Source organism: Mus musculus, chromosome 10 (assembly GCF_000001635.26).
Source record: "Mus musculus strain C57BL/6J chromosome 10, GRCm38.p6 C57BL/6J".
Classification (NCBI taxonomy): domain Eukaryota; kingdom Metazoa; phylum Chordata; class Mammalia; order Rodentia; family Muridae; genus Mus; species Mus musculus.
This window is the reverse complement of record NC_000076.6, coordinates 97,181,036-97,253,124: the sequence shown is the minus strand read 5'-3', so window position 1 is coordinate 97,253,124 and position 72,089 is coordinate 97,181,036. Positions and strand designations below refer to the sequence as shown.

General features: G+C 38.1%; 1 long non-coding RNA gene and 2 pseudogenes across 1 annotated transcript; 2 read left to right on the top strand and 1 right to left on the bottom strand.

Moving 5' to 3' along the window:
* On the bottom strand, nt 10,477–11,216 carry Gm18515 (predicted gene, 18515; annotated as a pseudogene).
* Nucleotides 17,368–45,738, top strand: Gm34044. The gene is made up of 4 exons (XR_380716.2): nt 17,368–17,484; nt 33,126–33,283; nt 39,937–39,980; nt 45,637–45,738. It is a non-coding gene; the product is annotated as a predicted gene, 34044 (long non-coding RNA).
* On the top strand, nt 52,678–53,927 carry Gm8613 (predicted gene 8613; annotated as a pseudogene).

The window sequence follows — 72,089 nt, the reverse complement described above, 5'->3', positions numbered from 1 at the left end:
CAAGACTCAGCTATCAGCCTTGTACCTCAGTACCTCAGTATAGTACCTATCATAGTCATCTCCCTTCAGCCTCAATGTAGGCAATGTGCTACTGTATAACCTGAGAGGCATGAGCACGTTGTAATAAGCTATTTTGAAAGAAACACATTCATGTGACTTCCATTACAATTGGTTGCTTTATTTTATTATTAATTATTAATATCACACTGTGATAAATTTGTCATTAAACTTTACAATACAGTGCAAATACATAGTATATAGCTACCGTTTCAAACATCTATTTAGGGTCTTAGAGCCAAACCTACTGGGGTCTTATGAAAAGGAGAGGAAGTTACCCCTAACATTAATCTGCATTTTCTTGCTTGGTTTCTTCTTTCAAAATGTCTGATATAACCACATGTTTGCCCACTGATCATATGTGGGGATGAGTTCATTAGTGGTGAGTTTTATATATCAGTTTTACTGAGTTAAAGGTTGAGAAAAGTCCAGTAATGAATTTCCACATATAAGAATGTCTTGGGAAGTGACAAGAACCTTAACTGATGAGCTGAGTAGAAAAGATGGTCCTTGTGAATGCTTCACCATCTAATTCACAGTGCCAAGTTAGAAACCCCCCAAAAAGGAAGGGTGAGCTTGCAGTCTCTTCTTGATCCGAGACAGAGATTTTCCCCTTCCTTTGAACATCAGTGGTTCTACTTGGACATCAGTGGTTCAGGTATTTGAGACAGTTTTGGGACTATGTAATCTGTTCTCATTTCTCTCAAACCTTTAGCTCTCTTGAACTTCACACTTCTTTACAATCTCTTATGAGTTTCCTGGCCTCTAGAACCATTTGTTGAAATATCTCTTCTTCTTAGCTATATGTCTATCTATTATCTATCTAACTATTGATCAATTATCTATCTACCTATCTACCTATCTACCTATCTATCTATCTATCTATCTATCTATCTATCTATCTACCTATCTACCCATCCATCTCTCTATCACTATCCTCTTATCGGTTCTTTTTCAACTCACCTCTTTGTCACAGTAGAAGCTAAATTTTTGTATCAAAGAGATCCCAACACTCTGACTCACGGAAAATAATAAGATAGAAGCATTTATTTATTTATTTATTTATTTTTACATATCAAAATACCAACATGGATAACTGAAACTATGTTTGCTCTTCTACAAATGACCCACAGCCTATGCCATTGATAAAAGTCATTCAATCTCTTCTTTACTGACCTCATTTGTTGCACTTTTTTGCATTGTTGAATCTGCATCACCTCTGCCCTTGTTCTAGGTCCTGGTAGGTAGCAAAGAGAGGGCAGAAGAGATCATGTTTTTTAAGCCTTAGAAATGCTGTCTATCATTTTGCTATCCCAGTTATCAGACATAATCAATGTGAGCCCACCCGCAAAGGGAATCTGGAATCATAAAATAACTAAGGGCTTCAGGGATCTTATATGACCACCGCGGACATAGTTTGGTTGACTTTAGTAATTCAGAAATGTTGAGAGAAGGGGAACTCAGGAAACAGTAATAATAATAAAAAAAACAAACAGATTGGTCATTTCAAAGTTAATGTCCTTCTAAGGACAAGGGTCAGCAATAGAGGAATAACTGGATGTTCACCATTAGGATAATTCAGGTGAATTTTCTGTAAGAATGGCAAACAGAGAAAACTGTATCATTCCATGATTAGGACTGACAGTGTCCAGAAACTTGGCTTCCACTTTTCTTTAATTTCTAGGAAGATCAGGTGTTGTGTTTCTTGTTTAGACCCAGGAGGACTCATCAGGGTTGCACCATTTGGATGTCTTCTAAGTGCCCGTACAGGCACCTCCTCCAAAATGGGCTCCTGTAACTTCCATATCCCCAGCATCGTTAGTTAGTAATGTTTCTGAATTTACCAAGATGGCTCTTTCTGAAATCAGCTTGGGGAATTACAGCCTCAGTCCTTGGAAATTCATGTAACCATGGCCATCACAAGGAGCATTTGTCATTTGCCTCCAGCATTGTCTACGAAGAAGTTAGCAAGCCAAAGCAGGAAACAGCTTTCAATTTAGCTTCTTACCAGCTTGACTCACATGAAAGCAGAATTGAAATTCCCAGGGCTATAAGGGAGGGAGCTTTTATTTATTTATTTTTTTTATAAGATCCTCTGAGGTAATCCCCATACTCAAGGAGCTGAGCGTGGGACTAAGAAGCTTGAGTGCTTGATGAAGTAAATGGAAACTTTTGACCCCCTCTAAGCTCTTGATGCTGGTCTTCTAGCCATGCTAAAGCCTCCAAGGAATAGCGTGTCTTCAGTGTCTGCCTGCCAGGGTCTCTGCTTTCGACTCGCTTTGGTGCCTACTGTGTATGTGTGTGTATCTCTTTTTCTTGCCCAACACCCTCTCTTTTTCCATTCTCCCACATCTCCTCCTTCACTTAAAAAAAATGGTTCCAGGTCATTCCAAGGCATTCGCTTCACACTGGCCTTTGTCTGAACTACCAGCCTTGGAGGAAACTTAACATCCATGTCCGAGAGAGAGTAAAATCTAAAAGTTCAACCTCCTCTGCCAAGATGTGTTCCCTGATTAAAACATAAAGTTGGATTTCTTTTCTTCCGCATCGCCACTGGAGTCTCCATCTGAGGGAAAATGTATTATGATGCTTATCCCCAGTACCAGAAGGCTCCAGTGAATGGCAACATTGTGCAGTGAGCTTATTGAATTGCAAACCCAAAAATCAAGGCCTCCCCCAGATGCAAATCAGATGCATCCACAATGCTATTTCCTCAGGGGTGACAAAGGCTCCAGGGATTAAGATGTCCTGTCCCTGTAGTGGTACAAAGCTTTGCTGTCTTCTTCCTTGAAGCAGGTCACTTTGATGTACTAACTGGATAGACACAACACATATCCAAGGATAGTGAATGCAACTCTATTTCTGGGAAGAATTTATCCTAAATCTCTTTCCAAGGGATCAGAAACTAGACAGTCTCTGTCCTTTCCCTCACCCTATTTTGTGTGCCTGTATATTCCTGGCAATTCTTTCTATACTATTTGGAGATATGTTTATTGAAAAAAAAAAAAAAGACTGGTTCTGGTCACAGTAAGATGAAACTAACAAGCCAGCACATCTCCCTTGCTGGCTTCTACAGCTTAACATTACCTCATAGTATTGATTGTACAGATGTGGTGCAAGATTGTTATTACAGACAGAATACTGAACCACTGGTCACTGAACCAGTGACCCAAGCCATTTTGAATAAGGGCCAGATTTGAGTCTGGTATATTCTCTGAATGCTGTACATGAAGAAAAACACGTACTTTGTTTACATGTGTGTCTTCAATAGCTGGCTTCTGAGTCAGAGCTCTGATGTATGGCATCTATCAAAGATGGGGATATACCACCCACTGCGAAGTCTACATGAAGCCAAGTCTATTTCCTACAGAATTTTCCCTGACCTTTCTTTTCTCTTTTTCTTTCTTCTCTAATGTTCACCCCCACCCTGCTTCCTCCTTCCTTTTTTTCCCTCTCAACATTTTCTTCTTTATCCATATTTTCCCCTATCTTATTAGACTAAGGACTTTTTTGGAATATCATTGTATTTTATTCCTGTATCTTAGTATTCAGTGCCTGACTACAAAAGGCTTTCAATAAACACTTATTAAATAAACAACTCGTGCTGAATATCTAATGTTACTTGTGTATTCTCCCAGGAGTCTGCTCCAGGCCAATGCACAGCTGTTTTCTCCTTTGTCACTGTTACCAGCATCTCTATCACACTGGACATAATCATCATCATTACCATATTGATTGCTTACTCTCCAATCCGTAAGTGTCATAATTACTACATTATTTAATTCCATATGACCTCGTTAGTACCCTCATCTGTAAAATGGAAATCATGATAACACTTTTCCAACAAGCTTCCTGTAAGGATTGGAATGGAATGACAGGCAGAGAGTATGTGGTGTGTTGCTTGAATACTAAAAACTCTATACAAGCGACTTATTGATATAATCATACCTTTAAGCCTTATCTAACAGTTGAAAGATATAGGGCAGGGATGGCAAGTCATTGGCTGAAAATCTCTCATCTGATAAGTGTCAGACACTGGAAACAAAACCTTAATTTTAACTTTATAAATCAAGCAATGCCGGTGTCATCTTTCCATGACCAGAGTCTAAAGCTTGAAGGCTAGTAGTACTACGTCAAAACCAGGACAGGGTAAAAGATCAGGAAAGGTCTCCCCTCATAAACAAGGAAAGAAGCAGAACAAAATTCAATACTAACAAAGGAGTTTACCTTAACCAAGAAACCCCAGGCTGGGAGAAAAGTGCACCAACGGGTATATCCGAAATTTACCCATGACCTCACTCTTCCTGCTAGAGATTATCCCATCTTATGATTTTGTACTTTGAAATCAAACATAAACCCTTGAAGAGTTGGTAAATAGAATTTCAATGGGAGTGTCTAAATGACGGAATGCGTTCAGAAACAGAAAATAGCCCACCTGTGTCCTTGGGTTTCTTATCTTCTTTCCTGCTTGTTGGCCTCTGATTGGCTTAAACATTTTCTTTTTTGCTGTGGGGGTCAAGTTATAAAGATGATTATAAGGTCAATGGAATCTGGAGGATTTAAGTAAGTAAGCACTTACAGGAAGAACCAGGAATTGGCATTTAAAATATAATTGAAAAAAAAAAAACTTCCAGTTAAAATGAAAGTTTACAAAAAAAAAAAAAAAAGAAGAAGAATAGAAATGATTCAACCAGCTTCCTGGCAGGAAGTACTTAAAGTATACTGCATGTCCATAAAGCATGCTACAAAGACCCCATTCTGCTGAGTCTCATACCATTGCTATTGGGTCACATCATTTTATAGACAATTGCAAAATATATTCAGCCCATAGATGATATAGATGATGTATAATGTCCCATGTGTGTGCATGTATGAATGTTGGTGCACATATCCATGCAGGCATATGGAGGCTAGCAGTGAAGGTCAGCGGTGTGCTTAGGCCACTCTGCTCTCTATCCTATTTTGAGACATTTCTTGGGAAATCTAGTGCTAACCGATTGCCTAGACTTACTTGCTGAGCAGTAAGCTCAAGGAAGCCTCCTGACTCTGTGCCCACTGTGGTTGAGCTGGAGGCACACACACCTTTTTTTTTAGTGAGGCCATACACACGTTACTTATGTGGATACTAAGTTTCCACACTCAGGAGATTGTTTTGCAGATAAAGTCTCATCTATCCTGTTCTGGCACATGCTTTCTTAGCATTTCCATTTTTGTTTGTTTATTTGTTTGTTTGTTTGTTTGTTTGTTTGTTTGTTTGAGACAGGGTTTTTCTATATAGCCCTTGCTGTCCTGGAACTTATTCTGTAGACCAGGCTGGCCTCAAACTCAAAAATTAGCCTGACTCTACCTCTTACATGCCAGGATTAAAGGTGTGTGCCACCACTGCCTGGCCAGCATTTACATTTCTAAGCATCAAATTCTTCCAAGCCTTTCCAGATTTATTTAAACATAAATCGTGATAAAATTGGTCTTGTCTCAGAATAGGAAAGAAATAGAGCAGGCACAAACATGTCACTACTTAAATTAATAAGGCCCATGTCTGCTGTTATATAATTGCAGATATTCTGTAGGAACATCCGTTACAGTCAGCTTTCAGTTCTAGAGAGACCGATGATTTGAAATGCTATGTGTTTTTAATGAGTCATTTCTTTTACATTGTGACTTTGAACAGATATTTCCTGTCTTTCCCATTTTGCACTCTGACACAGTCATCTTTGTTTCATATGACTGCTCATAGTTGCAGGGATCGAGCTGTGTGCGTATGTGTACATGTGTACTTGTGGGTGTGGGTGCCTTCAGTCTTTTGTGTGTGTGTGTGTGTGTGTGTGTGTGTGTGTGTGTGTGTTTGTGCACACACGTGCTTGCACTGTGTTGCTGGAGCCAGAATAAGAGGTCATGTATCTTCCCTTATGTCTCTCTGCCTTATTGCCTTGAGATACACTCCACTGGCGACCCAGATGACCACCTTTGGGCTAGGCTGGCTGGCCAGAGAACTGCCTGGATTAGCCTATCTTCATCCACAAATGCTGGGGTTACAGGTATATGTAGTCATGCCCAGCTTTTGATGTGGATTCTAGGAATTTCCACTGAGGTTCTCATGTTTCTTATGTACTGAGCCATCTCCCATAACCCTGAAGGATATATTTAAGAGTATTTCATAAATTGAATAGGAGTATGATATTTGTTACCGCTGCTTTTAGTCTAGCATCTTTTGAGCGACAGCCGAACCAGCACTCAGAGTTAAATTGCATTGCATTCACTGTTGGAAGATGTTGAGTTTTCCAGGTAGTGCTTGATGTAAATAAATGGGGGAAACCTGTTTGTGTAAGATTTTGGCAAACATTTGACACTAATCGGCTTCAGCTTAATATCTCCCAATGAATCTTCATTACCTTATAAACAGCCTTTGAGAAACAACATAAAATCCCCTTTCATATTACTGTGCCCAGCTCTCCTCAACTACATAATGAGAACATATTAGACCTGGTGATAGGATTTCCGAGAGGTTGAGATGAATATACTCTAAGAACACGGTCTCTGGATCGTGTTGTGCACTGTGTTTGTTACAGATGATTAATGCCGACCTTAGTCAATACTCAGAAAACCTCATGTGCATCCCAGCGCACATTCCCCAACCTCCTTCAGTCTTGGTTGATCCCTGTCCTCTCCCTGCAGAATTCAGCTTTTCCCACCCAGCTTCAGATTGCTTTCCTCAAAGACAGTGCTATCCTGCGTGCTGAGCACAGCCATTGTCACACCCACCTCTAGCTGGAGAAGGAAGTTCTTCCTGGGATGCTAAGTATCACGTGTTGTAACAGTCTGTCTAGTGCAATATGTCAGTTTTGAAAGCTCTTTGAAGACTGGACCATGTCAGCTTCAACAAGTCTTGGCTGTCCAAATTTGATGTTTGGTGAATAATGGGAACTCATGCAAATTTTCAGCAAATGGACAGACTAAATAAGAATACCTGCATAAATAGAACATTTGATCAAGATGGACACAACAAAAGTTGTATTCTTACCTGGTTTAATTTCTTGAATCAAAGTTTCAAAGCAATGGCTTCCAATGAACTGACTTGGTAAGGATTCAATGAAGACTTTCAAAAAGTACAAATATAAAGCTTTCTAAAACAGATTCCTAGGCTGTGGTCCAGTGATCGTGGGTTAGAGCTTTGGGTAACAGCTACTTAAAACAGACTCCTTGTGGTTTTTCTGGCACAGCTAGTAACCTATGCTCTAAAGCAAGCTTGTCTTTTATGATGGGGTGGGTTCTACATTTTCACCCCAGCAGTTAGTGACACTTGACTCTTTAGAAGAGGCTTCTAAGTGATCTATTATTTCAGTTTAAATCCAGAGCACTCGCTCCTTCAATGATTCGGGGAAGCTATGTAAATTTATTCTGAGATATTCCTATTTAAAAATTCTACCAGTTTAAAAGATTTTTTTCCCTTTTCTTCCTAACAATTGCCATTTTATTTTCCCTACCCCAGGCCCTTAAAATAAGTATAAAAGATTTCCATATTTAAAATGTGCCCTTTCTATGAACCACACCAAAGTAAAAAGACCAAGTGTGTGTAGGTGATTTCTTTCAGTGGAATTGCTTTCTTTTTATGTGAATAAACGTGGTCTCGCATGCCTACTTTCCTGACTCGTCCGTATAACATAGGCAATGGTGTCAACACTCAGCTGCCTTAAATGAATGCCAGTCACTAAGGAGCACATAATAAACATTGCTGTGTTCAATAACCACCTTATAAATGTTTCTCTGCTCACTGTGCATATTAAAACAGCCCCCTTCCCACTCTCAAAGATGCCATGTGTTGAAAAGAAGATAAATACTAAGTATTTGTTATGAATGCTGGCAAATGATAACACATTACATAGACAGCTATAAGGAAAATCCAATGAAAAGATCATTTCACATCAAGGTCTTTCCATCTTCATTGTGCCCCAACCCTCATTCTGAAAGAAAAAAGAAAAACAACCTCTGGGTGGTGAAGGAAAAACATCACAGTTGAAATGCAGTTAGAAAACTAATTTGGTGGGCATGGGAGAAGATGAGGGCATTCACTTTAAGATTTGGATACAAATGGTATTTTCCTCCTTTAACTTTCATTGGAGAACTTACAGTTACAGTTGGCTGTAAATAGGCATTAGTAGTTATGATATGTCACCGCTGTAAGAGCCCATTCTCATTGATGGAAAAGCAAAATACCATTTCTATAATTTGAAGAGCGCTAAGTGCTTTGACTTTTCTTTTGCAAGTCAATCATCAATCAGTAGGAATGCATAAAAAGAGAATGCAGAAGTCCTTCCCTTGAATGTCACTCTTATAGAATAAATTTCTGGCATTGTGTTTATTTGAACAGATATGATGTATCTGTGCTGGTCTGTGTGTTTGCACATGTGTATATGTGTGCCTTTGTGTGCACATGGGATGCTTCCCATATAGAAGCTGTAATGGCTTCCATAAATTTGGTAGATCCTTTCTGCCAGGATGTAATGGATACAGTCACATCACTGAAGAGAGAAAAGGGATGCTCCTAATTGCCTATCACATTACTTTGGGAGCTAAATGGGTGTTACATTATTCAGGATCAAGGGATACATTTCTAAAGCAGCAAGCAAGATGGATGCCTCAGCGTCCTTTCATTGGCTCCAACCAAAGCTCATTGTTTGCCTTTTCATTGTTTGCCATGGCTCCCCTGAAGGATACCTTGGGTACACGATGCTGTTTGCAGGCAATTTTTTGCTACAAAAAGGGATTAATTTTTTTCCTGCCATTTCCATTTTCATCACCAATTTCCAACTGTCATGACAGTGAGCTTTGTTTTTACACGACACTCCACTCTTATTACCGTCTTCATCCCAAGAATGAAAGTCTATAATGAGAGCAAAGCCAAAGCTGGCATCCGAGAGCTGTTGTAATTCACTCTCATGACAAAGGCAGTAATGAGAAATGACAGAGGCACAAAATGAATCCTTTCCGATTCCAGCCCCTTGGACGATAATGAAAACAGAAGATGCCACCAACTTTATTCATCTTCATGACACCTATTGTGACAGGATTGAAGGCTGCAGTAACACACCCATCCAAGGAGGCTGCAGCTCCCAGTCTCACTTTCATTGTATGTGTGCCGAAACTTGCTACCACCACCTCTCCTGGGATTCCAGGCATGGCCGGCTCTCAGGGGTTCCAGTATTTCTTTACTATCCATAAGGCAAAGACTTTAGCAGAAAAATAAGCACTTTAAAGCCTGTAATTATTTGTTTTGCCCCTTATACAATCAGCTTAGCAAAGCCTGCAAAGGAAGTGGTGTGAAGTAGAAGGAAATGATATGAAAACAAAGCCATATTCTGAAGCCCAAATTAAATTCTATGACTCTTCCGAAATCTTCTTCAAGTTCAAGATGTAGATATGAAAGTCAATCACTCAAGGTTTTACCCAGACACAAATGCTTCCGTGCCCTCTCCTGCCTCCCTCTGTGCCTTTCCCTCTTCTCTCTCCTCTACCTAAAGCATGGTTATACATGGTTATACATCATACAATATGAAACTAAATAAAGTTAGTGCAATCTTCTTATTTCATGGATGAGAAAAAGGAAACAAGGCGGGAAGCCACAGACCCACAGCTACGGAGACACTGCAGGCATGCCTCAGCCATATAATTTTTCAGTCTGAGGTTTCAAGGGTATATTATTGGATTGAAAATACAGGGCAAAGAAGAGGCACAGAATACATGCATGCATACATATGCACAAACATGCATGCATGTGCACACACATTTTAAGTTCAATGGAGAAGTACTCTTCCCTTTTCATCCTTAACATTTTATTCTTTAAACAAGCAAATACATTTTACTATTTAATGTATTTCTCCATGAACTTTTTGTGAAATTCACACTGCAGTGTATCATTTAAAATATTTTTAAAAATATATTTTCATAGGTATTTTCTTCATTTACATTTCAAATGCTATCCTAAAAGCCCCCCATACCCTCCCCCCCAGTTCCCTCCCACCCACTCCCACTTCTTGGCCCTGGCGTTCCCCTGTACTGGGGCATATAAAGTTTGCAAGACCAGGGGGCTTCTATTTCCAAAGATGGCTGACTAGGCCATCTTCTGCTACATATGCAGCTAGAGACATGAACTCTGGGGGTACTGGTTAGTTCATTTGTTTTTCCACCTATAGGGTTGCAGACCCCTTTAGCTCCTTGAGTACTTTCTCTAGCTCCTCCATTGGGGGCCCTGTGTTCCACCGAATAGCTGACTGTGAGCATCCACTTCTGTGTTTGCCAGGCAGTGGCATTGCCTCAGAAGAGACAGCTATATCAGGGTCCTTTCAGCAAAATCTTGCTGGTGTATGTGATGGTGTCAGCGTTTGGAGGCTGATTATGGGATGGATCCCCGGGTGAGGCAAATCTTTTGTCTTTCTTCTGATTATCTATACCTTTTGCACAGCTCTTAAAAATCCAGTAACAACAAACCCCCACAAAACAAACAAACTAACTAACAAAAATTAAAAAATAGAAAACAAAACATGACATCATCTTCCTACCTTCTTTTAATGTTGAGGTTGCGCTGAGGCTGGGATGGGTCTTTGGGATTATGGAGAAGGTTTCATTCAGAATGTTTTTCGTGCAAATTCTCTAGTCCTCTGCTATTTGTTCCTTTTCTTTCCTGGCCTGTTATTCAGCTCTTTACTTCTTGATTTTTTTTTCAGCTCTACAAAAAGGCGCAGTAGCATAGTCATCGCTTTCTTCTTCAAAATCCTCATCTTCCTCATCTGTGAGAGGATCAATAGCATCAAGGTTGGTGGCAGGAGTCTCGTCTAAGGCTAAGTGAGGTTTCATGACACTGAAGAGGAAGTTGTATGTTCTTGGGGAGGAGGGGCCCTATTTTTTTTGTTTGTTTGTTTTTTCTTTTGTTGTTTTACCTCTCTACCTCCCTCCCTCTCTCCCTCCCTCCCTCCCACCCTCCCTCCCTCCCTCCCTTCTCTTCTGATGTCACTGTTGCTTCTGGGACATCCTGTGTAGATGATCTGCATCTTTGTATGAAAGGGAAGGTCTCTGCTTGCATACTGCTTTCAGAGCTGGCTCAAATCCCCTTCTCCTCTTCTTCTTTTACCTCTTGCAGGTTCAAAGGTTGGCCAGGATGCTCTTGCTATCTTTTATTTCTGGTGGGGGTCTGACGCAGCACCTTTGGAAGCTCCCCCATGAGCCATTGCAACCCTTAGCTCCAAGAGCTACCACACTAATAAGCAATACATTTTTCAGTAATGTGACAAAACCTGAGGGGGGAAAAACAGCTCAAAGAAGAAAGATCTCCTTTGGCTTGTGCTTCTGAAATGAAGGTGTGGCCGTTGGCTGTATTTTCCCCAGGCCTGGGGTGAATCAGAATGACGTGGTGCAAGAGTATGGAAGTGGAAAAGCCTCTATTGTGTCCAGGCAGCAGAGAAAGAGGAAAGAAGTGGCCAGGACTAACCCCTACTTCCTTAAAATAGGTCCTGCCTTCCACATTCCCACCTCTTTTCAACAGTTCATCAATGAGTGATCTGTTGACTAAAGAAGAGCCCTCACAATCAAACATTTCTAAAATAATTAATATTCCCCTCTTCCTTGACTTGTTTTCTACTTTTCTGTCAGGAGCTAAGAAAGGAACATTATAGAATGTCAATATCACCCCCTTACAGGGATCTCTGAACTGATTTGTTTCATGTTATAGGCAATGTACACCTTCAATGACTTCTTATAGTTCACCTTCCCCTTCTGACAGTAATGTAAAATAGTTTATTTCTCTTCCTGGCTGGAACCTCATCTAAGTCCTTTCAAGAATCTTTAAGCAAGGCTACTTGTCTATATCAAAGTATTTCATTGAAAAACCCAATACTACCTGACCCTGAAGCCTCTGTTTATGCCCTGACATTGTGGCTGCCTCCTGAAAATCCCTGCCCTTCAGGAATTTTTAGATGAGCGGGAAGAGCCTTCACAATATTAGGAGCACCTCAAAGTCAGAGGTACTTGCTGTATAGCATCAGGAGTTAACTGGGCCATTTTTGAGTTGACCAGTGTCTAACAAAGGACTGGGGTATATTAGAGAAATGATATCCATCCATTCCATTCTCACCTTCTTTGGCTTATTGTGATACTACCATGTTTCTGAACAAGACTTTTCTTCTGAAGAACAATGTATGACAATTGCATTTTTACTGATTTTATACACATCCATTAACAATTTACTGTTTTTCTATCTATCTCTTCTTCCCTGTTAGGAGTGATGACAGCTAGGTCAGTTTTGTCACTTGAAAGTAGATCTGTTGCGTACCTTTAAGTGAGTATCAGTGCACCCTTTTCATTGGCTCAATTTTTAAACTTTAGGTTGCATTCCAAAGCCCAATATTTTTTTTAAATTACACTCCACATGATTATGGCAATAATACATTTTCCTTATGGTGATAATTTAATTTGTGTTTCTTTGATGATTGGTGAGGATAAGAATTATGGAGACCGCCAAAAATATAGATGGAGAAGTGACTTCTGGTACAGGAATTTAGCACATATCAGTAAATAATTCAAATGCACAATTTACAAAGGGAGAATGTGTGCTGTAGCAGTTTTAAAACAAAGCATAGAGAAGTGTAAGAATTCAAAGGGCTTCATCTGCCTGGTGATTTGTGTAACATAGAACCCAATACACCCAATGTGTATGCACTAAACAACCATTAGAGCTTTAGATCCATCAGAGCTGGCCAATACTCATGCTCTTGGAAATAACTGTTATGTAAATATCACAGGTACTCTGGATGATACTTCTGATAGAGCATTCATGGTTCCAGAAGTAGCCAGGGCTCCAAGAGGTTTGAGAACTTTGTAGGCATATCACAAGTATGTTTTCTTGTTCCTTAGTCTATTCATATGACATTATGGAGATTATTTACATAAAACCATTCTCCTACAACGTAGTTTGATTACTTTGGGGCAAATGAAAGAAATACTTTCTTAAGCAACACGAGGGAAAATGTCTTGGATTTATCAGTGCAACTTTGTCACCCATCTCTCAATGTAGTAACCACCATACAACTTATATTTGAAATCCCATGAACACAAAGGCTTGTGTAAACTGTAGCACGCTATTTCACTCCTTAGTAGTTTTCTCTTGGCTTACCTGTAATGTAAGACATAAAGGAACTAGATTCTTGTTTTATAACCTATTTTGATGAGTTACTTTTGTTACATTGAGAAGTTGGAAAACTCCCGTGAGAAATACAGAATGAGACAAACGAATCTTAAACGCTGTTCACTAGTCTCTTACGCATCCAGTAGAGGTGCCCTATGCAGTGTTTAACGTGTTAGACTTTCATACAGGACTAATTCAGGGGAGGGGAAATACTAACTCTAGATTCTTAAATCTTTTAACTATAGGTTCCTTTTGACTCCTTCAAGTGACTATGTGACATTACCAAGGAAGAATAAGCCCAAAGCAGACAAAGCTAGTCACATTCCCTTCCTCACATTGTTTAATGTTGTGATCTGAACTTGGGAGATACATTAAATGTTACCTGATTATCTTTGTTTGGTGACCAAATAATATTAAAAGAACAAACCAACAGACACCTATTGCCAGACTCATCCCATGAAAGAAATATTTCATTTGGGTTATATACTGTGGGGCTCTAAGTACATGTAATAACTTCCAGATAGTTAACCAGAGCTCACGCATACATTCTTCAAAGCTTACCATGGAAAATAAAAAGATAGAAGTCATCTCTGATGTAACTGTTGAGTTGTCAGGTTCCCACAGTTCCCAATCATAACCCTTTGGAAAACAGATGCCTTTGTATAATTCATTGCCATAAGAAATGCATATTTGTTATATATAACTTAAGGAGAATTGAGTAGTTTTCTGTTCACAAAAGCAACAATAAAAGTTATGTCAACCTAAAATGCTGTTGATATGTTCAATATTCATTCAAACTACATAAGCTTAATATTCAAGAATATGAAAGAATATAGACTGGCCCCATAGAGAAAACATTGGGCCCTTCTTTCTAAACCAATTTTTTTGAGTGAAATAAAACATCCATAAGGAAAATTCATATTCATGCATGATTTCTATGTTTTCTATTTGTTGTACAAAAGATTTGATAGAAGGTACATAAAATATTTACATACTTTGATAAATTAATTGTATTCTTAGTGATTAAGCCATTCATAAGATTTAAAAGGACAATCAGAAATTCCATTTCCAGTGAAGTGAAACCATAGTTAGCACTTTGTCTTCCTGCTAGGGTAAGTGCATTGTTCCTGCTATTCAGTTTGCTGTGAGAATTGAGGCTTAAGGAAAATGCAGATACAGAAACTTGCTTGCAATTACTCTTCCTGACATTCATGCGAAATATAATTAAATGGTTTGAATTGTACAGGTGCTAAAAAGAAGCATATTGCAAAATAAGCAAGTCATAAAGTCAGAAAACTCAGTTTGGTATTAGCATGTTATGATTTTAATTATGACATTACAGAGCTATCATGCCAGGTCTATTTCTAAGGAGAGGAGGCTATGAAAGTAGGTTGTCAAAAATCTTCATCAGAGAGGTGTTTTTGCATCATTTTCTTAAAGGAAATTTACTATTTAATTATAAAGGTAATACAACTACAACCAGGAAAACATGTAAAAGGGTAAAAAGAAAATTAATTGCCTATTATTCTAGCATCAAGTCATCATTGCTATTGTTAGGTTAGAATGCCTTCCAAATTTTCTTCATATGCTTTGATTAACTATTTTGTTTACAATTCTAATGTATGCATATCACATTTTGCACTTAGTCTTTTTCCATCATGCTATGGGATATATTTCATAAGGTTTTACATTTTAAAATGAGCCCAGTTGACATCTCAGGGTAATTACTTGGTGACAGAGTAGAGTCAGCACGGCACAGGCCTCCATAGCAGTCCAGAGGTAATTCCATGTTGCTGTGAAGTTTGAACCTGCTTGGTCATCTTCATCCCTTGGAACTATTTTGTGAGAAATCCTTTGCTCTGAGCTGAATACTGAACACAAGACAAAGCCTCCATCAATTAAGGGTTGGAAAGAAGCCAGACCTAAACCACCGGGGGTAGAAATTTTGCATCTCATCTTCAACAAGGAGAGTTGTATAAAGAGAGCAGATGATACAGGACACCTTAATTGCTGCCCATGGAGGCCAAAGGAGGTCATTTGAATCGACGGAGATGAAAGCACTTCTCTTTCAAGGACACCTGAAGGCATGTTATGAAACCAAAGGCTGCAATAAAATTAAAATTACTCAGAAAACTAACTGTAATGCATGAAACATAAATGGCTACGGCTTGGTCTAACAGCACATAGGAGGGATGAAAACTCTCAGAGCAATTGTGTTCTTTGAGAGGAAAGGAGGAGTATGCACTCAGACTCATGTCCACATGAGTAACAGCTCTACAGCTTAGTGAGAACAGTAATCTGTAATATAAACTGTACGCAAGTCATTTTCTTTTTAAGAAAAAGGGTCAAAGTCTATGAAAAGTTTTATAAGGACTGAAGCACTCCAAAGGTGCCAAAGTGTTCCATTCATCATCCCGAAGCCACCAGAAATCAAAGATTAAGGAGCCATGGGGACCCCACTGCTTAGAATGCCAGAGCCTCCATGATTCAAGGGCATAGGAAAGGCACAAAATCTCTGCAGAATAGATTGAGAATTCACATCACAATTTAAATCTTATGCACTTTTTGACCCCATGACGACACCCTTTTGAACATCTTTTCTCCTGTCCCAGTGGCTTTCCCTGTAAGATGTCACCATCTTGGTAGTTTATTCTACTCATTTACAACGGTTTAAAGTCAATTAAGAAGGATGTGTACATTTTCTCGAATTCGTGGCTTGATTTTATTGCATCTGGATTATTCTCCTACAGTGTTTCTGGAGCAATTGGCCCTTTCATTAACCATTTCTGAGACACTGACCCCTGCATTTTGTTGGTTTGTTTGATAGACAACTTCTCTAGGTGCCTTTTTTCTGGCGCCTTGTAATAGATACTTTCCTTTGACCTTTCATATAATAATTTACCTATTTTTTATTCTTTCTCTTTTCTGCTATTAAATTACTATTAGTAAACTCTTGATACTTTGGGACTTCTATTTCACTGTGTGTGTATATATGTGGGAGGGGTGGCTGTTAAAAGTTTCTATTCTTTCCTGGGTTTTCTGGAACTATATCAAGAATATGTTTATGCTTATTCTGTAGCCTCTGGTAACCAACATCTGACTCAGCCCTGGATTTGTTTCAATCATTCATTTTGTTCAATCGGTCCTGCATTTTGGAATACCTTTAATTGCTAATTTGATAATCAGTATTGAAAGGTCTGCTATCTGTGATTAGTGTTCTCTGTGGGCTCTATTCCCTTAAGAGCGACTTAGTCTAAGTACCTTTATGGTGGGGCTGTATGCATCTTTCCTGTAGCCACTATGTTGACTGTATTCCAGAGTCTACCAAATACCTCACTGTACAATGTTCTAATTTTATTAACTGCAATGGTAAGATAGCTCATTCAGTAATGTGATACCATCATAATGGGGATTGGAACTCTAGATCTAGAAGAGAAATTAATCAAGGAAAACAATTAGAGATGTGTCAAGATTTAGATATATGGATAATCTACAAAACCAACAAGATGAAACCAGCCATCAGAAATTAAAAGTCACCTATAGCTCTACTAAATCATATTATTTAAATAAATTATGATTTATCCACTGTGAATCAGTAATGCTCTCAGCATTAAAGGCCCAGATGAGACCATACATTTCCAATGTTATTAAGCTGTATGTCTGTGTGTTTTCTCTATCAAAATTTATCTCACATGTGTACACATATAAAGTTAAAGAGTTGAATTGAAATCGGCCAGAATTACCCCCGTGTCTGGTCCTCCTGATCATTCTAATATGTGATCTGGGATGCTACTACTAGAAGCGGTATCACTGCTGCTTTAGAAAAAGGAAAAGCTGCTTTGCTCAGTCTGGAAACGTGTTCCTGAGAAGCTCTGTAATTGTTCCTTAATCACTATGACTCACTTCTGAAATCTTTCTAAAACCAACCATTTGCAGGTAATTTATATAATGGGAGAGCCAATCTCATTTCCATGGGTGTCAACAATCCTCTGTGTGATTCAGGGTTATGTGCACATAAATTATTTAGCATTTGCACCAATGAGCCACCTGAGACCGGCACTTTAAGGATGCTCGCTCTCAGTGTTCTGCTGCTCTGTCCTGCCTGCTTGAAGGACTACTTCCTGCCTTGTTCACTATCTGAACATGATTCCACATTTATCTCAATCTCAGCTCCTATATTTTCAGGCAAAGCTGATCGCAAGCAGGGAACCATCAGAACCTCCACTTAGTCCAGGATCGTGGTCTTTAACTTGGTAAATGCACCTACTTTTTTTTTCCTGCAATATTTAGCCATGGGCATTTTCTGTTGGAAAATTTGCACTTCCCTTTATGAGAGTCATAAAGTTAATAGCTCTTTTCACATACTTTGGATATTTTATTTGTTTACTGCTATATAAACTGTGACATAGCCTGAAGCATGTAGAATACTTTGGATACCTTAATAACATTTCCCTAGCTTTTGTTTTGTGTGTCTGATATTCTCTATGTTTACCCAAGCTTTCTTTATGCTAATTTCTAACTCATGTGCTGTCATATGGCTTTCTTAAAAGATAATGAAAGGAGCATCTCTGTCATTTTTAAACTCCTAAATTAGTTAATAAATGTTTATTGACTTGACAGATATGAATAACAATACTAAATTACTCTCAGGACAGCAAATCCAAATGGAAATTCATTTATGCCTTTAATTGAAATTGTATGTAATCTATCGCCAAATCATAGATTTTTTCCCTTATGTCTAACATTTTGAGGTAAAGGAAACTTCCGTTTTAATATTCTTGTTGCTGGGTACCATCAAACATTGATGTTGCTGGTACAGGTCAAATACAACATTTCTGTACATAGTGCATATGAGCACTTCAAAAGAACCACATTGTAGGTTTTCATCTTTCCTCTATCTACATAACTCCAAACTGTTGGACCTTTGTGCAGTAATCTTAACCCTGTGGACTTGGTATGAGACTGTAGTTTAATGAGAGTCATGGGAGGCATGCCATCAACAAACCAAGAGAAACCAGATATATTCTTAAAATCCTATTCTCTCAGAACTTAGATGAAATTTCATTTATGAAATTATGGCAATCGGATATATGCTGTGTAGAAATCACTCATTCCCCCAACAAGCTGTCTGATTGAAATCTCTGCAGAAATCATAGCTTAGCCATCAGCTGCAGTAACAAACAATCCTGAAGATAGCATCCCTTGTGCCTCCTGAAAGAAGCTGAACAGAAAGTGGAGCAAATCTCTCAAATTTCTAATCCACCAAAGTTGTTCTACTTTCACCAGCATTTGATACTTACTGTCAGACTTCAAATTCAGTCTTTTTGCTGGGTTAATAGTTATAATTTCTTTTTCTATTGAAATTGTATGGTAAATCACTTCTCTTTCATTGGAATTGAATTATTGGAATTGTGCCTCGAAGTACGTTTAATTTTAATACCATTGTAAATAAACCACTATACTTCAAATCAGAGGAGCCAAAGACATGATTCCGTCTGAGGCCATAGGTCTGGAAACACTGGCTATAGGCATAAACTGTGAAGACAAAAGACAAAAGTGTCCAGACACAAAACATAGTTGAAGCAGTCTCCTTTGCTATATTTCTGCTCCTTTGACTTTTATTTATCTTTCTAGTCAATTGGGTGGTACCTATCCATGTGGAGATGAGCCATCCCTGGGTTTGTCCACTCAAACTTGTATACTAAATTCCTCTCAAAGTACCTCCCACTCTTACTTAGTACATATTAATGCTTTATTAGGTGTTTTAGTTATTCAATAATCAAATTGGAATCATCTTCACGGGATTAAATTTCCAGGCCATGAGCAAGGCATATTCTTCCATTTATTTATCTGTTTTTTGACTGCTCTTATTATTTTGTAATTTTCAGTGAAAATTTGGACACTGCTCTTATTTCAATATATAGTTTAGTTCATGTGTTGACCACTTGGTTCTTGTAATGGTTAATTGTTGATTGTTGGCTTGACACAATCTACAATCATCTGAGAAGGGTAAGAATGAATTATTGCCTATAAGAAACTGGTCTAAGGGCATGTCTGTTGGAGGATAATGTTGATTATATTCATTGCTGTGGGAGGGTCCACGTATTGTGAGCAGCACCACTTTTGGGTCTAGGGATCTAGAAAGAAGAAAGAGAAGAAAGCTAGCTGAATACTGGCATGTGCACATGTGTGGCTCTCTACTTCTTGAGGATGGATATAATGGTGACCAGTTGTCCCAAGTTCCTGCTGCTGTGACTTCCCCACAGTGATGGCCTGTGACCTAGAATGTTGAGCCAGGATCATGACAGTTTCAGCATCCCCACTGAGGAAAGTGGGTCACTGGGTTACAATGCCATTGAACAGTGTTGTCCTGAACCCTTCTTTTGTCCCTTGATTTCTGGCTGTTGTAAAGTAAGTGACTTTCCTTCACCATGCCCTCTGCCATGTTATTCTGCCTCACCATAGCCAAGAATCAGTGAATCCACGTGAAAATGGGCTCAAATTTCTGAGACTAGGAGGCAAAAACCATCTTTCAAGGTTTTTTTTTTCCAAGCATTTTTGTCAAGGTTATGAATACTTCGGTAACACACACTGTCTAGTTGAAAGTAATAATTAGAAATTTTATATTCTTGGGTGATCTTCTAAAGATTAAATTTTATTGTACAAGTATTAATTTAAAATATCTATAGAAAGGAAAACTGAACTTATCAACTCATGCATATTTCCAAATCAGTCATACTTATACTATATGCAAAGCGGTAAAAAACCCAGCATATAAACTACATCCCTAGATGCCTGTCTCATTACCAATTCCAAATGTTCAAAATGGCAGTCTTCTTTGTCTAAAGTTTACAGAGATGAAAGTATAAAGTATGCATTTTGTTGTTCTTGCCTTCTTTCTCATAACTTATTTGTGTAAGTACTTATATTGTTCTCTAAGTATCACTAAAATATAGTATTTAAAAATAATTATGCCATAAATTTCATTCATCTAAATGACTGTTAGAGATATTGACTTATCCTTTATATTTACCACTAAAAAATAATGTAGCTATGAACTTATTTTTATCAAAATATTTTAAACCTTATACATATAAAGTGTACATGTTTCTTTAGTGTATCTAGATATCTATGGCCTCTTCCATTTGATTTTTAGAGCTTCAGAACATTCAATGCTGTATCCCTACATCTGTGAAGGCATGAAGTCTTTCCAGCCAACATTTAACTTTCCAGTGCCATATGCACCCAGTGGATCTAAAAACCCAGTTTTCGTCATATTACCATACAGTACTTAGTACCACTTCACAGCCTTATGCTGACTCTTTCAGATTCAATAAATATTGGCCAGAGGTAAAAACCTTATACCTAATTCTTATCTATCATCTATACACGAGTCTATCTTCACTTATCTCAAACAAGAGTATTAATAACTGTTCAGCTTTCTAAACCCTTAGGAAGAGTATTTGCTCCATTTTCATATACTTTCTTTACGTAAAAGGTTGCCTTGAATTTCTTAGACTATAATCCCTAGAAACAAAACCTGTCCTAGATAATTTGGAGAGACTTTTACCAGGAGGAGAAGTTTTTCCCTGAAAATAACTATGTTGTTACATGTTCCATGCATTCACACATATTTCAACTTAGTGCTTATTAGCTCCTGTTTGAAGAGTCTTTGTTTTCACACGTACCCACTACAAACCTCTTTGTTAAGCTACACAAGATTTTATATGTCCTATGAAGAGATGTTACCAGCAGAGAAAATTCACAAAACCTGACCCTAAAAATGGAAATAATTAGGGCCTTATATAGATGACTCCAGAATTGTCAGAGGTGATGGAGTATATCACCCAGTCATCATTAATAGGAAGTCCATATGGTTGCAGAATAAGAATCATGAATATGCCTGTGTTCGGGCTTGAGTGAGACAGAGAGAAAAAAATTACTCTTGCTGTTCATATAAAACATCATGTGAGAGTAATGGAAAGAGGTCTATGTCTATTTCTGTATTTAATCAGAATTCTGCTCCTGCATTTCATTCTGAGGTATTCACCTTTTTTTTGCAAACTAGGAAATTTTGTTTAAAGAAAGAAATGAAAGCACTTATCTTCCCAGAGGAGTTAGGGATTAGCCTTAAAGCAGGTCAATGAAGAGTGGGAAAGAGCTCAGAAATGAGAGGAACAAAGAACATTTGTGAGTCCTGTGAAACATGGCAAGGTAACTGATGGGGTGGAAGAGGTCAAAGTGAGCCCTCAGTCATACCTATTGATTCTGTTGCCATACCAGGATGCTTACATCTGCTCTATTACCCAGAGCTGAGCTAGTGGGCTGGAAGACATGTTAACTCTGATGCAGAAAGACAGCTGTCATCAAAGAAACCAGTGATCATCTCCAGTGAGATCAGGGATTCTGTGTGATTCGGTTCACAGCTGAGTGGTCTGTCATGGCTCATGTAAACCCCCAAAAAAATCTAGAGTAAGAAAGACAGTGGAAAAAGGACATTTGCATTTGAAAGTTTTGTGAGTGTTTAAGCATTTAACTAAGACTGGTTTTAAAAGGGCCAAAGGAAATAAAAATCTATGTATTATAGACTGTTATTATGGTAACACATTCAGCCAAGTTACATGAATTTGCATATAGTTGGTATTATTTGCATCTAACAAAGGAGTCCCCACCACCACCAAATAAACATGCTCTATCACATTGGGCATTCTATGATACTTTTCTGGTCATAAAAATACAATAAAATCAATATTTCAGAATATATTTTTCATGTTTAGATTTTGAGGCATGGGATTCTTAAGAGTCTTATGAGTGATTGATTGATTGATTGATTGATGCCCACTCATAAGCCCAGCAACTCCCCTCTTCTGCATATCATACTCTAACACCTGACTTTGCTAATACACAGGCACATAGCTATACCTAAACATCCTACCATTGTGATCTTGAAAAATTATATGGTTTGCTACATAACTAGGTAAAAATGTGAAACATGTTCGTAAGTGTCCACGAGATCTTTAACCACTGCCGCCTGCACATTTGGTCTGTAATAATCTTCTCTGGTCTTTAAATTGCAATGCCAATGCCTTGGGCATTTGACTCAGAGGGACTCCATAAACTGACTTCAAATAACCAGGTCTTATCAAAGCTTTACTTGAACATGAGGTGATTTAAAGAGACAAGCTACCTACTCTTACATTTTCTTCGAGCTGTAACTTACATTAAGAAATATAATTGGGAGGTGGGTGGTATACAGGATTTTCGGAGAGAAAACTCGGAAAGGAGATAGCATTTGAAATGTAAATGAAGAAAATATCTAATAAAAAAAGAAATACAATCAGAAAACAAAACTACTGAACAGTATCATGCATCTTCCTAAAGTTAAATTTGTGCTAAGGGTTTCTGATGAAACGTAAATTCGTCATTACAAATACATTTTAAATATATTGATTTAAAGTATTTAAATGCATTAGTAAAAGAACTTTGTTTTCAGATATTATCCAACTATTATGAAAATTTTTTTTATAATCAAACGTGAAGTAAACTTATCTTGAGAAGTAGAAACAGACATAGCAGTCTTTCTAAATGATGCTATTATATATTACCTGGTGCACAATTATACAATCTCATTCCCTTTTCCATTTGGTTGTTAGAAAGTCTCAGACACTAACTCATTCCTGAATCTGTACTTATTAGAATTTACTTCTTTGATAATAAACAAAACCACAAGACCCTCGTCAGTTCAGGAGCAACAAATAGTGTGGACTAGGCAAGGTTCCAGTGTTGCTCATTTGGGAATAAAGAGTTTACAGAGAGGGAACAAGGCTGGGAAGATAGTTTCTCCATTGGCTCCAGAAAGCAGAGCTAGAAACACATAAGAAAGGAAACTCCTGGACCTGAGATCTTTATTATTATTATTATTATTGTTGTTGTTGTTGTTGTTGTTGTTGTTACTCTATTGTAGAAGAGATTTGCATTTCAGATTTTTTTGTAAGTTTTGAGGAGAAGGGAAATGTATTCATGGAGAAGGAGTGAATGACTCCATGGAAAAATTATCAAATGGCTTGGTTGTTACTAGTCAGAGACATGTGTATGGCTGAAGGATGGACTAAAATGCAAAATGGATTTTTCTGTTTAGAGTGCTTGGCATTGAGAGAGAGGGTAAAACATTTTGTTCTTTTCATATTTTAATGGAATGATTCATTATGTATCCTATTTATTAAAAATTAGTATCCAATGTATCGATTTAATTCAAATAGTGGTGGATTATCTCTGATATGTTTTTCGGGTGGTGAGAAGTACAATACTAGATATAAATATTGATATTGGAGATGGAAATATGGCTCAGAGTATAACATGCATACTGCTCTGTCAGAAGACCTACATTCGGTGCAACCACTGCAACTCAGCTTCAAGAGATCCTATGTCACTTTATGGACTTGACAGGCAACTAAATTCACATGTGAATACATGTACAAACAGCACAGACAGACATAACTAACAACAAAAATCTTAAAATTATAAAAGATATAATAAAAGAAAAACTTTAATGATATTACCATAGAATATAATAGCATTCAAAATAATAATTATCTATGTGACCACATTTTTAGGTATAACAATCATATCTATCTCTCCTAGTTAGGCAACTCTAATGCCTCTTTATGCTTTCTGTCATTCTTCATAAGAAGTCTCAGGTGGTTTGGATTTGAACTCAGAGGTTTCCATCTTTGTTGTGACATAGCATGGGCCATTTTAGTATTTTAGCACTCCTTCTGGGCTCCCACAGCTGAAAAAGTTCTATGTGCCAGAACACCACTCTAGTACTCCAATTTCCCTGTGATTCCCATAGAAGCCACCTTCCTGTTCTGTGTCTGACACACTTTTGTACCTGTGCATACAAATATGTGATTTATGTACCCCTCCTCAAACCTCCAGCTTCCATTCCTGCCTTCAGCTCCAATCTTCTATCTCTTGATAGTAAGCCTACAATAAGTTTAAACTTTGTCTCTAAGCAAAGGCAAAGCAACAGCTGGGACCCTGCATTCAGTCTCTTACATGCAGTGTTTTCTTTCTTTCTTATTTCATAATCTCCAGAAGAAAGGATCAGGTCATCAGCTGCACTCCTAGGATTTCTTGTATATACTATAAATTTCTTAATCATGGCCATATTTATTCACTAAAGCCTATCTGTTTGAGTTAAAGACTATTAGATATGTTTCATATGTAGCCTAAAATTACTTAATAAGAGGCACAAAATCATAAACATTTCCAAAAATATAAAGCTGTTTTGTTTTTAAATCTGAAATAGATAGGTTCCCCCCTCCTTATTTGGATGCATGATTGTGTCGAATTGCCCTCAAAGTTCCTGCTGAAAGCCATTAGATCCCATTACAGGGCCATCTGATGGAAAAACAATTATGTTACTGTAAGTTATGTGATATTAGACAAGGCCTGATTAAACCATCAGCTCCCTAGAGTTTCTTCTGAGCCACTGCTGCTACAGTAATTTGATGGAAATGTAACAGTTATGTTTTGCACAATAAGGGGATATATTTGGATGGGAACTTTTTGATGCAAGTTAGATTTGAAATAACATTCTCTTCAGAATAGTAAACCAATATAACCAGGCAATGAAATCGAGTTGCAGATGTCTTAGGCAAATGGAAATCCTTTGTGCCCCTGTTGATGCAGCTTCGCATGGAATGCATTGGAGTAGAGCCTTGCTTGTTGGCAGAACTCAAAATAGTCTTCCTGTTTAGAGACGAGACTTTGAGACTTGACAAAACAAGGATTCGGCTTAGGAAGAGTCAGTCTGGATCAAAAGCAGACGCCCCAGGAAATATAAGGCTGAGACCATGGAAATTTTACTTTTTAAGACAATTTTTAAACTTAAACACCAGTCACCATGCCAGCCATGTGTCAGCCAGACCCCCATTCTCATTAAAGGGGGTCTGATCTCAGAACAAAGCCTGTAAGCCTAGCATATCCATCTTGAAGTGGCATGCACTCCTTAAGACAGCTATGAGTTCAATGCTCTTAGTGACTTGTTCTTGTTGACTTTCCAGGGCTCAGCAGCTCGCCCTGCCCCACCCCACACACCAATTTCATAATTACCTATATATAATGTACTGGATTGAACAATGGGAATTTCTAAAACTGATATTTATATGTGATCTCTAATCTTTCGAATAAGCAAAGAGGACCCTACCTCTCTGAATATGATAGATTGTAAATGTTGACTCCTAAATCCCTTCACTGTCTTGATTGGCAATCCTCCCTCAGAGAAGTAAGCCAGTAGAGTGCCTTGTGCAGACTGTAGAGAAGATACCACAATGCAGATATGCTCCACAAACTTAAAACCCTATACAAAACAAGAAGAATCCTAAAACTGAGGTTCAGGAATATTTGGAGAGGAGGAATTCAGTAAATTCTAACCTTGGTTTAATCTATATGTGTTCACTGTTGATTAAGTCCCCAAAACCTCGGGCAAAATGAATTCTTGATTGATTGTTCTGATCAGAATAGGCCATGCCTGTCAGTCTGAAAGCCCACCTCCCTATGCTGGTGTGTGGGTCATCCATGTACTGTTGTAAAAACTGAGTTAATTTGGTCAATTTCTTGAGCATATAATACCTTCTTGCCTGAATGCCCCTGGATTACCACACCACCGGAGGTTAAACAAGCTTAGACAGTACCTTTCAAAAGAAAAAAACATCTCTGCTTTTCATAACTTCCCAAAGCCATCAGTCACTCTCCTGATGTTTAACATGCACTGGCTAAAGATGTCCAAATAGAAACACACTGTGGACACTTCCAGGATACTTCCAAGAGGAAAATCTCTGAAATCATGACTTGTTATTCCAAAAGTATGAACCTAGTGTTGCTTCCCTAATGATAAACAAGGATCAAATTGGAAATTGATTTTTCTTGCTCATTAGACAGTATTCAAATGGGTATTATGCAAAAAAATACTTTTCTAAAATAGTGCTTATTGTATTTCTCCTATAATGCAAAAGACCTTAGCTACAAACAAACCCAGATTGGTTTTTAATCTGTAAAATTGAAATACAAACTTTTAGATACTTTTAAATAAGTTTTAAAATATTTAATTTGGGGGTATTTGACAAAAAATATTAACACAAATTAAACTATACATAACATACCTAGAGAAAAGGGGATTCAAATATGGTATGGTTGATCCATGCAACATTATGGATCAGGTAGCTATGTACACACACAAAAATGTGTTCTGACATCCTCCATGAGGTTTTACTATATTTTTAATCTCAATAGTATCATGGTATCACTCCAAAACTTTCCATATATTTTAATATAATAATCACATTTATTTAAAATAATATTTTCTGTTTAGCCTCAACTAACAGGTACTAACAGAATCAGGGGTGATCTACTCCTTGTCCACTCAAGAAGAATTTTACCTCTGAAGGATGAGAATTGTAGCAAAGTCAAACAAGTACAAAAAGGTTAATTAAGGAGTAGACATAAGATAAGACATGGTAGTGTAGAGAGTCCATGTAACAGGAGTCATGTCTGTTTTTATGAAAAGGAGGAGAGAACACCAGATGGATTGTGTGGCCTGGCATCAGGAGGAAGAGTGTGTACAGAGGACCAAGATGAAAGAGAGCAGCTGGAAATTAAAGAAAAGGGAATAGAAACTTCAAGAAGCAGCATTTTCTGAGCTCATTTAGCTTAAGGTCAGGTTGTCCTGTATGTAATAGGAATTTGTAAATACATCATTCCAATAAAATTACTTTCTCTCATCTGATCTCTTAAGTAATAGAATTACCAATCCAAAGGGGAAAAACCCTCTAAATAAACTTGGTCTTGAAAGGCAGAAATTGTGAGTGCATTAATGATCTCTAAGAGGAATCTCCTCTTGAGCTAAGACTGACTCTACCATCAAAGGCTCAAGGATATCTGTTTTAATTTTTGAAATAATAAAACAGGCCCATCATATGACTAGAAGGAATGGTACTTAAAGGATGCCCCAAACAAGTAACTATACATCTAAGAACATCAGAAATTAAGAATAAAATTCTTCAGTTGTGGTAGAAATATGGACAAAAATCAATGGCCACTGCATTGCTTAGTCTCCTTCTCATATGTCATCTTACAGAAGTGTACACTAATCAAAGGTGGCAATGAAAAGTTCAAAGGCAATATATTTGCTATAACTGACTATATATATATATATATATATATGTTTGATATATGCAAACATATCAGTAGTAATTAATTAGATAACAAAAATGTATAAATTATACTCCATAGTATCCATAGAACCAATACCGCATAGATATAAATTAAGAGAAAGTAAACTGGTTTTTAGGAAGAAAATGAAATACCTTTTGCTGCTATGATTAGTAGTTTATATTCTTTTAGTTAGAATAAGTTATCCATAAATTCAATTTAATAAAGATATACTTTCCACTTAGTTTTTTCTCTATGTAAGTATGTTATTGTGTTAATTATTTTGCTTGTAACTGTGACAAATATCTGGGAGCAGGGCAACAATTTACCAAAGAGAGAGCCTTTTTGGAGGAAAAGAAAAAAAAGAAAAAAATGAAATGTCAATTAAAAAAATGAAATGTCAATTTAAAAATCTAATAAAAAAGAGGCAAAAAAGAAAATATTATTTTAAATAAATGTGATTATTATATTAATATATCTGAGCACCCAGTCTATCACAGTGGGGAAGTTAGGTGGCAGAGGCTAGAAAAGACTGGCAAAATTGTGTTCACAGCTAGGAAGTAGAAGATAATTTATGCCCAGCAACCTCTTTTCTTATGAAGTCTGGGTCCACAGCTCATGTAAGAGTGCCATCCACAGTCAGGGTGGGTCTTCCCACCTCTGTTAGTCACAGGGACATATTTTCTCAGATATACCTTCAGGCTTCTCTTTTCAGGGATTCTGGAGTCTGTCAGATTAAGAATAAACTTTAACCACAATAGCCATTAAAATATAACATAAGGATACTTTTTAGGGAAAATATCTATACCTCGTATACTACAGCAGACAAATGAACTTTCTTAACCTAGTTGTGTAGTTATAACAAAATATCTTACACTGGGTAGTTGTAATAATCAGGTAAAAAAAAAATTTCCAAAGATCAGGTTTTAGGATATGTTGTGACTACATCCATCATGATTCTTTTTACTGAATGATCAATCAGAGAGACAAGAAAGACACTGACTGCAATCTCTCTAGCTCTTTAGAATAACATCAATCTATTCTGTGACCTTTTTTTTTTTTCACTTTATATCCCACTCAGTGCCCCACTCCTGGTCACCCCCTTGGGCCTCCCTTTGTGGTTAGATTCTTTGGGTCTGTTGAGTGTAGTATGGGTATCCTGTATTTTATGGCTAATACCTACTTGTAAATGAGTACATACCATGTATGTCCTTTGGGGACTGGGTTACTTCACTCAAGATGATAGCCACAAGTTCCATCCATTTGCCTTCAAAATTCATTATGTATTTATCTATTCTTCAGTTGTGCAACATCTAGGTTGTTTCCAGTTTCTAGCTGTTAAGAATAAAGCTGCTATAAACAGGGACGAGCAAGTGTCTTTATGGGATGGTGGAGCATCTTTTGAGTACATGCCCAGGACTGGGATAGCTGGGTTTTGAGGTAGTACTATTCCCAGTTTTCTGAGAAACCTCTAAATTGATTTCCAAAGAGGTTGTACAAGTTTGCACAGCCACCAGCTATGGAGGAGTGTTCCCCTTGCTCCACATTCTTGCCATCGTATCCTATCTCTTGAGTTTTTGATCTTAGCCATCCTAATCAGTGGAAGATGAAATCTCAGAGTTGCAAAACTGGATTCTTACCTAACCAACACAAGTATGTGGCCTTTAGTCCCATGGTGATAATAGAAAAAAAAATACAGTTAACAAATTTACATATAAGTAAAAGACGGCTTCCTAGATGAAACTTAGAGAGCAGAAACTATAAAGCAAACAATGATTAATTGAAACATCAAAATTGTGATTTCTGTTCAATGCCTTAGGTAAAGCTTACACGTGAGACTCACAAGGTATATTTGACTATAGAAAACTAACAAATTTAAGTTTCAAGGATATTTTACATAGGTATCTGCCTGTCACTAGAAGTGAATGTGAAATCTGTTATGCTTACATTTTCTAGAATACCATGCAACAGCCGGAAGCAATAGATTGGATGTTCCTATAGTAAACATGCAAACAGAGCATCAACAGACAACAAGATAAAAAATATGACATATTAGGAAGTTGGGACATATTTCAAAATAAAAATCCAAACTTGAAAAAAGTAAAGTTTAAAAATAAGTAGTAAGCCCATTAAAGTTATTGTTAAGAAAGGAGAAAAACAATAAGGAAAAAAATAAAATAATATGTGGGAAGAAGTCATTAGAGTGCTTTGTGTAGGACAGTGATGAAAATTGCTTAATCAATCATCTGGTTCCCGAATCCAACCAAACTAAACAAATACAACAAACCAATAAACTTAGAAAGTAATTTCAACTGTACTGTAAAACAAGACTCTACTTAAACATTATTGCCTTTGAGTTTCTATGTGGCATGTGAGCATATAACACACGTACACTTTGTGTGTGTGTGTGTGTGTGTGTGTGTGTGTGTGTGTAAGAACACAGTAGTCACTGGAACAGTATAATATTCGGCTAGATTATTATAAGTCTTAAAAATAATAAACCACAGAATATAGGGTAAACTTCATTAGAGAGACCATTTTAAAAAAAACCACTCAAGTATTTTGTAAGTTAATGTGTCTGAGTCTCACAGTCAACACCATGAATACCAAGATTTAGCTACTGATAGTTTTATGTTCCCATCTTATTGAAAATATAAAGAAGAATTAACTGAAACATTCACCAAATTAATGCTTCATTTATTCTCACAAAATATCGAAGTTACATACATAAAAATATTTTCCAGATGCCTGTCACATAAAGTCTCGAGGAATCATATTGCTTATATGTACCCAAAATTAACTGTGTGTGTGCGTATATGTTTAATTTAAGCCACATGAATTGACAAGGTTCCCCACAAGAAATATATAGATGAACAAAATTTCCAGTACTAGGCAGAGAAGCCTTCTTTTGAATGGATGGTCAGGGTACTCAGAGTGGCTCCCAAAACAATATAGATTACTGCTGTAGACTTGGTTACCTGTCAGAGGTTACAGTACATGGGCTCCCATTGACACCACACACTGAGGACAGATGACTCATATGATTCAAGTTGGATCTGATATAACAGCCTCTATCCTTTGGTCTAGTTTCTTGGGTTCCAGAAAATAACATGCAAAATGCCAGGGGAAAGAAGTGATAAAATTGCTATTACTATCTGTGACACCTGTGAACCCTGACAATTATCAGCATGGTAACATATGGATAAAGGTGCAATAACTGAGATTTCCATGTTGGTGGTAGTTGACAACTACCCAATTTTATGTAAGATCCACTCAATGGAGGACAGTCGTGCCTGGTACTGTTGACTATGGACCTTAAAAAGAACCATTCCTACTGCTTTAGTAGGGCAGTATAATTCCTCAAGGCACTGAAAATAATGTAACTCTCTAACTATCCACACCAGTTTGGTATTCCCTTTGTTAGGTTGTTTAATGAAAGTATGTGAGCAATAAATGGTATGTTTAATCTCCAGAAAAGGGCAGGTCTCCATTGGCTATCCAGGAAGCATGACATATCAAGTTGTAGTAAGACTAGGTTCCCTGCCTTGCATTGAGTCTGGACACAGCCAATCAGTAGGAGGAAAGGAATTGGAACAGGAAATCTTTGGGGCAGTTTAGACAGTGGAGAGAGGCATCTGTGGGATAAGCTAGAAACACACATTTATGTAATGGAGTAGGACTTGGCTGTTAAAAATAATGATATTATGAAAGTTTCAGTAAATGAGTATAACTAGAAGAAATCATGCTGAGCAAGGTAATCCAGACCCAGAAAGGCAAACTCAGTATGCGCTCACTTATAAGTAGACATTACCTATAAAGGATAACCACGCTATAATCCAGGGAAGCTAAGTAACAAGGAGGGCTATTGGGCAACTCTCACAAATCTCCCTGTGAATGGGAAAGTGAATAGACATCAAAGGGATGGGGGAGGGAATAGAAGGGAGAGACCAAGTGGACAGAGGAGGGACAGAGAGAGTACTGGGAAAGACGTTTGGAATGGGCAGGGGTGCGGCATCCAGGCAAAAGCTATAATCCTTTGAGACATGTCCAAAACATAACATATACAGCCCTGGCTGTCCTTGATGGAATTCACTAGGTAGACCAGACTGGTTAAGAACTCACACAGAAGCTTGTTGTTCATTTTCCAAGATATAAGTTACAATTTGCAAAACACATGAAGAACAAAGACCAAAGTGTGGACACTTTGCCCCTTCTTAGAACTGGGAACAAAACACCCGTGGAAGGAGTTACAGAGACAAAGTTTGGAGCTGAGACAAAAGGATGGACCATCTAGAGACTGCCATATTCAGGGATCCATCCCATAATCAGCCTCCAAAAGCCAACACCATTGCATACACTAGCAAGAATTTGCTGAAAGGACCCAGATATAGCTGTCTCTTGTGAGACTATGCCAGGGCCTAGCAAATACAGAAGTGGATGCTCACAGTCAGCTATTGGATGGATCACAGGGCCCCCAATGGAGGTACTAGAGAAAGTACTAAGGAGCTAAAGGGATCTGCAACCCTATAGGTGGAACAACATTATGAACTAACCAGTACCCCGGAGCTCTTGACTCTAGCTGCATATGTATCAAAAGATGACCTAGTTGGCCATCACTGGAAAGAGAGTCCCATTGGACATGCAAACCTTATATGCCCCAGTACAGGGGAACACCGGGGCCAAAATGTAGGAGTGGGTGGGTAGGGGACTGGGGGTTGGGTATGGGGGACTTTTGGGATAACATTGGAAATGTAAATGAGGAAAATACCTAATTAAAAAAAAAAAAAGAACTCACACAGATCTGCCTGTTCCTGCCACCTGAGTGCTAGGATTAAAGTGGTGTGCCACCCCACCCAGTACAGTTGAACATTTCAATGCATAAACCTTTCCTTAGGTGATAGAATTATAGGCCTAAAAGAAACATTAGATATTTACTGCAAGCTCACCCTCCCTTCACCCCGTCTCACAGATTCACCCTGAAAAATGGAGGCACAGGCAACCATAAATCTTGAACAGAGGTCACGAAGTTTTACTCACTTAGCTGAGATCACCCTACTGATGAAAGGCAGTCAGCAATAAATCTTATCTCACCATAGCTTACCTCATAAAGCCTGGTACTTTCCTTACTACCCTACCCTCTCATGAGAAAGGAAGTAGAAAGAGAGCTTCTTGTTGAAGCATGAGTTTCTGTCATTGATATAATATCATTACTCATTCACCGTAGGAATCAGCACCTGTCCTAGGCCCCAAAGTCTCCTGCTGTGCTCTCAACTCTTTGCTCTGCAAAGGACCATGGGGCCTTCTTTGCACCATCCACCTCATACTTTACCCACAGACAAGGGAATTCATGGCTCATCTGAGCTGAATGCTCTCACCTCTTTGACCACCCAAAGCACACCGCTAAGTAACAACTAGCCACAAATGACACTCCAGCTGTTTCCAGTGGTCTCGTTTTTCTCAAAGGATTCAAAACTTTAAGGGTCAGAGCAATTTACCACACAGTATGCTTTGAGCATTCCTAGGGATAAGTCGGAATTTTTAATGACAGTGACATTTTAAGAAGACCATTTCACTTTTCATGTGTCATGCTTTAAGGAACCTCATTATAAACATCCCTGTGCATGTCTTCATTAATTCTTCTATTTTAAGGGCATGTTTTTTTTTTTTTATTTTCTCAAAGAATGATGATCCCTTCAGAGATGCTAGGAAAAGCATGCTGTGTACATAAGGATGAAAGAGGCCCTTGTGAAAAGTTGACGTGAACTTCGGTTCTTGGATAGATGATGCAACGATGGATGTCGTCTCAACAGTCCCTTCAGCTCTAACCATATGGTAATGGTGGGTAACACAGAAAACTGATATGGTTGGCCTCACAGGCAAAATACACTGCACTGTGTGAAGAAAGAACCCCTGTTCAGAGCCAGGGCAGTCTGGCAATCAGAGTTCATGTCCAGACACAAACAATAAATGAGCCAAGAGCTCGATTCCTGCCAAGGAGAAAAATCAAAAATCAAAAATCCTCTGTCTGCCGCTTGGGAGGTGAAGCCTTCTTTCTCAGTGAACCCTGAATCCTCACTGCATGGCAAAACGCCAACAAGAGGCCTCTGCCAATGTTAAGGAACACAGAGAGGTGCAGGCTGATGGGATGCTAAGATATGTCAGCCCTTGAACTGGGCCAGCCCTGTGGCTGTGTTTGTATCTTCCCTCATCTTAGCAGAGATAAAAAATTAAATTATTAAATGAGAAGTCTTGGGTAGGGCCCTCAAAGGAGGTTTGAAAGAATGAAAAAGATAAAATGGAAACAGAAAAATCAAAAGAGACAAAAATGAAAACACCCTTCCCTCCTCCACACAGACTCTACCAATGAGTGAGTACCTAAAATTAAAATTAGCCCTTTAAAGCCAATCATGGAAGAGAACAGCTACATTTTGCTAAAATTTTATTTGTAAAAATTTTATTTGTAAGACTCAGGTAAGAAAAGAAGAAGAAGAGTTCAGATCAGAATGGAACCTGCTCGATCAATTATCACTGTCATACTTTATCCCCACAAATACCTGGAAAATGTGTAATGTATATTTTTAAAGATTTTCTAAATTCATGGCTTAGGTTACAATGAGGCAAATTTATACCTCATGGGTATAAATAAAGAAGAAACCTAGTCTAAAACCATACCTGCTAACCCGAATTAACTGTCTCATGCCCACACAGCATGAAATAAGCAATGAGTCTGTCAAGTGTGGGAACTCAAAGAATCCAGTGTGAGTCAAAGACTCCTAAACACACCGGTCCTTGAATAAACTGTTATATATTAAGAAAGAAACTTGACTGTAAGGAAAGGAGTGTGTCTGTCTTTGCTTTGGTATATCGTAGCAGTAATAGATGTGAAATAGTCTTTGACTTTGTTTGTTTGTTTGTTTGTTTGTTTGTTTGTTTTATGCCATGCATTCATATTCTCTAAAGAAGCAGGAAAACTCCAAGTAGACAATTTGATGCTAGTTACTCTGGCAAACTGATTCTCCCTCCCGTGTGCCCAAGAAAGGGAAATAGATGCACTTTCTTGGTGGTGCAGTTTTAATACAGGACTCAAGGAATGCCCACAATCACCATGTGAAAAAGATTGCAAATAAAATAAAGAACTCAACAGGTAGACTATTAGGGGGTTCTCTTTACAACCTAGTTACCAAATGATACTTTAATATGTTGTTGACTACAAAATAAGTGTCTGAGAAATTTGAGGAAACCCTGTAGATCTTCTGACAGTCATGTGTAGCTGGAGAAGTAAACACTACGAGTCTGAGACTGACAGGCAGTATGGTATTAGGAAGCTAAATGGACTACATAAACAAGGGCTAACTGAAAATACATTGACTGGATCATGCAAATATCCTCAAAGCCCAGTACCACATCCTCTCCACTATTATGATGTTTGTGACATAGCTGCCTTCTCATCAGCAGAAAGACCCACCTTCAACTCTTATACTGATTTTTTTTTTTTTGGTTTTTCAAGACAGGGTTTCTCTGTATATATAGCCCTGGCTGTCTTGGAACTCACTTTGTAGACCAGGCTGGCCTCGAAATCAGAAATCTGCCTGCCTCTGCCTCCCAAGTGCTGGGATTAAAGGCTTGTGCCACCACTACCCGCTGCTCTTATACTGATTTTTAACTTTCCATCATTAATATATGCTACTCAGTAAAGATAATCTGCCAAAGAGTAAAAATTGAAAGTATTCCAACAGAAAATAAAAATGATAAAATATATTAATGTTGTCATACCAAATTTTAAATAACTACTATTAAGCGACAATTTCTCAATCATCTAATTACAGTTTGGATATTAAGTATCTATCCTAGTCTAACTCAAAAAGATATATCTATAAATGGTGTATATTTACAAAAATTATTTCTGTAAAATTTGCCTTTATTAGTTGCATATGCAAAGATGCTTTTTCATTACTTTATGTATCAGACCCCTTAACTGACCGCTGATTATTAATTTTCTTCATTAACCACTGGTTTCCAGACTCCCCAACATTAAAATTTTAAATCATATTCATTTACACATATTTAACACACAGCTATAGGTAACTGCTTAGGACCCTGAAGAATGCAGTCCTCCGAGAGATAGAAAGTATCAAGGAAGAAAGCCCTCAAAGTATGGCAACAAAGAATTCCTGTAGGAAAGTCAATTGGACTGGTAGGATAAAATCAATTGTGACTTTCTCAAACAAACCATGAAGATACTGCAGTGATTATATTGGCTGTATCCATGAAGATTTGAAGTAGTAGTGCTCTAGCAATTGGAACATTGTCCAAGTTCACCAGATGATATTAAGCTGAGCTTTAGAAATAAAGGAGAAAGAAACTGGGGCATTCATCCATTCATATGTATTATTCCTGATAAAAATGAGGTTCATTTAATCCATTTCCTTAGATTTGCTGAAATACTTGAAAGAGCGACACATTCTTAAATTCTATTTAAAATATTAATGAAGCTTACAGTGAAAGTGTTTTCTTTGTCTCATCTAAATCCTTCAGCTGCAAGTTAAGCTTCTTTTAGTCAGTCTGCTTTCTCCCTCGCTTAATTGAAGTTTACAAACGATGCTCATGATATAACTCTTAATGACATTCAGCTACACTCGTCGACCAGGGCCTTGCTCAGCCATCTTCTGCAATGTGGGTTTCCAAGGCCCATTTCCACTCACGAAAGCTTGCAAGTGTGAATGCAAAAGAAATCCAAAGTAACTCTGAGATGGACAAGACTGTGTTTATGCGACAAGATTACGAACAAACAGAGAATACATAAATGGCCATAAGTGTCTGATAGGAAAAAAAATCATAACATTCTCCATGAACTTTATATGAAATGTTTTCTATTTTTCAAATGTCTTTTCTACATGGCATTTCAGCAAAGGGAACAAATGTGAAATTTTGTGATTGTAGACAAAATTTGGAAAAGATGTTGTCTCCAAATAATACCTACTACTTGTTCATTGCAGAGATTCTATGAATATAGAAAAGCTCAAAACTATAAATCGTGGCAGGGAAGACATCACTTTGCAAGGTCTCTCTTTGAAAGTTTTTTTTACATGGTTAACATATGATTTTCTAAACCTGTGTGGAGATTGGTCCAGGACAGTAGGCTGCAGAGACCCAGAATCATTTTATAAGAACAACAACCATAAATGTTTTTATACCTGGAAAAAAATCAGGTTTCACAACACAAATGGAATTTTTATTACCTTGAAGAATATTTCACAAATCTTAATGGCAGAAGAACAAATATTTTTTGATGCTTGCCCTGTGGAGCAATAAGAATTTTACTGAAAAAAAGTCATCTCAAAAGTCATGTTCTTATAATTTCATAAAAATTACTTTTTTGTATGCTTAAAACACCCAAGTTAGATAAAGATGCTACTAAGTCCTATCATTTGATAACTCTGGACATCAAATTTTCTTCTGCTCACTCAAGGATGAAAAACTGCAGAAGCATCGAAATCAAGTCACTTGACCTATCACAAAGCACTGAATAACTGATCCAAGATTAGAGTCCCGAGAAATTTGTCCTAGACTCATTCCGTAAGAGCAAATTACATTTGAATAAAATTAAGGCCCCAGAAACATGATTTTTCAGACTCTCATAATATTACAGAACCACATTTAAATAGAATTTTCAACAGATAAAAATATAAATTTCATAATAGAATTTCCTAGCAGGGAGCTCTGTTTTGTAAGGGATGGGAATAGTTTCATTGAAAACTTTCCCATACTTTAATTCTCATTACATACATTTACATAACAATTTAGTTCAGTATCTCTAATTCTCAACTTGACAAGAAAATACTGGCACTATAAAAATGTACACTAGACTGCACTTAAAAATACAGCTCTCAGTACTGATAGCTTCAGACAGCATAAGATGAAACTTTAAAAATATATTAGATATAAAATCAAGAATGTAGGTCATACTGAAAAGGAGCAAAATATTTTGTTTTTCTATTGGTAAGAAAAGTCAGTTATCTTAGTATTACCCTTCTTAATGAGTGGAGCTGTAATGTAACTCCTAAAGACATTCGGCTATACTCAGATTGCCTTGCTCAGCCCTCAGAGATGCTTTGTCCTGCAGCAAGTGATAACAGATATACAAACCCATACCCAGACATAAGGCAAAGAGTGAGAGACCTTAAAACCTTCAGCCATAACGGGGAGGTCTCCAAATCCCTCTGTCAAGGATCAGGGAAACCCAAGGAAGAGGAGGCAGAAACATTATCAGAGCCAGAGAGGATGGAGGATACCAAGGAGACAGTCCTCTAAATCAACCGAGCAAAGCTCATATGAAATGACAGAGCGCAAAGCAGCATGCGCGGGGCCTGCACGGTTCTGCACCTGGTCCTCCGTGTTTGTTATGGCTTCCAGTTCAGTACTGTTATGGGATCCCTGAGTAGGAATGAGTGGGTCGCCGGGCAATGGTGGCGCACGCCTTTAATCCCAGCACTTGGGAGGCAGAGGCAGGCAGATTTTTGAGTTCGAGGCCAGCCTGGTCTACAGAGTGAGTTCCAGGACAGCCAGGGCTACACAGAGATACCCTGTCTCAAAAAAAAAAAAAAAAAAAAAAAAGGAATGAGTGGGTCTCCGGATCTTGTGCCTGCTCATGAGCTTTTGTCCCACTGTTCATTGGTCTTGTCCGAATCTGATACGTAGTTTTCATCTCGTTATATAAAATTAGTTATATTAATTATCTTGTGATCCCTTAAAAGCCTCTTCATTTTCTAGTGCGAGACACAAAGGGAGTGGATCCAGATTGGAGAGGAGGTGGGGAGGAATTTGGGAGGATTAGAGGAAGGGGAAACCACAACCAGAATATATTATGTTAGGAAAAAAATCTATATTCTTTAAAAACTATGTATGTATGTATGTATGTATGTATGTATGTATGTATTTAATGTGCATGAGTACTCTTTCTGCATGCACAACAGCATGACAGAAGAGGGCATCAGATCCCATTATAGATGGTAGTGAGCCAACATGCAGTTGCTGGGAATTGAACTCAGGACTTCTAGAAGAGCAGCCAGTGCTCTGAGCCATCTCTTCAGCCCAGAAAAAAAATTAAAACAACAACAACAAATTATGTTCAGTAAAATGAAAATAGGGCAAAAAGGAGGAAAGTGAATTACGTTAATGAAACTAAAAGAAAAAAGATGGTTTGGTGGTGACTTGAACAACTCATATTTTTCAAAGTTATCCTTGGAAGTATATGAAGAGGTGTATATAATGACAACAGTCAACTCTAGTTCAAGCAGTTAAAAAAAAAAGCAGCCTGCAACCTATAATGTGATTATAGATTGTTTCCATGTCAATGTCATCAGTGTGCACACACAGTTTGAGATGCTTGACCACAGAACTTTAAGGACTTGGGTACAAATAATGAGAGCTGCATTCACAATTTATATACAAAGCTGATAATTAAGGTATTATTATACGTAACAAAAAGGAGCAAAGAACTCTGTGTCCTATGATGTGACAATAATTAGACATTATGTTAAATATATTTTATAGACAATTATGCAGTATTTTTTAAAGATTTATTTATTATTTATTATATGTAAGTACACTGTAGCTGTCTTCAGACACTCCAGAAGAGGGAGTCAGATCTCATTACGGATGGTTGTGAGCCACCATGTGGTTGCTGGGATTTGAACTCCGGACCTTCCAAAGAGCAGTCGGGTGCTCTTACCTGCTGAGCCATCTCACCAGCCCTATGCAGTATTTTAAAATTGTATCCTCACAAGTTCTTTATTGGCTTGATATAGAGTGATCAGAATACTTATAGGAAGGGCTTAATCTATATGTACATAGACTTATAAGTGAAAAAAATACTAAAATAATGGACATCCATAATAAAATGTGTTTATTTGTGTGTTTATTTTTGTGTTTATTAAAAACCATCCAATGGTTCACATTGCATTATACATCTGTTCAATATATGTATGTACGTGTACACGTGTATATGTGGATATGTTTTTCCAGTCCTATGTATTTTATCAAAAATAACTTATGCTGTTACAGGAGGGTCATGTTCTTAAGAGAGAGTTTCAGTATCAGAGTCATCAAGACTTTTTTCTTGGGCAGTTGGCATCTGACAGGAATCTGTGTCCTTCAGGGTATGTTCACATCTATGTGACATTAGATGACATTAGATGACAGTCCTTTGCCAATGAGACAGTGTTTGAAAGGTTTCACCTGCCTGGGGTTTTCTGGAGCAAAAGATGTTGCAGAAGCTATGTTGGTTACACTTTCTCCTTTATCTCGCAACAATTTGACATGTGTATTTGTAATCCTCAAGGCACTTGGAGCTGATATGCTGGTCAGACTCTCTCTACAATAATCTCCTCTGAGAGTCTGTTTTGAGATCAATATCTACATACATCAGAGCCTTTAACCCTTACTGATTTTGCTTTGTTTTGTTTTTATTGTGGCTGTTGTTTTAACATCAGGAAGCTGAAGGTCTCAGAGGCTGAGATTGACCCCTAACACCATGGTGAGTAATGCCCACATTTAAAGTATGAACTCTCTTTGTTCATGCTCTCTTTGTTACTGCTCTGTCTGAAGGGCCCGCAGTTTATAATCTGTGCCCGCACTTTGCATTATAAATACTACAATCATCTTGATGTATAGCCTTAGAACAAATAACAGATAGGGACCCATTTATGAGGTAAAGTTGAGCTAAATTACACCTTTTCTAGACAAATTTTGCATTCTGATATGATGAATGTAGTGTATTTCAGCAAAGCATGCAGGGGGAAGCATAATAAACAATTTCATATACTTGAATGATTGAGGTTCACTTAATCATGGTATGTTTTCTCTTGTTTCACGCATGTAGAAACGCAAAATATATTTATATCTAAATTAGTGGCTACTCAGATTCATTGCATTTTACCTCTGTAAATCCAAACAGACCTGAATAAAAATGCATTATAATAGTATATGTACTTATTTGCATCCACAATTTTATTCTGTATTTACAATAGAAATGTAGATAAAAGTTTGGAGGGAAGACTTAGCAGGTAGCAACACTTGCTGCTTTCACCATCCCAGGTTTGGTTCTGAGCACCCATAAGGTGACAGACAATTGTTGGTAGCTCTTGTTCTATGGAATTCAGTGTCCTTGTCTGGCCTCCAGGTGTGTACGGAGTGCACATGCGTAGACGTAGCCATTCACACATACACAGAAAAATCAGTCTCAAAAACCTAAATGCAGTTAAATTCTACACTACTGAATTAAAATAGGAAATGGTGCAGAAGATTGGCAGGGAGTGGAAAGACGCTATTACCTCTGTTTGGAATAAGCTTTGAAGGCATAAGCTTGTTTTTCTATAAGCAGTTGGCTTCGCTCCAGGTACTGCTCAAAGCTGTATTTATCACAACAAAATCTGTCCTTACAGATTTTCAAACAATTGCTTTCTCTTCTTATATCAAAAACACATTGATAGGTGACACAGCCATGAACCACTCAGTGTAAATCTACTGCTTTAATATGTGCCAAGCAGCAGTACCCGGCTGATTCCAGGAAGGTTGCTGCTGCAGTAGAAAGTCTTCTTCTGCCACTCCAGAATGTTATGTTAAAGGCTTTAGGAATTAAAATGAAAGCAAATGCCTTAAGCCCTTTCAAAAGGCTGTCCCAGAAAATAAAAGCCAAATGTGGACTCCTTACAGCATGAGGAGGAGGTACCTTTGGCAGAGCTTGAAATATCTCTCTAATGGGGATCACTAGAAAAACTGGTTGAACGATGCTAAGTAGCTCTCTGAAGACTCAACAAACAAATTTAGGGCTATTTCATCAGCAGTGTCCGTTCTAGAAGAGATAATGGCAGTGTGCGCTTAAAAATATCTCGCATTAATATTTAAATTATATTTAAAATATAATTTGGCATAGGCAGCTTTATGAATAAATAAAATTAAGCCTCCAGTCCCATTTCAGTACCCTTTTAGTAGAACAAAGCAAAACCAGGCATGACCCATCTCAGCCAACAATGGCTTTCATTATCTTCTGTTCAAAAGTAATGGCGTGGGAAAGCTAAGCTGCCCAAGCATTGCTCTGGGGATCTAGATGTTTACTTGATGTAAAGTCTGGGCCTCGCACCAAAAGATTTACATAATTGAAAACTAAAGTGTTTGGGTGTCTATCAATAATGACGTCTCCAAGGTGCTTAGATACTTTTGCCGTCTTGTGTTTTAACAGACATTTGGTTGCAGAGTTTTAAATATTATTTGATAACTGAATGGCTCCCAATGACTGTGGTCCACTTTTTCTCACTGAAATATTCATTGAAATGGTTTGGATGAGACTCCAAAGGGAGCAGGCCAGCCTTGGAGCTGAGTGAGCTGCCAATCAGGAGTAGGAAGCCAGCCTCCCCTGGCCCCATCTGGTTTCTTTTCTCTCCTTTTGTCTCTCTGGATATAGGCAATGCTAAGAAAACTGGGAGTTGAATGAACTCCTCTTATTAAATAAATATTTTTAAGGCTTCAGTGTCATAAGCTTTTCAATTGGGTTTGTTTTCTTGATACATCCCACCGTAGTAGTAGTAGCGAAGAGCTGAAAAATATGTAGTAGCGAAGAGCTGAAAAATATTTTACGTATTTGAGAATCAGTCTATAAGACAGAGTGATTCAAATATGAATGATTTTTTTAACTGGAATTTGAAAACTCAAAATCTTATTTGTGCTTCTTATATGTTACAAGAGCATATTGAAATCAATGAGGTCAGATGCTAGCTCTGCTATCTGTGCATTAAGTTGATATTTCAAGGCTAGTGAATAATGAAGTTGCTGTTATACTTATGGGAACTACGGCATTTTTATAATGTTCCTTAAGAAGCCTTAGGTGGGGATTGGAGATGGTTCACTGAGCAAAGTGTTTTCTCCTCAAGAACAAGGGTGTGGGTTTGAATTGTCAGGACCCATGGAAACTGCTGTGGAGTATAGTGGCGCACATCTGTAAAGCTTAGTGCTCAGAGGCGAGAACAGCTGGATCCCAGATGGCTCAGGGCCATCAGAGTGAGTTAGTTCCCAGTTTACAGAGACCCCCTGCATCAAAACTATGGTAGCAAGTAATTGAGGGGGGTATCTGATGTCAAATCCTGTCATCCTTATGATGACACACCCACCTACCCATGTGCATGCTCATGTGAACTAAACACATGAACATGTACATATAGAAATATAATAAATGAGAGAATAAACAGAAAGGAAGTCCTAGATGGAGTTTACATCAATGGAAAACTCTGAAATTAGCTGGCAGTTATAACTTTTCCATTATGACTAGCAGGGCTTTTCTCATTTAATAAGACATTGGCTTTTGCTTGTTATGCCAAGGCAAATATTAACCCTGCCCCCACTGCTCTTTCCTCTGTTTGATCACACAACAATGGCTCATCTAGCTGCAGATAAAAAGCTCTTAGAAAGAGGGACCTGGGGATATTCCTCACTTTGTGGCTTTGTTTGGAGACAGCCCTTAAAATAAGGGTTGTTTAAATTCCTAGCATAGGAAACTTCATTTGGCTCTTTTCTTTTCCTCTTTCTAATTTTCCCATGAAACGAGAATAATTGTAGGAAGCTGGAAATAACAGTGGAATTGGAGCAGGTTGCTGATTTTAGAATGTGTTTTAAGCACTAGAATTTTGTTTTCACAGGAAAGCTGCAGCAAAGCTTCGAAGCACAAAAATGATAAGTGTCCTGGCGCTTACTTCAGAGGTGCAATTAGAAAGCTCAGAGCCCCTGGAACTCTAGCCACACTTCTCCCTTCTGTGGAATAACGGGGCTATATAGAAGTCAATTTTAAAAACATCATTGTGAATTATATGATAGATTGATAGAATAAGTGAAAAGATTGGTCTGAAAGTACCCTTTAAGTTAGTAAAGATTTTGTTTGAAACCGATAGGCTAGTTCATGGGAAATCTTACTAATACATAACACTTTGGGTTAAATGGCTGAGCTATTTTGACTGTGGTGGTTTTAATGAGAATGGCTCTCCATAAGCTCATGTATTTGAACACCTATTCCCCAGCTAGTGGACTTGTTTGTGAAGGATTAGGAAGAATAGCCTTGTGGAAGAAGGTATTATTGGGGGACATGCTTTAAGGTTTCCAAAGGGTCACACCATCACAGCATTCTCTGTCTTTCCTATCTCTCTGTCTGACCATCTGTCTGTCTTTCTATCTATACACCCATCTGTCCATCTGTCTGTCATTTGTCTGTCTGTCTATCCATCCATCCATTTGTTTGCCCATCCATCCATCTGTCTGTCAGTCGGCCTGTCTGTCTGTCAGTCTGCTTATCTGTCTATCTATTTGCCTCATGGTTATGTTTTAAAATATGAGCTCTTGGCTACTCCCATGCTTACCATCATGATGATCTCAGACTCCTCTCACGCTAGAGCTGTAAACCCCAAATTAACTCTCTAATAAAATGCCTTGGTTGAGGTGTTTTATCATAAGAATGATAAAGGCATAGATTAAATGTTGTAGAACTACAAATAAACTTATGAAGAATCTAAGTGAAAAATATACATGTTTGGATTGAGTATAAAAAAGAACAATAAACTAGATTGGTAGTTGAACACTAATTCAAACATTTGGTAAAACAAAGTATGTTTGACAAAACTACTCCATATTTGGTTATTTAGGTGTTTGCGAATAAGTCAGTAGAAAAGGTGTTAATAGCTGGAGAGATGGTTCAGCAGCTAAAAGCACAGGATACTCTTTCAGAAGTCCAGGGCTCAATTCCCAGCACCCATTTGGTAGTTTGCAACCATTTGTAACTCCAGTTCCAGAGATTCTAACATTGCCTTCTGGTATCCACTAGCAGCAGACACACCAGTGGTTCAGGCATTCATGCAGCAAAACACACTTGCACATGCAGAGAAAGAGAGACAGAGACAGAGACAGAGAGACAGAGACACAGAGATAGTTTGTAAGAGATGAAATCTTCTCTACATTAGAGATGAATATGATTAATAAGAATTAATGTGGTCACTGAATTTAAGCAGAATATTCACATTTTGCTCATATATATTTAAGTCTTCAGATCATACACTTGCCCCAAAATATTGATGGTAAAGACATGAGTTCTCCAGCAGCCATGAGTTCTGTTCCTTCAGTTCTTTCAACTTCCCTTTGGTGATTAGCACACAGTCATTTAGGTAAAAGCATCTGCCTTTCTCATTTATAATCAGTAAACTATTTGGGCTCCAAGGACATCCTAAAATATTTGTAACTTTTAGATGAATTCCTTAAAGATAAGATTTCTGGAGACACAAAGATTTTTCTTTCCTACCCTTTCCCAGAAACAACAGCTGTAGCATTTCTCGAAGCCAAAGATGGAACATGATAGAGCTAGCTAACTGAACCGAGTTCTAGGAAATCTTACACTATTCATGAGAAAGATTTATTTTATCTAATTCTTGGCTTGCATTTTGATGTTTGTTTGTGATGGTCATTCAGACAATGTCTCAGCTAATAGAGAACACAGTCTCCTTTATGTTTCAATAAACATTTAGAAAGAGTAATAACTTTACTGAGAAGAGAGCCATGTTTGTCAATTGCAATGCTTTACATTAGCTATTCTTTTCATATGTTTGCTTACAAGTGTGTGTGTGCACCCACATGCATGAAGATGCCTGCAGAGCCAAGCAAAGGGCATTGAGTTTTCCTCAGAACAGGAATAACAGGCAGTTAAGACCCTCTTTGTAGAGAGTGAGGGAAGCATTGAGAGAATGACTTTATAAAGTCCTAGTGAATGTGTATTGTTAACATGGCCTGGGCCATGTCAAGAGGCAATGTAGAAAACCAATGGGACGGCAAAACCTCCCTCCCCCCAACCTAGAGGAGGAACAGAGGAATGGCAAAGCTTTACTCAGTACCAATATGAATGTCAAAAGTGTGTAAAAACCAGCAATTGCAGCTTTCTTCCCTCGGAGAACCTGAGAAGACTTACCTACAGAGAGTTCCTACCAACACTAGACAACCCTTTCTCCTCTGCTATATATAGTAGATTCACTGTGTTTCTGGGTAGCTGCCTTGTTAATGACACTCCATCAGAGTCTATACAACCCAGTCAACCTTAGATTTTCTGTGTCCATGTGTCTGTCATTTCCTTAACATCTGTCCTTTCTTCATTTCCTCACTGCCTTAAGCCAAGTCAAGGTGCCAAGCCGTACTGGGCACCACATATCTCCATGTATCTGTGGGAAATCGAACCTGGCTATTCTGTAAGTACAGCAAATGCGCCTTACCACTGAACCACATCTCCAGCTCATTTTTAATTTTTATTTACTTAGCATTAATTATTAATAGCTATTATTAGTAGCCACATGGTTAAGCTTGGCTAAAGGTCTATAAGCAATTGCTATATATGAGATGATCAAAGAACAGTAAGATACTTCCCTAACTATTGGGGAGGAAATGTATAAGACTGTAAATGAAAGATACATGAATATACATTATGAATAATGTAAAGAATCCCTATTCTTCCTCAATATTGCAATTATGCCATAAAATTCCAATGAATATCGTATCTGCACACTGAACTATTATCTGATAAATTAGTTTATGTGACCTGAGTTATTCTTTATTTTAACTTTAATCAACTAGAAGGAAAACTATTTGTTTTAGAAGAAAATTGTTTTATTTATTATTTTGGTATTTATTCACTTTTTTTCTCGTCAACCTTTACAAATTATAAAATACAAATGATTCTGTAGTTGGCTGAAATTAGTGTTGGGTTGTTCAAATAATTATATACCTACTATAGGTGGTATACCATTTGTGTCTGAATTTTAGGACTCATCGGTTCACCTTTTCCTCTTCATATGACAGAGCTTATTTTATTATCTATTTCCACAGTTGAAATTACAATACTTTCTTCTAAGTTTCTCAGAGCCCACAGGTACATATGGTCTGTTAATAGTAATAAAAAGGCAAATTAAAATTATGCAAAACCCTTTGGAAAGCAGTTCATTCTACATTTACTTCAAAGAAAGTGTGTTTAAAAATCTAATGTGATCAGACATCCTGTTGATACTAGTCATCCTTAAAAAATGCTGCATTTTATAAATTATCTTCTTTTGGCAAGAAAACAGACTACATAATTAATGTTAATAAATAATAGCAATGAGTAGGATTCCAACCTGTCAGGCTTATGTCTAAAATACTTTTAGTGATTTGACAGGTGATGACATTCAAAACTACAAGCTGCTAAGTTGCGTGTCTGCTACCTAATGGTGACTGTTGACATGAGAGAAATCTTCAATAATCTAGAATATTTTAATACATTAATATCTCTGCAGGAATTGTATGACTATATCAAATATGCAAAGTACCATGTCATCAGCATGCTAAGATAGACTTATGTAGTTTTCGATTGAGTGAGACTCTATGAGGCAGTCAATGGAATAAACATTAAAATTAAACACACAGAGGGTAAAATCTTACTGCATTTTGTTATCTGTAAGAGTATCTCTTTATTTATGTACAAAATAATTAAATTGTTTGTAAAACAATAATAATTAATAGAAAAATTTAAAGAATGCTTAAAATTAGGATAACAAAATAGATGTAGATGTGGATTCATTCATTTTTAAGTGCTCTCAATGTGGAGTGAAAGTAGCAGAGTTCAGAGGAGCTGGGTGCCAAGGTTTAACTTCCTGCATCGATTCTCAAAGTCTGAGGAAGAAGGTGAGAGAAATGTGATGGTTCAAGAAAGAGGGGACTGGCAATGAGACTCTGAAGAGAGAAGCAAATGGAAATCAAAGTAGAAAAGCATCCAGTGAAGAAACAATAGAAGCACATCCAGGGAAGAATGTGTGAGCAAAGAAAGGATGCCTTCTCCACCGCTGATGGCTTACATTATCTACCACCCACAAAGGGTGAGAGAGAGAGGGAGAGAGAGAGAGAGAGACACACAGAGACAGAGACACAGAGACACAGAGAGAGAGACACAGAGACAAGAGAGAGACACAGAGAGACACAGACACACAAAGACCCAGAGAGACACAGAGAGACTGCAGCATGACACACACAATTCTGATAGATTTCCTCTCTACAGAAATAGATCTTACTGATTATCCCAACCGTGCGAAGGGCTAGGTTACAATTAGGGAAAGTGGATCCCATTCTTAAAGAATTCCTCAGGAGACATGAAAATTTACCTTGGAGACTGAACGCCCAGAGACACTTCAAGCAATGCCCATAGTCAGGTTATACTGATTATGCTTTAACTGCCCATGTTTAACTGACGTTCCAGAGAAACTTCAAGCAATAATGAGCATAATCAGGTTGTGCTGAATCAATCAGAAACCCGTGGGGAAGGAGATTTTCTTTGAATTTCTGGAGCAGCTTTGTGGCAATTAAGTCCTGATTAATTCTGTGTGTGCACATATGCATATTTGTATGCTTGTGTGTATGCATGTGTGTGCATATGTGTGTGTTTCTGTGCATGTACATTTGTGTGTGCATGCATGTGTATATGTATAGTGTGTATTGGCATTGTGTGTGCATATACATCTCTGCATGTTTCTGTCTGTGCATATGCATGTGCATGTGAGTCTAAGCATGCACGCATGTGTGAGTGTGTGTGTGTGTGGGGGGGGGTTGTTTTGACTTAAGAGTAACTCTGCTTCTTACAAAGAAACATAATCATCTTAGTTTCCAGGAGGTGGTTTGGAGTTTACTATCAACGATAGGATACTGACATGTTAAGATTGGAGTGACTTCCTATGTTACTTCTTAATATTATACCATTGAATTTCAGTAAATCATTTTTAAAACCCGAAAGCATGCATTTGGGTGAATTTTTAGGGATATATTTGCATTCATAGCATGAAAAAAAATTCATGGTAAATGGCTTCATTTAAGGTGTGAATAAAGAACTTTTATGTATCTCCAGGAGCCTTAGTTTATTGCTGGAAGTCCTTTGGAAAGTTATCCTGGGTCAGATATCATCACTAGGAGGAACTGGGATCTTGTGAACACAGCTGAGGTAAGCTGACAGACTTCTTCCCTTGGTGTTTGTTAGCATCGGGTTTCAGTGTTCTCTTAAATATATAAAAGCTCATAATTCAGGTCTTGTTTAGCCAGAAAATGACTGAGAGACACAGTCTCACATCAGACCTCCCGGTCTCTGTTTGGAATTTCTCCGACCTCTCCTTCACTGTATTCCTAGATCCCTCGGCAGAGGAGTTAAAGATGTTTAGTTAAGATGTTTTGTTAAAGACGTTTCCCTTGAGGCTTAAGTCCTTTACAATCTGTCAATCTCTGCACTATGTCCACTGTGGTTTTCTTTAATTATCCCTAATTCCTATAAAGAGAATGTTTTTTGGTGAAGGGTGAGGGCTATTCTTATCTGTGGGTATAACGACACATTTTAGAATGTAGTTAGGAATTATGCTGGTCTACTAAGGTTGCAATAGCTGGCTAAGTCTCCAGTATCATGCATGATTATCCTCCTGCTTGGTAGGTCTCAAATCCAATTCCAGGATAGATGATTAGTGTCAAGATATGAGTATCATAATGATTTCACCTTTAGAGACTTTTTTCATGTTTTAAAAAGATATAGAAGCTCTTTATGTCTGTTAGAGATGCATTATAAAATTGCTAAGGAAAGCTGAGGAATTTGAGAAATAGGAATGTAGACATTATCGCAATAAGGCAGTATACCCAAGGACAACATTTTTATTTGAGCTGTAGTTTTCTTGATGTGAATCCACTCCATCTGTCTCTGTCTGTCTCTCTGTCTCTCACGTGTGTGTGTGTGTGTGTGTGTGTGTGTGTGTGTATGTGAAAGTCATTGTGGAACATGTGCATTTATGATCATTGTTTAAGTAATTTCATTAAGGAATCTTAGCATCATTTGTTTGTGAATTATCTGTATTCACATAACTGGATACATATCAAAAAGCAACGATGTTCAGAGAATCAACCTGTCCTTTAAATTATTGTACCTATACCCATGCATCAGTGTAGCTCTCTGACCTTGTTAGAGAAGATCCTATGTACAGTTAATTCAGAAACTTACAGCTGGTTGTAATGCAAAGAATAAGTGCCAGTAAAGTGCCTAATCACAGAGAGCATGCCTATATCACACTGACACATTTGTTGAGGCAGGATCAGAGGAAAGGACTTCTGGACAGGAAAGAACTCATGCACTTATGAACTCACAGAACCTGTGTTTGCCATCTCAAAGCCTGCACAAGATCAAGTCAGGAAACATTCTAACTTGGAAGGAGAAGGGGCTCATGACCCCCACCCTAATCCCCACCCTGCACCTCATAGAGAAGCTATAGACAAATGAGCTTGGGAGGAAAGAAGAGTCAGTTTCCTTTAAGAATATGACCCTTCCCCCCATGCTTCATTGTATGGTCTCACACTCACAAGCATACTGGTAGTATGTAGTAAGAATTGTGGTTTCTTAAAAACAAACAAACAAACCAGTAATGTTATGTGAATATGTTTTTGGGACCAAATTCTCAAAAGTGAAAATGAAAGTTTTGAACCCCTATAGTAATTTTCATGGAAAAGATGAAAACAGATTATTGAAGATCTGTGTCTCGCCATAAGTCACTCTGCTTTTACCAGAGTATAAACCAGCATACCATTTCCTTCCTGGGGGTCAATTTAGTAATTTTGGTAGAAGCCTCTTTAAAAGATGAGTTTGGCCGGGAAATGGGATCAGCAAGGGACCTAGGGAGAAAATCAGATGGGGCATTTTTGTCGCGCCCGCTCTCGACCAGCAAGAACGACGCGACCACCAGTCTTTTTAACAGCAGTTTATTTAGTCCTGATTCTTCTTGTTTATATCTCCCCCGAACCCTGGGCCTCTCACTCCTTTTATACTCTCTCTCATCTACACACCGCAGGCCACGCCCCCTCGCCAGTCACGAGGCTTCAGCTAATCAGGGCAGCAGGGGCAAATCTCCACCAAATTGGATTTACCTGTATCCTGGTACACCTGCGCAGCACTCAAGATGTTTGTGTCTTATATGAGGAAGTCAGGTGCAAGTCATATGACTTAGCTGCAGTCCCTGGTGCCTTTGGGACTGCCGCCACACCCGCTCCCCACACATTTTCACAGCTTCTCACCATAAGTACAATGGTAGTTGGGTAAAGGAAAATGGGAGACTCTCACAAACTAGGTAAGTCAAACCATTCCTAATCCACTCATGAGATATCGTTGTTGATATTAGTTAACTCTGAAAGGAGAACAAATTAAAATTTACTCATTAAAAGCCAAAGAGATAACTCAGCAAGCATAGATACTAGCCACCCAGGCGTGACGACCTGATTTTGATCCATAAAGACCAGGATAGAAGGAGAGAACTGACTTCCAAATGTCCTCTTTCTTCCAAAGTAATAACATGATACCTGTACATAAGCACACATATTACACACACACACACGCACACACACACACACACACACACAATCATCATCACCATCATTGATGATTATGGTGATCATGATAAAGCCTACTTATATTAATTATTTTTATTTGTTGTAAAATGCCATTTCCCAAAGTGGCCAATGGATACTTTGGCTCATGATACCAACCAGAGTCCAAAATGGTCGTGAAGACCTAGCAGAAGGCAGCTAGAACAGGAAGCTGAGAGATGATATCTTCAGCCACAAATCCAAAGCAGAAAAAGCAAACTGGAAATGGGTTAGGCTACAAGTTCTTAAAACCTACCTCCAGAGATATACTTCCTCCAAATAGACCACAGAACCTCCATTTAGTGCCCCTAACTACAGACCAAGTGTTCCCTGAATCTGTGGGGATATTTTTCATTCAAACCAACACTTAATTTTTGTTTTAAGAAGAACAAGGAGGAGGAGGGAGAGGAGAGAGAATTTTGCAGCTTTGTGTTATTGTAACCTTCAGTCAGGCTCTTGGAGGATTTCACTCCAAGGAATATATTGAAGGAGTTCAGATATCTACCCTAAGAATGGGTTTGGATTTCAAGTGTAGGTATGTACATAAGAGTACATAGATAACAAATAGTGTTACTGCCTAGAAGTGGCAAGTGATGAGAGTGGAGAGACAGAACAAGGATGAATTGCCCTATGTATAATTGCAGAAAGTCACAAATGCATACATATGCACATATGCAGCTCACATATATGTACATATAAAAAAAGCACAGTCCTCATCAGTATTTAATGTGGCTTTTACTGTCACCTAAATCCTAACTACAAGCACCTAAATCCTAACTACAAGCACAAAAGCAGCACGGTTTACAAGTTTCTTGATATCTCTTCCATAGCTCTCAAATATGACTTGTCCCTCGGTGGCTTCTTCCTTAGGACATACTACTAAATACTACAGCCAAAGTGTTTCCAAATCATTTGAGTTATGGTAAAGTTGCCTTGTTCGAGGACAGCAAATCAGTGAAGATTAAAAAAAAAAAAATCAGAGTTTTTGTCCCCAGGGATAAGACACAGCTTCACCAGCAACATGACTTAACTATAATGGACCACAGAGATCCTTGTATTATCATTTAACTTCCTATCCATCACCCCACTTTTAGAGAACTACCTTCTTTGTAGAAACAAATGCATATGTTTAGAATGATAAGAAAACAAGAACTAATGGAGGGGACCTAAGTGTAATTCAAACACAGTTATCTAAGTTTGGAAGAAGCAGGATTTCTGAGTACCACGGGAATAGAAATTGAGTAGAAAGAAGGGTTTTGCAAATATAGTGAATCCAGTCTTGTTTAACAGGGTCCTATGTACCAATGCAACTGGGTTATGCACGTCAATATAATCAACACCTTTAAAGAAAATCATATTGCAATATTCCTTCCCTGTCACACATGCTTTCCCCTAGAGAAGTTAAATTCCCAAATACCTTCACTGATTTATTCTTTAAGCAAGGGTTGGCAGGATAAATAAATTGTAATGCTACCAGCTGGCTCACAAGTACCCATAGGGAGAAAACTCTCATCATTTAGAAAAATATCTTGGTATTCTCTCTTAGATGTGTGAACCCTGGGGACATGGTATGGAAGGATGGTACCAAGAAGAAAAGGTTTAATGTTACTCAAAAGTCCTAAAAGATTTTTTTAAAGAAATGCATGAAACAGAAAAGGCAGAACTAGACCCCTAAATAGATAAAGATTGATGCAAATAGAATATGGTGAAAGAAACCGAGAACAAGTCAATGTGATCAGAAACTAAAAAGCACTGAATTGTGGCCACAGACAAACTCCTGGCGGGTGACTGGCAGCCAAAAGATTGTGCAGAAAAGAACATCAGTTAGAAAAAGGACTGTGTCATGTGTTCCCCAACATGTGTGCCAGAAGAAAGACCTGGAAGCAAGGATGGGAAGCAGCCAAGGAGAAGTTCTGGGCACCAGGAGGAACATTCCTGCAAGGAAACCCAAGAAGCAGAGAAGAAAAAAGAAAGGTCACAACTGGTCAAAACCAAAATGGAGAAAGCCAATGAGTGTACAGAGAAAATGTGGCAGACTAGCCTTTTGCCAGGCAGCTTTCAAGAGAAAGAAAATGAAAAAGAACCCAGGAGGCATTGCTAAGATCAGGGAAATCCTCTTTTCAGGTCTAAGAAGACACAGAAAAGAAAATGCCGATTTTAGTGCTGAGTGGCTTCCCGTTACTTGTGGTAACTTGAAGGAAGTTTTACACAAGGATAAATTCAAACAAGGGATATCTGTGATGTCCATACAGTGTCAGGATGGAAACTGGTTCACACCCTCAGAATTTGAAATGATGGGAGGCTATGGAAAGTCAAAGAACTGGAAACTGAGCCTGCCCTGCCATAATTGGCCCCTGAAATTTCTGATCCAGAGAAATTTTCTACCCACTCCTCCAGGGATATATCGCAAAAGAAAGGAGCAGAGAACACAGAACTTGCATCGTTCCCCAGCTGACCCTAGTATTCAGAACTCAGATGAATGTGAGGTGTGCCTGGATGGAAGAACACTCTTCTGCTGTGATACTTGTTCCAGAGCCTTCCATGAGGACTGTCATATCCCAACAGTGGAAGCTGAGATAACACCATGGAGTTGCATCTTCTGTAGGATGCAGCCCTTAGGAAGTCAACCGAATCTTCCAGAATCTGGATACTGCAGAGGGAGATGGTTCCCCAGGAACAGTTAAAGTGTGAGTATGTTCTCTTGTAAGTCTATTGCTGTTCTGAGAGCTCCTTTTTTTCCAAGATGCCATATTATTATTATTTTAGAGAGATGACTGTGGGTGTGCAAGAGCCTATGTGGTTAGACATAATCAAGAAAAAGCTGAGTGACCAGGCTTACTGCCAAGTAGAAGACTTTGTGCAAGACATGAGGCTCATCTTCTGGAATCACAAGATCACGTTCAAGGACCCTAAGTTCGGCGAAATGGGACTTAGACTGGAGTCCAAGTTTGAGAAGAGTTTCAAGGAAGTGTTTGCTATTTGGGAAACAAATGAAAAGAGTTGACTGAAATCAGAGACATGGCTGGTGTCCTGGCACAGTCTGCACACCTGGCCATGTCTGGCCCACCTGTAGCAGCAATGAGGGTTCTTTACAGACTCTATCATTTCCGGATGATTACTCTTGGTCATTTTGAAACAGGTGCAGCTTGGAGTTACACCTCCTGGCCTGGGGGTCCATCCCCCTTCCTCCCCATGAAATCAAGAGTATGGTGCATTGCTGCTCTCTGCTCTTCAAGGGTCTAGGCTGGAGCCTGTCTCCAGCTGGCTTTGCTCCACCACCACTCCAACCCCCTCCCCCCACATATATGTTGCTTTTCTTGTCTCTTACTCTCCTGAGAGCAATCCACAATAAACCATAAGCTTCCAAGAAAAAAAAAAGAAAGAAAGAAAGAAAGAAAGAAAGAGGACTGAAGGAGCTGAAGCAGTTTGCAACCCGATAGGAAGAACAACAATATCACCCAATAAGATCCCCCAGAGTTCCCAAGGACTAAACCACCAACAAAAGAGTACACATGGAGCAATGGTTCTAGCCACATATGTAGCAGAGGATGGCATTGTCTGGCATCAATGGGAGGAAAGGCCCTTGGTCCTTGATTCCCCAGTGTAGCATAATGTCAAGTATAGCATAATGTCATATATATATATATATAATATATATATATATAATGTCATATATTATATATATATCATAATGATATATATATATATATATATATATATATATATCATAATGTCAGTGTAGCATAATGTCAAGGCTGTGAGTTAGGAGTGAGTGGGTGAGTAGCCTTATAGAAGCAAGGGAAGGGGAAATGGGATAGAGAGGTTCTGGAGGCAAAACCAGGAAGGTGATAACATTTGAAATGTAAATAAGTAAAATATTTTGGTATTCACGGGAGCAAACATGGAGATAAAGTGTAGAGCAGAGAGTAAAGAAAAGGCCACCCAGAGACTGTCCCATCTGGAGATTCATCCCATATACAGTTACCAAACCCAGACACTATTGTGGATGCCAAGAAGTATATGCTGAAAGGAGCCTGATATGGTTGTCTCCTGAGAGGCCCTGCCAAAGCCTTACAAATACAGAGGCAGGTATTAGCAGCCAACCATTGGACTGAACTCGGGGTCTCTAATAGAGGAGTTAGAGAAGGGACTGAAGGAGTTGAAGGGGTTTGCAATCCCATAGGAAGGACAACATCAAACAAACACACCCCCCACCCCCACCCCCACAATTCCCAGGGAATAAGCCATCAACAAAGGAGTACTCATGGCTCCAGCTGCATAAGTAGCAGAGGATGATCTCAACACAAGGAGAGGTCCTTGGTCCTATGAAGGCTCATTAGATGCTCCAGAGTAGGGGAATCGAGGATGGGAAGGTGGGAGTGAGTGGGTGGCTAGAGTAGTTATTTACAATTAATTTTCTTTAATGTGACACATTTAAATAAAACTCTACTTTGAACTAAAAATCTAAATATAAACATTTTAACTTTCACTTGTCCTTTTTGTCATATAAATTAATTAAGTGTTCACTAAGATATTATTCATAACTGGTATCCCAGTTTCTTCGAAGGTAAACTGGAGAATTCGCCCAACCAGTAATTCTTTTTTTTTTCCATTTTTTATTAGGTATTTAGCTCATTTACATTTCCAATGCTATACCAAAAGTCCCCCATATCCACCCACCCCCACTCCCCTGCCCACCCACTCCCCCTTTTTGGCCCTGGTGTTCCCCTGTACTGGGGCATATAAAGTTTGCAAGTCCAATGGGCCTCTCTTTCCAGTGATGGCCAACTAGGCCATCTTTTGATATATATGCAGCTAGAGTCAAGAGCTCCGGGGTACTGGTTAGTTCATAATGTTGTTCCACCTATAGGGTTGCAGATCCCTTTAGCTCCTTCCAACCAGTAATTCTTGAAGATAGTACATATATTCAGTGTAAAGGAAGTTACTGCAAATGATGTGTCTAGGGGCTAATGTATCACCATTGGGCACATTTGTGTGAAGCCATGTGACTTCATCTGACAGCTTATTAACTCTTTGATCCCTAGTTCCCTCCTCAATATGAGAATAAGACCTGGTTCTCAACTAGAGGCTTTACAGAACAAGAGTACTGTGCCTGGAATGAAGTAATATTCACTTCTAGTCCATTGTTGTTCGTTGTCAAGAAATGGGTTTTAGCTTCCAGAATGTGTCACACATACTCAAGCATTAGACCAGTTCCAAAAGAGAAAGCTAGTTATAGCCTAAGACAAAACCAGGGGCTGTAGTATACCAATCACTGAACCCCAAGAAAATAATCCATGGGGTGGTTCTGCTAAGCCTGCTTGCTCTGAGAATTCCATGCCTGCCTTCCAAGACTGAAATTATAAGTGAGCCTTCATGCTCAAAAGGCATTTATGTAGGTTCTGAGGATCTGAAACCCAATTCACATACAAAACCCCTGAACCATCTCCTGAACCCCTCAATATATAGATTTTGGGCTTCATTCCTGACAGATTCATTTCACCTTGCATATTTATCAGGATCATTGAGTAAGGTCTGTCAGCTTTCACTCCTGAAAGTCTGTGATTCTCGTTAAGAAAGTGAATGACTTGTACTCAAACTGATCTTACTTGACTTAGCTGGCACAGCAAGTGTAAGAACTTAGAAATAGTTCTTCAGAGAGAGTCATTTCAATTCTCCCCTTTCAAATTTACTTAAAGTAAACTTCCAGAACTCTCTCAGATAAAAAAAAATCACTTAAATAATGACTAATGTATAGTTATTTAAATACTTATGATCTTAAGAAAGAAAAGAGAATGGGGAAATGAAAGAGAGATTAAAGAGAAGGTTAATATCAGCGAAATGAAACAAATTTATGATGTGGCCATTCTTTGAGAGTTGGCTTAACCTCTGTGAAGATATAAGGAAAGGTTCTGATACTGGCAAATCCCTGCTCTAAACTGCAGGCCAAGTGATTAGCATCCATTCAATTCTGTATTAAAAATCTGATTTAGAAAAAAAACCAGAACTTATAAAATAAAATATGTAACAGAATACATATCAATTGCGAAACTGTAGATAAACTCAACTTCTCTGAACCAATTTCTTTATCTTGGACAAGCAAATAGCAATGTCCGTATCAGAAGGCTGTTGTTGCTAATTCATCCTATATCATGCAGTCTCCGTGCTTTAGAAGGGCCTACTGGGTTATATTCCTGACACAATGAAATCAAAAAGAAACTATATTACTAGTAGGTAAATCACTTGAAAGACACTAGAAAGGGTTGTTCTGCTGTGCAAACATTGTATGTTGTGTGATTTCAGACTGTCCTGGAGAATGGAGCAGAACTCCTAAGACCCAAAAAGGAAGTGACACAAACAAGGCTCAAAAATAAATAAAGAAAGTAAAATAAAGTAAAATAAAATAAAATAAGTTCCTGAAAGTTAAGGGCATTCACAAGGCTCTTCTCGAAGTTATGTAAGCCGTAAATATTGTTACTGAAGTGAGATAATTCTAGTCACCAGATCTGCCTTCAAGTTGGGCAAGGTTGGGCAAAGTACTGCAGGGTTAGAAAGTTCCTAAGTACAGGCAGGTATCTGTTTTCCATACAGTAGCTTCCTGGGAGGCTCCCCAGTGGAGTTGTTGGTTCGTTGATTTGGACTTGGGTGGAGTCTTGTCTTTGGTTGTTGTCAGTGCTTTACACAGAGTAAATAGATTTGACTGAGTATTTCCTCAGAAACAGTCCCAGAGCAACACAACTCACAGACTGCGTGAATGGAGCAAACAATTTTTTCATTGATGAAAATTACTTTCCCTATTTTACCGTGGGTTTTGTTGTGACACTGGGAACCAAATGCTGGATCTCGCTCATGGTAACAAAACATCCCACACTTAAGCTACATCCATCGATCCATTGCCTCAAGATGATTAAAAAGAACATAAAAGCTTAAATATGCCTATGTCCAACGTATCTTTAAGAAATGTTTTCTGTTATTAACAAGAAGACTGGAGTTATAAAGTGAAAGATGGCCAATTAGCATCTGTAATACAATGTGTGCTTATCTGAGTCTCTCTAACAGCCAAAGGGAAGGTTCAATTGCCATGGCTATTTGATAGTGGAAGCCACTGAGGGAAAAAATATTTAAAATAACATGTCAAAGTCCCGGCTTCTACTGTATATGCCGGGGTTCAAACTCAGGCCATTTGTCTCCTAGACACGTACACAAATCAATCATCCTGTGCTAAGTGGGGAATTCATATGTTCACACATGACTAGAAATCAGAGATTCATGGGGAAACTTGAAATAAAATAAGAAATAAAGTGAACCTGACTAAAGTAAATTAAGGAAACAGCCATTTTAAATGGCAGTGACAATGCAGAAATTGTCTAGTTTGAACGATACGGTGAACACAAGACCACTACCATCCCCACCCCTCACTCCACCCCCACCCCCTGCCTTGCTTACATTCAGTGTTACTTCAACAAGTATTTTCAGTCCTTGTAATTTTCTCTAAGTGTTTTTCAAATGTTTCAGCGTTTCATGTGCTGACTCCTTGGGAGGTCAACATGGTTAACTGAGCCTGAGTTGCAAGCCTCAATTCTGACTGTCAAGGTACAGGGGAGATCCCCTTCTCTTAGATGTGGTTGGAAAAATTAAATCTTGCTTCCCACTGGATCTTATATTTTGTAACAAAGCAGGACAATTGATTATGGATCTGTTTCAAACAAACAAACAAGCAAAAAAAAAGAAAAACAACAACAGAAAAAAATCAAAACACGCACACACACACACACACACACACACACACACACACACACACACAAGCAAAACCAAGATTCTCTAAACAAGAATGTTCCCTGTTACTTTTGCATCTAGGGACCCATTTGTATCTCAGATGGAAGTAATCATAATTGTCTGACCACTATCAACATGTTATGCCTATTTGTCCATATTTGTCTGCTGTCACATTTGTATTCTCCAACTTCTACATAGGCTTTTCCAATACAGTGACCATCAGTTGCAGGAGACTGACTCTTCAGCACTTGAAATGGGGAGGGTTTAAATTGAGAGGAGATGGGAGTTTAAAATACACAAGACAAATTGGAGGCACAATATGGTAAAATGGTAGTTTTAAATATGGACAATTTTAACTGACTAAAATGTAATATTAAATATAATTTTACATGTTATAATTTATGTAGTGAGAATACTAGAAATTTTAAAATTATATATATTGTTTACATGTTGGACAGCACTATGCTGGGTTAAATGCAGAGTTAAACACTAACGTTCACATACACTCCGTAAGATATTTATGGACACCAGTGGAAAAATAAGGGATTATATAAAATATGCACTTAAACATATTACAACTTTCAGCAGCTATGTGGAATGACTAATTTAAATGGACCTTTCAGTGGAGATTCACTATACATGTTAAATAAACGCCTGAAAAAGCAGAGCTAAAAATGAATTCCAGAAAAAAAAATCAGGGCTTGGAAACACCCAGCATTTAGAGAAAAGGAGACTACATGGATAAGAGCTCATGCTTCTGCTATCAGCTTTCTCTGAAGGGAGGTTCTGACTCCTGAGTTGCAAGTGTGCACAGCGAGACAGACAGTGGAGGAATTAGAATGCTTGCTACTTACAGGTTAAAGAGACAAACAGATAAAGCAGATGTCCTTTAAAAACAAAACCTGCGTTCCCTGATGCTGAGAGATAAATGAGAGCTAAAAGTTCAGGAGGAGAAAGAGCTCTTGTAAGAAGGTCAGCCCCGCAGATGGGAGCTTGAAAATGTTACATTCCAGCAAAGGGAATATGGGGGCATAAGAGGCATACAGGAAACAGACCAGTCTTCGCCTCCACTGGGCTAGAGTCATCCACTTGATAGCTATCTGCTCACCAGATACAAATATATCTCTTATAGGATAAAGAATGGTAAACATAACATCATTTTATACATAATGTTCAGAGTTTCATAAGGAAAAAAGGTCAAGTATGACACGAAATAAAACAGTAAAAACAACAACAGAGAAACCAAAATATAAGAGAAAAAAATCAAAGAGAGAAGCTAGTAGAAGATACAAATACGGACAGAGATTCAGGCTTAGGGGAAACAATTATTCTGGAACCAAAGAAATGGAAGAAAAGATTAAAAGTCCCAACAAAGAACTTTTTAAAATGTTAATCCTAATACATATTTTAAAAATAAAATTGCCGGCTGGAGAGATGGCTCAGTGGTTAAGGACACTGGCTGCTCTTCAAGAGGTCCTGAGTTCAAGTCCCAGAAGTCACAAGATGGCTAACAACCATCCATAATGGGATCTGATATCTTCTTCTGGCATGCAGGTGTACATGCAGATAAATAAAATAAATAAATCTTAAATAAAATAGAATTGTCAATATGATGGTTATAAAAATAGATGAAACACACACACACACACAAACCAGAATAATGAACTGAAGAAATATAATTAGATTTTAAAAATAATCTAAATTTTAATGAGATAAATGTTGAAAAGTGATTATTTATTCATAAGGTAATACAGGGTCTCCTTTTGATGAATCGACATACATATCACACCATGAGCAGGTTTCATGTGTAGATATGTTTTTAAACATTTTTAAAATGATCCTTTTGATTTTGACATGCAATGGTGTTTTGCTTGGATGTATAGCTTTGTGAGGGTGTCAGATCCCCTAAAATTGATGCTACAGACAGTTGTGAGCTGCCAAGTGGGTGCTGGGAACCGAACCAGGGAACTCTGGAAGAACAGCCAGTGTTCTCAACCTTTGCGCCATCTCTCCAGCCCTGTGTGCAGATATTTTGTTGGCATTGGGAGCAAGAAGGTGCTCCAGAAACAGTAGACAAGAAAATGGTGAAGTTTCCCAAATCTGAGGAAGAACAACAAGTCACAATTTCCAAGAATTCTGCATATTCTAAGCATAGTGAATACACAGAAAGCTACCCCTACGTTGCCTCTATAAGGTGGTCAGAAACCAAGTACAGGGACGTTGAAGAAATGAAGCAGAGCTAATACATAGACATACAGGTGAATGAATGAAGCCAGACAAATAGTTTATTTGTGTGTACCTTTCACATCTATTTATTCATCTGAACTATGCAATATAGTGGCATGCCTTTCGTAACATTACCAATTTATTGCCTATTGAATCCTGTTATTCATTCCCAATTCTGGCCATGTGTAGTTGTTTTTCCTCTATGTTCAATGTGAATGAAAGCTTATCATCTTCTCAAATAACTATTTTTAATTTTATTTTTTATATTATAATTTCATTTACATCCACTGCTTTGCTCTTATTGTGTCCTTTACTCTGCTCACTCTGGATTTTATGTTTCCTAAGGTTTTCCTGTTAGAATGTAAACCGATTGACTTTAATGTCTCCATTTCAAAAATTTATACAAGTTTGGGAATATAAATTTCTCCTAAGTATTATTTTGACATAGTGTTCTTATTTCATTTGTTAAAAACAAAACAAAACTACTATAGTTTCAATTTGACCCACTTGATTTAATTGTGTTAAAATGAATTTCCAGTATTGATTTTTACATGGTCTGTGACTTCAATCATTTTAATTATATAGAAAATAGTTTTGTGGCGTATTCAAGCACACACATGCTTGCTGTGTGCCTATGATCTGAATACTTGCAATATTCTCAATGCTCAGAAGTTGGAACCTAGACCTTGACCTCCCCACCTTCCCACTCGCATGATGTCATCTGGAGGTGGGCCTCTCAGCAGAGATGGAGATAAAGAAGTCAGAAAGAAATCATTTACTCCTGTAATGAGGTGAAGCCTTTTGAGGTGATATCAGTATCGAATAAAATTGACCCCAGAGAGCTGGCTTGCTCTTCACTTCATCTGAGAGTAGAAAAATGCTATCCTATGCCACTGTAAACCAGGAGATAGTCTTTTGCCATGGAAAGAACCTTCCAGCATCTTCTTCTTGGACTTGTGAAACTCCAGACTGTGAGAATTAAATCGTTGTGGTTCACGGATTACTGGGTTTATAAAGTCTTGTGACAAGCAGCCTACACGTGTCTTATTTCAATGTTCATTGTAATGTTGTACAGGTGTCAGTTGAGTGCAATTTATTCGCTAGGTTCTGTATTTCTGTTTGTCAATTTACACTTTTGGTTTGGAAAAGAGGGTTCACCTGCTGTAATTATGTGTTTATTTCTTATTTAATTTCTAAAAAAGTTTGCTTCATGTATTTTGAAACTCTGCCATGAAAATACTTCATGAGTGTTTTGTATACTTAACAAATTAACCGTACACGGTGCTATAAAAATGTATGGCATTAAAAAAAACTATGATGTGATCATATTTAGGTCTGGTAATATTTATAATTCTATCCCAGCACTTGGGAGGCAGAGGTAGGCAGATTTCTGAGTTTGAGGGCAGCCTGGTCTACAAAGTGAGTTCCAGGATAGCCAGGGCTACACAGAGAAACCCTGTCTCAAAAACCAAAAAAAAAAAAAAAAAAAAAAAAAAAGTTTAATTCTAAAACATGCTTTATATAATACCAATATACCCAACCTTTTTTGTTGTTAGAACTAGAAGAGCTGTATTTTTTAAATGTTAATTTGCTTTGGATCTGCCCAACCTTATATTTAAGGTATTTTTCATGTGGATTAAATATATTCTAGTCTGGTCACTTATACAGCTTTATCATTTCTGCATCTTAATGGAGGTATTCATTTATACTTAATGTAGTTGTGAATTTAAGATGCTTTAAAGGTATGTTTTGGAAAAGAGATTTATTTTGACCTTTACATAGATACTGTAAACAGGGTGTCAACTGAACCCCATAGGAGCTGTAAATTAGCGAACGTCATCAGCATCAACCAACTTTGACCTTGTATGTGGAGGTCCTGGACTGAAGGTAGAAAAGGATTACAATATCCAAATATGTTATTCAACAATCTCAGCCGAAGCAAATTCAATAAAGAAAAGAGCTATAAGATTTGCAATGCATCTATTTTAATAGAAAAGGATAAGTGGGTCTTTCTGAGATTAATAGTGTTTCAGAAAATAATTTTACACAGAGATAGCACTTGTTGATGACACAGTAATAACAGTGGCTATTTATTCGCTGGAAATGGGCATTAAGTGTGGCAGAAAATATTTGTTCCAGCTGAAGGATCTCATCTCTGCCACCATTGTCACATTGCTCTTGACTGCATTAAGTATGCTATAGGCAGTTGGAGAAGAAATTTCTCCTAATTGCAAAGTGAGTTAATAGTTACCTAATTGTTAATTATCTGACAATTAGAGAACAATTATCTAATTTTTCATTTGTCAGTAAAATTTATCATTTAACAATTGGTTGACTGACAGATTGTTTCACAGTTTGTTACACATTTGGGCCATTGTTTTTCACAGCATCAAACTTGGAACTAAGATGCTTTTATATTCTGAATGCATTTTTGAATGACCAAAGCATGTGTGACTTTTGGTCATCATAACTCCAGTTAGGAAAACTCTGAGTCACTACATAGCAATACAAATCTTTAGTCCCTGTTCATGAATCTATTAGGTCTTAATTATCTGCTTCTCATTTAGGAGAACTTGTTGGTCAAGACCTACCTTATCTAACTTTATCCATTGGATATATCTTCCACACTACACCCTCTGGGATAGAGTATCACAAAATTGCAATTCCAGTGTCCCCTAGAGATTGTGAAGACCTATCTATAATTTAGGTTCACATTCTTTTTCACATCTCCATGCATAAAAAAGTACCACAAAGCTGCGACTAAAAGACAGCCACTGCAATGCCCCATGTAGATATACTACGTGTGAACCATCCACTCATTTAATTCAGAGACATGAGGGCCTCTTCACTTAGGTTGTATTGACTCAATTATTAATACCGGGTGGCATATGTTTGCAGTGGATATGTCAAAGTAATTAGAAATGCATATTTATTATCGAAGCTAAGACTGTGTCATCCCCTGAAAAACTATGTTTAAGTATCAACTGCTGCTTCTTATATAACATTTTAATAAATCAAGACATTAAGACTGAGGCAAGGCTGAGGTAAAGCTACAATAGAGAAATGTAATATGACCTTCATGCCATCAGCATGGAAAGATTAATTAATTCAAAGAAGAGTATTAGTCACAAAGAAAATGTTGGTTTGTCTTGGAATTCTAAGGGCAACACTGAAATGAGATCGAGTTGGACATCTTGAAGTCAAACAAAAAGGCCTCTAAAGACAATCTTTAGTAAGACTGTAATTATAGATCAAGTTTTTTCACCTTTAAGTCCCACTCCAAATGTTTGTACCAGCTAGCCAACCTCATAGACCCTATTCATACCATATACATCCAGAAAGAATAAAAACCTGTCTATCCATAGTGAATTTGACTTCTTCTCCCTGATTGGGGTTCACATCTAAGTCTCACCTTCCCAGTGGAAAAGGTGTGTAGGACAGTTTGACAGACTATATCTCAGTAACTCTTGAAAGTTAATCTATATTTCAACTTTATATCCCATGTAAAGAATCCAGGAAACACAAATCTCCAAGGCAGAAGATTGCATGTAAAATCAGTCTGATGGTGATTCTTTGATAAGCTATGCTCTTTCCACCTGTATACTGTCCAAATAGCTTTATCATTGAATTTTATATAAAAGAAGATTAGAGCCAAATGACAGAATAGAAAAAAATATTTTCTTATTTCTGAGGATCCTGACCTGTTCTTTCAAGATGAAAATTTGGCTGGACTCTGTCTCCAGCCTGCTATTTAGAGATCACTACCCAGGAATGAAATGGGTAGATGTATAAACCCAAGTCCTTAACATCTTCCTAGGAACAGCTGATGACTTATGTCTCAGGCATAATGTTCTTCTGGCTTGGAACTTCCTGTCCTCTGAATTACCACTCTTTCTCCATGCAGTAATATCTTAAGACATCCATTGTGATGTATTTCCTATGGCTTGGTGACAGGTCCTTCATTCTTTCAATGAAAGCAAAAGTTCAATACTAATAAAATCAATATTGGACTTTAGCATGATGAACATGGCAAAAAACATCCCTACTACCAACAATCTCTTTCAGAAACCAGATTATCTCTAATAGTTCCCATACACTTTCCTCCATCAGAGAAGTAGTGCTATGATCTTACAGGAATTTAGAAGACCCCAGTTCCTACCCCAAGGTTGTCTAGTTTCCCCATATTTCAATTCCTTCTTCTAAAATGAGAATTTTGGCCAATGTAATGCTTACTGTACCCCTCTCAAGGTATAATTCCATCATAAAGTCAAGTTATCTAAACCAGAAATATTTTTAAAAGTTATCAGTTAAACCATTTAAAATATCTTTTGATCAATGAATGAATACAAGAATCTCTAGACATTTAGTCGTGAGCTGCTGTTGTTGTCCTTGTCTTCCAAGAAACATTTTTTCATTCATAAATGCCTTTTATTAATGTTCAGTCTCCTGAATAATCATTGGTACATTATTTTAGGATCAACTGTTACTTTTCTGGTCTTCACGAAGGATGCTCATCAATACTAGAGTTTGAGGCTTAGGTCTCAGAGTTCTGTAAAGCCTATGCTTTTCAGGCCAAGCCAGTCCACATGTTGAGTTGGCTATCTGTTTTAAGTGTCCATGCTCACTTAGCAAGCTTCCTGCACATTTGTCTCAGGAATATCACATCATTAATAGTTAGTCAACCTTTCTGATTACTGTGTAGGCTATGTTAACTATTATGACAGACATGCCCAATTTACCGCAGTCACTTCAATGCCACTTTATGGTCTCAGCAATATGAGAATGTTCCTATTTTTTAGTAGCATGGAAACGCTGTGTTATTGTCTCCTTTACTGTCGTATGTGTCAGGGTGGCGGTGAAAGCAGTGAGAGTTGTAATTCCTCAGCAGGACAGAAGCCATAGTGACTCCATATTGCAAGCATACATTTAGCCCCATCCCACCCTCCTTGTCCTTGAATTTCATCAAACAGATTATACTATTGGGATTTCTAATCTTCACTTCACTTAGAGAAATCCACAATTGGACACTGGTTTCTTCTAGTTACAGCTCCACCACTCAATCTAAAAGTTCTGATCAATTCATGCATCCATGAATTCATCCAGAGACTTACTCGAGAGCATTAATATATCATTCCCACACCTCTTATAAAGATCAGCTAATATGTTTTGCAATGTTCATCTGGCTTTATGTTTGTTGTTTGTTCTTCAAACTGTGTTTTATTTCCCTTTGTAAAATAAGATGCATAAGACAGGGTCTTTTCATATGTTCAGTTCATTGTTGAAATAAATCGACATTTGTTGAATGTGCAACAAGTTCAAAAGTAAACTTATAGGTCTTTGAATCATTTAATTCTTGGATGAAAGACGTTACAGTCCCGTTTATAGTTCATTTGTTAAGTGAAATAAAAACTTGATGTAAAGCAAAAGGCTTTAAGTGCTCCTTTTACTGTTCCCCTTTCTATAAAACTGAAGTGTACACTAGTGAGCTGGGAAAGATTTACCAGCAAACATGAAGCTGATCCTATCTTCTTTCCGTCACTTGCCAGTGGGCCTGGGCTTGTCTAGGCGTTTTAGTGTAATGGGGAATTATTCTTTAATTTCAGTTTAGCCAAAACAGAACACACAAAAAAGCACACTGGTTCCTTAAAATCACATTGTTCACTTGCATCAAACAAATATGAGCCCTTCCTTTATAGCTTAGGCAGCATTTACCCCGAAGCTTTCCTCTAGAATCCCACATGTCCAGAAGATAATAACATCTTCAAAAGCATCATCTTCTATGAAATTCCTTTTTTGAATCATGAAAGCCCTCCTTATAGTTTCTTCTTGGATGAATCGCTTTTAATTACCTTTCTTTTTTTTTTTTTTTGCCTTCAGCCTTATTTTCTGAATTAAGCTTAACATTGATATGGTGTTACAAGAAATCCATATCATCTTGGTCCGGGACCCGCCGAACTTAGGAAATTAGTCTGAACAGGTGAGAGGGTGCGCCAGAGAACCTGACAGCCTCTGGAACAGGCGGAAGCACAGAGGGGCTGAGGCAGCACCCTGTGTGGGCCGGGGACAGCCGGCCACCGTCCGGACCGGAGGACAGGTGCCCGCCCGGCTGGGGAGGCGACCTAAGCCACAGCAGCAGCGGTCGCCATCTTGGTCCCGGGACTCCAAGGAACTTAGGAATTTAGTCTGCTTAGGTGAGAGTCTGTACCACCTGGGAACTGCCAAAGCAACACAGTGTCTGAGAAAGGTCCTGTTTTGGGCCTTCTTCTTCGGCCAGGAGGAGGTCCAAATACAAGATATCTGCGCACCTTCCCTGTAAGAGAGCTTGCCAGCAGAGAGTGCTCTGAGCACTGAAACTCAGAGGAGAGAATCTGTCTCCCAGGTCTGCTGATAGACGGTAACAGAATCACCAGAAGAACAATCTCTAAACAGAGTCAACTATAACTACTAACTCCAGAGATTACCAGATGGCGAAAGGTAAACGGAGGAATCTTACTAACAGGAACCAAGACCACTCACCATCACCAGAACCCAGCACACCCACTTCGCCCAGTCCAGGGAACCCCAACACACCTGAGAACCTAGACCTAGATTTAAAAGCATATCTCATGATGATGGTAGAGGACATCAAGAAGGACTTTAATAAATCACTTAAAGAAATACAGGAGAACACTGCTAAAGAGTTACAAGTCCTTAAAGAAAAACAGGAAAACACAATCAAACAGGTAGAAGTCCTTACAGAAAAAGAGGAAAAAACATACAAACAGGTGATGGAAATGAACAAAACCATACTAGACCTAAAAAGGGAAGTAGACACAATAAAGAAAACTCAAAGCGAGGCAACACTAGAGATAGAAACCCTAGGAAAGAAATCTGGAACCATAGATTTGAGCATCAGCAACAGAATACAAGAGATGGAAGAGAGAATCTCAGGTGCAGAAGATTCCATAGAGAACATCGGCACAACAATCAAAGAAAATGGAAAATGCAAAAAGATCCTAACTCAAAATATCCAGGAAATCCAGGACACAATAAGAAGACCAAACGTACGGATAATAGGAGTGGATGAGAATGAAGATTTTCAACTCAAAGGACCAGCAAACATCTTCAACAAAATTATTGAAGAAAACTTCCCAAATCTAAAGAATGAGATGCATATGAACATACAAGAAGCCTACAGAACTCCAAATAGACTGGACCAGAAAAGAAATTCCTCCCGACACATAATAATCAGAACATCAAATGCACTAAATAAAGATAGAATACTAAAAGCAGTAAGGGAAAAAGGTCAAGTAACATATAAAGGCAAGCCTATCAGAATTACACCAGATTTTTCACCAGAGACTATGAAAGCCAGAAGAGCCTGGACAGATGTTATACAGACACTAAGAGAACACAAACTGCAGCCCAGGCTACTATACCCAGCCAAACTCTCAATTATCATAGAGGGAGAAACCAAAGTATTCCACGACAAAACCAAATTCACCCATTATCTCTCCACGAATCCAGCCCTTCAAAGGATAATAACAGAAAAAAACCAATACAAGAACGGGAACAACGCCCTAGAAAAAACAAGAAGGTAATCCCTCAACAAACCTAAAAGAAGACAGCCACAAGAACAGAATGCCACCTTTAACAACTAAAATAACAGGAAGCAACAATTACTTTTCCTTAATATCTCTTAACATCAATGGTCTCAACTCGCCAATAAAAAGACATAGACTAACAAACTGGCTACACAAACAAGACCCAACATTTTGCTGCTTACAGGAAACTCATCTCAGAGAAAAAGATAGACACTACCTCAGAATGAAAGGCTGGAAAACAATTTTCCAAGCAAATGGTATGAAGAAACAAGCAGGAGTAGCCATCCTAATATCTGATAAGATTGACTTCCAACCCAAAGTCATCAAAAAAGACAAGGAGGGACACTTCATTCTCATCAAAGGTAAAATCCTCCAAGAGGAACTCTCAATTCTGAATATCTATGCTCCAAATACAAGAGCAGCCACATTCACTAAAGAAACTTTAGTAAAGCTCAAAGCACACATTGCGCCTCACACAATAATAGTGGGAGACTTCAACACACCACTTTCACCAATGGACAGATCATGGAAACAGAAACTAAACAGGGACACACTGAAACTAACAGAAGTGATGAAACAAATGGATCTGACAGATATCTACAGAACATTTTACCCTAAAACAAAAGGATATACCTTCTTCTCAGCACCTCATGGTACCTTCTCCAAAATTGACCACATAATAGGTCACAAATCAGGCCTCAACAGATTCAAAAATATTGAAATTGTCCCATGTATCCTATCAGATCACCATGCACTAAGGCTGATCTTCAATAACAAAATAAATAACAGAAAGCCAACATTCACATGGAAACTGAACAACACTCTTCTCAATGATACCTTGGTCAAGGAAGGAATAAAGAAAGAAATTAAAGACTTTTTAGAGTTTAATGAAAATGAAGCCACAACGTACCCAAACCTTTGGGACACAATGAAAGCATTTCTAAGAGGGAAACTCATAGCTATGAGTGCCTTCAAGAAAAAATGGGAGAGAGCACATACTAGCAGCTTGACAACACATCTAAAAGCTCTAGAAAAAAAGGAAGCAAATTCACCCAAGAGGAGTAGACGGCAGGAAATAATCAAACTCAGGGGTGAAATCAACCAAGTGGAAACAAGAAGAACTATTCAAAGAATTAACCAAACGAGGAGTTGGTTCTTTGAGAAAATCAACAAGATAGATAAACCCTTAGCTAGACTCACTAAAGGGCACAGGGACAAAATCCTAATTAACAAAATCAGAAATGAAAAGGGAGACATAACAACAGATCCTGAAGAAATCCAAAACACCATCAGATCCTTCTACAAAAGGCTATACTCAACAAAACTGGAAAACCTGGACGAAATGGACAAATTTCTGGACAGATACCAGGTACCAAAGTTGAATCAGGATCAAGTTGACCTTCTAAACAGTCCCATATCCCCTAAAGAAATAGAAGCAGTTATTAATAGTCTCCCAGCCAAAAAAAGCCCAGGACCAGACGGGTTTAGTGCAGAGTTCTATCAGACCTTCAAAGAAGATCTAACTCCAGTTCTGCACAAACTTTTTCACAAGATAGAAGTAGAAGGTATTCTACCCAACTCATTTTATGAAGCCACTATTACTCTGATACCTAAACCACAGAAAGATCCAACAAAGATAGAGAACTTCAGACCAATTTCTCTTATGAACATCGATGCAAAAATCCTTAATAAAATTCTCGCTAACCGAATCCAAGAACACATTAAAGCAATCATCCATCCTGACCAAGTAGGTTTTATTCCAGGGATGCAGGGATGGTTTAATATACGAAAATCCATCAATGTAATCCATTATATAAACAAACTCAAAGACAAAAACCACATGATCATCTCGTTAGATGCAGAAAAAGCATTTGACAAGATCCAACACCCATTCATGATAAAAGTTCTGGAAAGATCAGGAATTCAAGGCCAATACCTAAACATGATAAAAGCAATCTACAGCAAACCAGTAGCCAACATCAAAGTAAATGGAGAGAAGCTGGAAGCAATCCCACTAAAATCAGGGACTAGACAAGGCTGCCCACTTTCTCCCTACCTTTTCAACATAGTACTTGAAGTATTAGCCAGAGCAATTCGACAACAAAAGGAGATCAAGGGGATACAAATTGGAAAAGAGGAAGTCAAAATATCACTTTTTGCAGATGATATGATAGTATATATAAGTGACCCTAAAAATTCCAACAGAGAACTCCTAAACCTGATAAACAGCTTCGGTGAAGTAGCTGGATATAAAATTAACTCAAACAAGTCAATGGCCTTTCTCTACACAAAGAATAAACAGGCTGAGAAAGAAATTAGGGAAACAACACCCTTCTCAATAGCCACAAATAATATAAAATATCTCGGCGTGACTCTAACGAAGGAAGTGAAAGATCTGTATGATAAAAACTTCAAGTCCCTGAAGAAAGAAATTAAAGAAGATCTCAGAAGATGGAAAGATCTCCCATGCTCATGGATTGGCAGGACCAACATTGTAAAAATGGCTATCTTGCCAAAAGCAATCTACAGATTCAATGCAATCCCCATTAAAATTCCAACTCAATTCTTCAACGAATTAGAAGGAGCAATTTGCAAATTCATCTGGAATAACAAAAAACCGAGGATAGCAAAAACTCTTCTCAAGGATAAAAGAACCTCTGGTGGAATCACCATGCCTGACCTAAAGCTTTACTACAGAGCAATTGTGATAAAAACTGCATGGTACTGGTATAGAGACAGACAAGTGGACCAATGGAATAGAATTGAAGACCCAGAAATGAACCCACACACCTATGGTCACTTGATCTTCGACAAGGGAGCCAAAACCATCCAGTGGAAGAAAGACAGCATTTTCAACAATTGGTGCTGGCACAACTGGTTGTTATCATGTAGAAGAATGCGAATCGATCCATACTTATCTCCTTGTACTAAGGTCAAATCTAAGTGGATCAAGGAACTTCACATAAAACCAGAGACACTGAAACTTATAGAGGAGAAAGTGGGGAAAAGCCTTGAAGATATGGGCACAGGGGAAAAATTCCTGAACAGAACAGCAATGGCTTGTGCTGTAAGATCGAGAATTGACAAATGGGACCTAATGAAACTCCAAAGTTTCTGCAAGGCAAAAGACACTGTCTATAAGACAAAAAGACCACCAACAGACTGGGAAAGGATCTTTACCTATCCTAAATCAGATAGGGGACTAATATCCAACATATATAAAGAACTCAAGAAGGTGGACCTCAGAAAATCAAATAACCCCCTTAAAAAATGGGGCTCAGAACTGAACAAAGAATTCTCACCTGAGGAATACCGAATGGCAGAGAAGCACCTGAAAAAATGTTCAACATCCTTAATCATCAGGGAAATGCAAATCAAAACAACCCTGAGATTCCACCTCACACCAGTGAGAATGGCTAAGATCAAAAATTCAGGTGACAGCAGATGCTGGCGAGGATGTGGAGAAAGAGGAACACTCCTCCATTGTTGGTGGGATTGCAGGCTTGTACAACCACTCTGGAAATCAGTCTGGCGGTTCCTCAGAAAATTGGACATAGTACTACCGGAGGATCCAGCAA